The 72089-nt window shown below is 39.3% G+C and overlaps 1 protein-coding gene and 3 long non-coding RNA genes across 4 annotated transcripts; all 4 read left to right on the top strand.

Moving 5' to 3' along the window:
* Window positions 1-23808: 23808 nt before the first annotated feature.
* LOC129419575 (uncharacterized) lies at window positions 23809-26516 on the top strand. Its single transcript, XR_012357795.1, has 4 exons — window positions 23809-24175; window positions 25014-25065; window positions 25168-25200; window positions 25294-26516. It is a non-coding gene; the product is annotated as an uncharacterized lncRNA (long non-coding RNA).
* Window positions 26517-37309: 10793 nt separating this feature from the next.
* Window positions 37310-39115, top strand: LOC141349768 (uncharacterized). The gene is made up of 4 exons (XR_012357794.1): window positions 37310-38321; window positions 38507-38562; window positions 38751-38773; window positions 38990-39115. It is a non-coding gene; the product is annotated as an uncharacterized lncRNA (long non-coding RNA).
* Window positions 39116-49919: 10804 nt separating this feature from the next.
* LOC141349767 (uncharacterized) lies at window positions 49920-58985 on the top strand. The gene is made up of 3 exons (XR_012357793.1): window positions 49920-50788; window positions 57835-57904; window positions 58674-58985. It is a non-coding gene; the product is annotated as an uncharacterized lncRNA (long non-coding RNA).
* Window positions 58986-69628: 10643 nt separating this feature from the next.
* LOC141349806 (zinc finger MYM-type protein 1-like) lies at window positions 69629-71362 on the top strand. The gene has a single exon (XM_073853974.1). It carries the CDS (start codon window positions 69629-69631, stop codon window positions 71360-71362), a length of 1734 nt encoding a protein of 577 aa, XP_073710075.1.
* The last annotated feature ends 727 nt before the right edge of the window (window positions 71363-72089 follow it).

Genomic DNA, 72089 nt, shown 5'->3' with positions numbered 1-72089 from the left:
GCCTGTGACAGGGCTGAATCACTCTTCTGCACAGATACTCATGGGGCAAATGTTAAGGAGCATGCTTCTTGGAACAGCTGCTGTGCTCAAACCAGCAACACCTAAAGGAGTCCATAACAGACTTATGCATCTCCAAAATAGACAGCAGCATTATTATAATGCCACAGCAAAACCTCTGTCCAACCTATCTTAAGGAAGCAGGGTCTGCATGGAAACAAAACAGGGTTTGATGCCAGCAGTGGTTGTGGAGAAAGGAATGAGCCACGTTCATATAATATAAGGGCTGACACTGGACAGTTGTGTAGAAGGAACAGACGACATCTAAGATCAGCTAAGGTAGCATTGGGTGTTACTCAAGAGCTTGTTGAATCACCAGAAGATCGGCAGGAACAAAGCCCAGTTACTCCACTTGCAATTTTAGCATCTGACACTGTTTCGCATCACCAGACCCAGAGTGGAAGAGTAGTCCGCTTACCAGTCAAGCTGGAAGACTATGTGGTCACCAAACACTAAAGCACTATACACATAAGTGTATTCTTGGCAATTAATCTCTTTAATGTAATACACTGACTGCAAACAGCCTAAAACTAAAGTTATTGGTTCACACTAATAATGATTTATTAGATGAATAATGGTTTCCGTGTGTTGTTTATGCTTTAGTAACAGTATGTGTTCTGTTAACTGTTTTATGAACAATACTGCTTCATTGGTTAATGTTACATTTACATTTTGGGTAAAGTTACGTTAAGATATACTCAATACACAGTCATGTTTTATGTAAAGCTTGAAAGGGGAGATGTAGTATACTAGCATGATGTCACACGTCATGTGGGTGTTCTTTACGTGAGGAGCCATGTTGTTGTTGTATGTGAGCTCTTAGCATTAAAAGAGTTGACCATAAACTCAAGCTGTAATTCTGTGTGGTATTTAAACTCACTGCATGAACCCTGAATATAACAACACTATACCTGCTTTATTTTAAAAGTATTTTCGGAACATTGGGACAGACTACGTGTTTACCTCTTGTATGTAAGAGCACTCGCGAAATGTTTTTAAAGCGCAGCACAAAATGCAAGGATGACTGAAAGAAAACCTACAATTTCGGACTGGTCCACTATTCGGCGTTTAAATCACGGCGCTGCAAAAGACGAGCGCCAAACACGTCAGTCTAAAGTGTTTATAAAGAAAAACAATTAAATTAATGAAAAGTGGAATAAAAAACTGTGTGAATCCTTAGCCTTACCCTGGAGTTGACTCACCCTCTGCCTATGTTCGGCAGCTTTTAAAGGTAATAGCTGCTACCTATAATGTTAAAATATACAATGAGGAAGCCTAGTGACGAGTCCATAGCAACCAAATGTGTGGAATTTGTTAAACCCACTGTGCGTTGTTGAATGGTCTCAATGTTTAATTGTTATATTTCATGTGAACACTAGTTAACGTAAGATGAGTAGTAACTGCAGGAAGTTTGGCTTTATATTGTGTCTCCACAACCATGTTAGTGAGTAAATCTACTGAAATGGCCACCATAGGAGTCTGATAAAGTACACAGGGTTGTCGTTTGTCATAGTTGTAAAAAAACGATGACTTCTGAACATCATCAGCACGAACCAGTACAGAAATCAATAAATTGTCGGGGAGGGTCATGCATTTTTCACAATCATTTTGGAGGGTCACAGAAAATTTATTGCAGGCGAAGGGAGGGTCATGTCTTTTTTGTCAACAGACCTCAAAACTCTTCTGGTGGCCCCTCAAATAAATTACGAACAGTCCCTTATTGATAAAAAAAAGTCATCACAGAGAGCATGTGATATGCCGAGGATTGTTTTAACACGTAACAGTTTATTTGTAATGCCAGAGCAATATTATTCAAAAATATTGTTTGCCAAGCCATGTTTTTTATTTGCTGAAAGAAATAAAAAAAAAGAGTCACTAGGAGAAGTCGCACAATACATTTCAAAACTTTTTGTAAACCTTAATTTTTTGTCCTCCAGTCAACACTTTTATTTCTGAGGTTTTTGCATGAAGGCAGGGGAGCTGAGATTGATAGAAATGTAAGTGCCATGGAAAAGACTGAAATCTCTATAATATTTAGTTTGATGTCTGTCTGTGTATGCACAAATCTCTGTGAACTGTGCACACTGTCCGCCCTTAAAATAATTGGTGCATGACGCCCCTGATGATACCTACCAGCTTTTCACTATCAACATTCAAATCCACATCTTCCATTATTTTGCTTAGGGTTTCTATAGTGATGTTAAGTACAGCCTGCTCAGTCATGTATTGATGTGTGTATGAGTCCCAGGACATTGTCAGGACATGAGACCAGAAGTTGGGCAGGAAGGCTTGACAGATTGGCACAAAGCAGATGAGCAGGACCAAGGCACACAGTTGGGTCTTTGCCCTGATGTTCACACCTTCATACATCATTACACACCGATTCAAACACCTGGAGTGGTCATAGAAAGATGGTATAGAAAGAGGTAAGCGCTTTATTACAACTTTTTATGAAATTATGGTATGTACAGGTTGTGGTAAAATTTCACATGTGCCATTTGCTTGCCTATTTGTGGTACCAGAGTTTTAGACATTCATTGTGAGTTAGATAAATAAAGCTATGGCAGTACTTGAATTATCTAACCTTAAATTGTATCATCATTTTTTTGCAGACAATTTCAGAAATTCACATTCAAAAATAATTTTATTAAGTTAGAAGATTAAGTTTGGAAATGCTTGACCAAAACAAAGAAATTGTAGTTTTTATTACAAATTTATTGTTTTGTTATTACACGTAAGATTTTAGTGATTCTTGATCTGTTTACAACCACTGAAGTATGAAACTGTAAATTTCCGGATACTTCATGTATCATTTATACCACTAGTATAGTGTTCACCCCACTACTACACATACTAGAAACACAAATAAGACATAGAAAATTATTATTACCTCTTACCTCTTAAAATAATTTCCTTGGTTTCAGTCTAGCGTTTCTCACCGTGTGTTTTTTATTTGACAGGTCCAAACTCCAATAAGCAGTGAGCGTCTAATGTGGTTTTGGCCCACAGCCAGATATATGTCATATGTGACGCGTCTCTTCACCACATTTTGTGAAGTCTTCAGAAAAACAGGCCTTAATGCTCATGTGGTTGTGAGTATTTCTGGAGGTGCATCTCCGGCTCAGAGAGAAACATGTTTGCAACCTGCTGAATTGAGAATGGTGATAAAAGTCCACTAGGCAGTATATCATGACCTCGCTATTGCATGTGTTTCCCTTCTTGTCTTCTTTCTCCTTTACCCCCCTTTCTCCTTGGTGCATGGAAACAGAACAAATGAGTAGGACAACAGCATGGACTGATGTTTTGACCAAATCAGTGTCAAGTTAAATAATTCAATGGGCTGGTCAGATAATAAATCAAACATGCCTTCTACTTAGTACCAAAAAGTAAAATCAACTGACACATCTTCCTGATATGGTATGATCTGTTTCATCTTACCAAACTAAACAACTGTATTAGCAAAAGGGATGATAACTGTCCAAAAATGGTCCCTCGCTGTCACTTTTTTGTGGGGTAGTCGTACCCTAATGGTTAGTGAACTAGGTTTGTAACACAACGGTTGCCGGTTAGAGTCTCACAGCCAGCCCCTTACAAAAATTAACCATGGTTACCACAAAATAACCATGGTTTTGACATCCATGGTTTTCAAAAACCACAGTTAAACCATGGTTAGTGTAGTAAAACCATAGTTTTGCTAATAGTAATCAATACACCAAAAAACCACTACACTTTTACCACAACAAAACCATGGTTAATTTTTAAAAGGGGCAGGTTGCAACTGAGGTACCTTTGAGCAAGTCATCTTCCCACCAATGTGTACACACACCTGAAACAAAGTTCACATAAAGAGAGTGTGTAGAAACAGCCTGGGTCTCTCTGCCCCATGTTAGGAAATATCAGACTTTGCTAAGTGCCTACACAGGAGGTTGTCGCGATCCCTGTCTGTTATCCTGCCTGTTTTCCACATTCATCTCCCTATGGAATCCATTTCCCATGATCCTCCTCGCCTGTGTCTTGTTTCCAATCATCCTCACCTGCCAGCCATTACTCTCATCAGCTCCTCTTTGTAGTTGTCCAGTTGATATTTGTGTCTGTGCGCACACGTTTTTGTTTTGTATAATTAAAGTTATTCATTTTTTGGATTTTCTTGTCCCTGTGTGTCTCTGCTGCATGCACCCTGACAGAGGTAAACAGCAAAAGGCAGGACATTAACTGATGATAAAATGGCCAAAATTTACTGAATAATCTTAAATGATCTACCACACATGCACATTGTTCACAGCATGCTAAAATATTATAAAGTATTACTTTTGGGTGGGAAAGTTTTTGATGCAAGTCATCTCTGGTTTTATTGCTGACTGAACTGACTTGACCTGAAATTAAGTTTAATAAAGGTTCACAAGTCAACAACACACAAACAATTATTTTAATGCTAAAGATTTGACATGCATTGCGTCAGGGTCGCCGTAAGGGTGGGAAAGTTAGGACGATTCTAAGGGCCCATGAGCTTTTGAGGGCCCCGGCCAAGGACTGTGCCGCAAACGCAACCCCCTTAAAGGAGCGGTGAATCAAAAACTCAATTTTAACTTGATAATTTGTTATATAAGTGGTCATCATACTTAAATGAACATCCTGCAAGTTTCAGAACTGAAAACGTCAGTGCTACTGAAATATAACCGTCTTTGGCACAAAGCCAGCTAAACACTCCAGTCTAAAATTCGGAAATCTATGACGTCAAAGTAGAATTGAAACACCTCCCCATAACCAAAAGGACATGTCTACTTTTGTAGCCCCGCCCACAGCTTCGCGTGACACGTGTGTCTCAGTAAGTAAACATGTCTTTAAAGATTGACAAATTTAACCAAAATGACTTTTTAAATACATTTTTTCTGAGAGACTTTTATTTTGACGCGGTGATCTGTTATGATACCATGGAAACGCTTTTTCGGTTGTGAAAGAACCGCGTGGGAACAACCATGGGAACAACACAGAAGCTAAATACTTCACTTCGGAGGCTTGGAACTTAACATTAGCAATATGCTTGGATAAAGTTTGCTTTTGAAGAAGTTCCAGCTCGTGTGGGGAGCGTTTGTTAACGTTGTGGACATGGATTCATTTGTAAAGAAGTCGATGCTGGATTTGCAAAGAGACTCAGTCAGAAGCACCACTTATATTGGATCTGACAACAATGACACAGCAGTATAATTCACAGTAAGACATTTTACTTTATTTAAGTTACTGCGTTTCACTATTGCTTTGTTAAAAGAGATTGCTTGATGTGTCCTGTTGTAACATCCGTGTCTAAATACGTTTGTTGACTGTTTTAATTTACTAAAAACATTAAACGATTAATAAAGGTACAACACTTAACAATACGACTGTAATTTAAAGGTAGAAATATACAAAGTTAGTTATAAGGAAGGATTTATCAACCGCAGTTTAGATTCTGATGCCCGTTTACTGTGTTGTATACGGTAATTTAGGCAAGTTGCGTTTTAAAGGTCAAACACTCAACAAAGCTTATTTTTTATCATATAACTGTGGTATTTAACATTACGTGAATGTAAAAGCAACCTCACAAGCACAATAGAAATATACAAAGTTATTGATAAGGATTTATTAACCGCAGTTTAGATTCGGATGCACGCTTACTGTGTTGTATACGGTAATTTAGTGACGTCGAGTTTTGTTTCTACTTTAATATACGTATTGTCATTTATGTGTATCATGTTTAGCACCCAGAATCTTTTGTGTCTCAAACATATTTGTGTTCGGCTATTTTTATCACATTAATGTTTTTAAAACATTTCCCTACATGTAATGACGGGGAATGAAGCTGTCCAATCATAGCAGTGGGTGTTTACGTTCAGGTCTTCAATGCGGCCCGCCCCTTCAAACGAACCATTTCTCAAGACAGCCACTAATCCATGTTACAAAATAGCGTATTACTTATTGCTTTTGATGTTTTTGAATGTAAAAACAACGCGAAATGCATAAGTAGACATCAATCAACGTCATAAAGCAATAAAATCGACCAATTCACGGCCCCTTTAAACTAAGCCCTCTTAGCTCCGCCCCGTCTTTACTCTGCGTGTTAGCGCCGTCTTCAATCCACGGTCTCACAGTGCGCGTGAACTTCACAAGAGAGCAAGGTGTGTGTATTTACTGCTATTTGCTATGATATCTGCATATGTGCCCTTCCTTACTATAAATGCACAATGTGACGCTGGAGCAATACAATGCAGTTTTCTTTCCACTGTAAAGTCTTCGCTCTGTTCACCTCAGTTTAAAAAAACACAAGGTGATCTACGTTCCATGTTTTATGTTATGATTCTAACGCGAAGTCAGCCCTTATAAGCTGTTTTAATTAACGTAGCCCGTATAAGCTAATTAACTTAAACTAGAAATGCGATCGGTTACACACTCCAATGTTTTGTAACGCAATATGCCAAGGAAGTATTTTTATGCAGTCGTGAATCGAGTTGATTGTGATAAAACTGAAATGCAACTAAGGCTAAACTAGTCCAGTTATGTATATTAAAGCTTCTCACCTTGCAACAGCTTTAAGAAATCAATGGAAATTTATGTTATCTGCTATAGTTGTCATTCATTTCATTTTAGAGTCCCGTTGATTAAAAAACAGTCTGAAGAATTATTTAATAACAGTATAGCTGTTTTCTCGAGTTCACAGTTACAATGATCTGTCGTTATTTTTGCTTTACTGAAGCTGCTGGTGTGTGAAACTTGTTCTTTACCCTAAAAATAATGCTAATAATTATAATACAGGCTTTGGTCAAGCATTTTTGATCCAGTCTTATTTGAGGCATAAGGTAACTGTATAGAAAATATGCATTGTTGTTGTTCGCCATTTTTAAATGTTACAATGTTATTGGTGTGTGTGTAACAGCTCAAATATACAGTATGTCACTGAGACTGCCTGTGAAAATCAGACTAAAGTCTCAAATCTTATTGTAAAATAAAAAGCATAACAGTTTAATTTCAAGCATTAATTTCACTATGATTTCAATCGCCGACATAACACTACTCAGTCAATATTAAAGGGATAGTTCGGCCAAAAACGATATTAAACCCATGATTTACTCACCCCCAAGCTGTCCGAGTTGCATATGTCCATCGTTTTTCAGACAAACACATTTTCGGATATTTTAGAAAATATTTTAGATCTTTCTGATCATTAAATGTAATGTTACGGGGTCCAGCAATAGTCCACGACCTTCAAGTCCAAAAAACTGCAGTGTTGTTGTAGAAATATCCATATTTAAAATGTTATTAACGTTATAAACTACCTTCCGGTAGCGCCGCCATCTTAGACTCAGGAGAGAGTATTAGCGTAGTGTACGCACTTTTCTTAGTGACGTATGACAAATTCGGAGGGCGGGGGCACAGAGCAGCAGCAGAGAAACTCTGTACGCTGCGTAAGCTCTCATCCTGAATGCGCATCACTCTAAGATGGCGGCGCTACCGGAAGGTAGTTTATAACGTAAATAACATTTTAAATATGGATATTTCTACAACAACACCGCACGGATTACCCACAGAAGACCTTTGTTTATCATCCTGGAGCCGTTTGGATTTAATTTGTGAAGGATGGACGCACTTTTTTGGACTTGAAGGTCGTGGACTATTGCTGGACCCCGTAACATTACATTTAATGAACAGAAAGATCTAAAATATTTTCTAAAATATCCGAAAATGTGTTTGTCTGAAAAACGATGGACATATGCAACTTGGACAGCTTGGGGGTAGGCTTGCCGCGATGGTCGGTGAAACGGTGATAACCGGTGCTTCAGCCTCTCACCGGTTAGATCACTTGCCCATCGCGACACCGTCTTTCACCGTCGTGTTGTTATTTTGGTGTTATTAAAAAATTTAGTTTTGTTTGAGTGAGCAAACACTTACAACTGAATGTGTCTGCAGACTGAATTTAGCGGAGCTGAACGCGCGTCACGTCACAGAGCAGCAGGTGTCAGATTTAATTTATTCCTGTCAGAGTGTGCGAGGCAAGCTGACTGACCAGACGAAGGCAGAAGCCGCGTGGTTAGGTTACTCGTTTTTGTTATAATATACATATATGATGTTTAATATAACCGAGATCGTTTTGTTCTTGTGTTTTTCATCAAGAAAAATAATAAACCCATCATTGATCATTCAAGCAGCGCTTTATGGAGAAGTAGCCGGTTGCTCTGCTTGGGACTGGCGGGTTCTGTGCGAATTACCTGGGCACATTAACTTAAGCACTTAAATAAACCAGCTGTTGCACTCGCATTGCACGCAAATTCATACGCGATTTAACGCAGCGTACGCAAGCACTGCATTTAAACAGTTGCGTAATTCAAAAGTGAAAGTAAAATGTGCACGTCTGCATGCGCATTTATAAGCCCCTCCCACCCGGTGAAACCGCGATCACCGGGTTTGGGACGCGCCGATTAACCGGTGAGAAAATTCTGTCACCGCGGCAACCCTACTTGGGGGTGAGTAAATCATGGGTTTAATATCGTTTTTGGCCGAACTATCCCTTTAAAGATATCAAGTTTATATTTTCACAAAATGTTCTTTACATTATGTAGGATGAATTTATGTGGAAAACAGTAAATCACAAAGAAATACTTCAGCTGGGTTTTCACAGGCATGGTCACATTTATCTTTAATCTTTAAGAAGATTGCATTTTCTCTGAATATTCGATTAATGTTCTGTATTTTTCAATTACTGTAAATTTACATTGCACAATAAATTATCTTAGCTGCAGACATTGTAGGTGTCTATAAATACTGATAATTGTGGTCATTATAATAGCAAAATAAATAGTTCTGTATTATTCAATTACAGGCAAAGATTTTGAATAGCTACAGTAGGTTGGATTGTATGTTTGGTGCGAAATGGGTATGGTGGGGGCCTGACCCCCTATTCTTTCATAGGGCCCAAAATTGCTAGCCACGCCCCTGCATTGCGTACATGTGCAAAACATAAGCATCACTCTGCATGCATAGAACTGCAGATTTGCTGCCAAAAGCAATACAACAGTGAGCATTTGTGTCACAAAGCAAATATTCAATTCAATTCAATTCAATTTTATTTATATAGCGCTTTTCACAATACTCAATTGTTTCAAAGCAGCTTTACATTAATAGAAGCAGTAAAAGCACAGAAAAACGACAGATAGCATAACATAATACACAATAGCATAAGCAGTCAAATTTGCTGCGGCTATGACGCGACATTATGAGCGAGCATATTACTAATGTAACGTCGATAAGAACAAGCTAAATTAAGCCCAAGCCGGCTACCTCCCCGGGGTAAAAAACCCCCTAGGAGAAAAAAAACAAAAACCCCGGGTTGTTTAGCCGAGGAAATAAAAATAAAAGTCCTAGGAGGGAAAAACCCTTGGGAGATATACATGTATATACACACATATTAACGGATAAGGAGCTTAAGCGGAGATTAAGCAGAGATTAAGCAGAGATTAAGCGGATATTAAGCGGGTCCTGCCGGTGGTCGTTGGTCAGGCATCAGCTGGGCATCACATTGAAGAACGACCAGTAGATCAGAGGTGTGCCGACTTCCACATCCACCGGAACTGGGTCTGTTTGTCCCATTGTCCTCAGGGTCAATGGGACCCAGGGACGAGACAGGGAGAGAAAAACAAAATCATATTAGCGTAGGGGCCGTTCACATGTAATGCAAGTGTCACACAGTGATGTGGTTGAATCAGCTTAGTTTCAGACAGACTAACTATTGCGGCATAATTATATTATCCACAGTTGAGGATTTTGCAAATTGGGGGCCCACTGCGACGGTATATATGGTAACTAAGGGTCACCTTCCGATTTTTAAGAGAAAATGAAACCTGTCGACCCGTTTGACTAAGGCCTGTAACCCCACTGTCGTCGTTAATGCAGGTTCAGTGGCAAACGGGTCTATATTGCATACTATTTACAAGATCACGAAAAAACGCCAACATCGCAACCTGACCATACGTGTCAACCCGTTTGACTAAGGCTGGAGGCCCCACTGTCGTCGTTAATGCAGGTTCAGTGGCAAACGGGTCTGTATGGCATACTATTCACAAGACACAAGAAAGCGCCAAAATCGCAACCCGACCATACGTGCCAACCCGTTTGACTAAGGCCGGAAGCCCCACTGTCGTCGTTAATGCAGGTTCAGTGGCAAACGGGTCTGTATGGCATACTATTCGAAATAGAAAGAAAGCGCCAAAATCACAACCCAACCATACGTGCCAACCCGTTTGACTAAGGCCAAAAGCCCCACTGTCGTCGTTAATGCAGGTTCAGTGGCAAACGGGTTTGTATGGCATACTATTCACAAGAACACGAAAGTTCCAAAATCGCAATCCGACTATAGGTTAAGATAAGATTTTTATTTATTTATTTGGTTGATCTGTGTTATGACCGCGAGTGCTTTGTTCCGTACAGATAACTATTTCGAGTTAAGTACTTTTACTAGACAAATTATGCGAATGCTTTGTTGAAGAGAAAAGTTTTAAGTCTAGATTTAAAATTATCGACTGTGTCTGATTCTCGGACATCGGTTGGTAAATCATTCCAGAGCTTAGGGGCTAAGTAGGAAAATGACCTTCCACTTTTAGACACTTTTGATAGTCTGGGGATAATCAAGAGACCAGAATTTTGCGACCGTAGTGTGCGTGATGGATTGTATTCTGATAGTAATTCTCTAAGATATGAGGGTGCTAGGCCATTTAAAGCTTTGTAGGTAATTAGTGATATTTTAAATTGTATGCGATATTTAACTGGTAGCCAGTGTAAAGATGCCAGAATTGGGCTTATGTGGTCATACTTTTTAGATCGAGTAAGTACCCTTGCGGAAGCGTTTTGAACTAGCTGAAGCTTGTTTACTTGATTTGCATGGCATCCCCCGAGTAGCGAGTTACAATAGTCTATTCTAGAGGTTATAAAAGCATGGATAAGCTTCTCTGCGTCAGATGTAGACAGTATATGGCGTATTTTCGAGATATTTCTAAGATGGAAGAATGCTGTGCGGCAGACGTTGGCGATATGACTATCGAAGGATAAGTTGCTGTCGAACATCACACCTAAGTTCCTAACCGTGGAAGATGGCACCACAGTGCAGCCATCTATGTGCAACTTGTAATCTGACATATTATGTTTGTAGCGATTCGGTTCAATAATAAGTATCTCTGTCTTATTGGAGTTCAGCTTAAGAAAGTTATGTGCCATCCAGTCACTAACATCGCTAAGGCAGTCTGTTAGCTTAGAAAACGTGTGTGTTTCGCTGGGATGTGAGGAGATGTAAAGCTGGGTATCATCCGCATAGCAGTGAAAACTTATGTTATGTTTCCTGATAATGTCTCCTAGAGGTAACATGTATAACGAGAACAGGATAGGACCTAAAACCGATCCCTGCGGTACACCGTATTTAACCAGGGAGTGATATGACTCTTCCTCGTTTACATAAACAAAGTGATAGCGATTGGTTAGATACGACCTAAACCAGGCTAGCGCCTGACCACTGATACCAACATAGTTTTCTAGTCTATTGAGTAAGATTGTATGATCTATTGTGTCAAAGGCTGCACTAAGGTCTAATAATATAAGAATTGAGATTTCACCACGATCGGATGTTAATAGGAGGTCGTTTGTAACTCTAAGCAACTATAATGAGTAATGTTGGACAGGGAAGGTATAGAAATGCATGTAATGTAATATATATATATATATATATATATATATATATATATATATATATATATATATATATATACACTGTAAAAAAAATTGCCTCACTAACTCAAAATTTTCTAGTGACTGGTAACATTGATAATTTTCACTTGGGCCAATAGATTTTCTGTGAATTGAACTTTATCAATTGTGGCAAAGATCTTTAAACATTAGTTCAATGGGAAATAACAGGTTGAGCCCATTGAAAATAAGAAACCATGTTTTTGCCCAATTAACTTTTTTAAATTGTGGTAGCATTCTTATTTTAATTTACCCAAACTGAAAATGTATATTGGTGAAATTATATTGGTAAGGAACCATGCTGAATTGTTTATTTCCCGTTGTCCTAATAGAAAAAGAAACACTCAAACTATTTTGTAACATTTTATTCATTAGTAATACCTTAAAATTCTAAACATACAGAAATGGTCTGCATACAATTGCACAGTAAACATTAGAAAATAATTATTTTTAATAAAAAGTTTTATACAATAACAGTCACAAATATTTTGTGAAAATTTAAATAAAATGTAAGTAACTGAGTGTACCTTCCCAAGGGACGATTTCCTGGACAGGGCTTATCCTAGTTCCAGACTAAAAAGCATGTTTAAGCTGTCTTAATTTAAAATCATCTTTCATCGACATACAGTTGTGTTCAAAATTATTCAACCCCAACTGAAATTGATTGTTTTGGCCGGTTTGACATTGATTTTGATCATTCAGTCATCCTGCTTACAATTACATCAAAGAGGCATGTGTAGGTCAGACAAATATAACATAACATTTATAATGAAATAACCACAAATGTCTTTTCTGTGCTCACATCATTATCAGTTTTATTCAACCCCCAAGTGACATTCAATCTTAGTACTTAGTACAACATCCTTTTACAGTTAAAACAGCTTTTAAACGTGAAGCATAGCTTGACACAAGTGTCTTGCAGCGATCTACGGGTATCTTCGCCCATTCATCATGGGCAAAAGCCTCCAGTTCAGTCACATTCTTAGGCTTGCGCACTGCAACTGCTTTCTTTAAGTCCCACCAGAGGTTCTCAATTGGATTTAAGTCTGGTGACTGCGATGGCCACTTCAAAATGTTCCAGCCTTTTTTCTGCAAACATGATCTATTGGATTTTGAGGTATGCTTGGGATCATTGTCCTGTTGAAAGGTCCAACGTCTCCCAAGCCTCAGGTTTGTGACGGACTGCAACACATTGTCATCCAATATCTCCTGGTACTGAAGAGAATTCATGGTACCTTGCACACGCTGAAGTTTCCCTGTACCTGCAGAAGCAAAACAGCCCTAAAGCATGATTGACCCCCCACCATGCTTCACAGTAGGCAAGGTGTTCTTTTCTTCATAGGCCTTGTTTTTCCTCCTTTAAACATAGCGTTGATCCATTGGCCCAAACAGTTCTAATTTTCCACAGAACACTATCCCAAAACTTCTGTGGTTTGTCCACATGACTTTTGGCATACTGCAGTCGACTCTTCTTATTCTTTGGAGACAGCAAGGGGGTGCGCCTGGGAGTTCTGGCATGGAGGCCTTCAGTACGCAGGGTGCGCCGTATTGTTTGAGCAGAAACTTCAGTACCCACATCTGACAAATCTTTTCTCAGTTCCTCAGCAGTCACACGGGGACTTTTTTCCACTCTACGCTTCAGATAGCGCACAGCAGTCGCAGTTAGCATCTTTTTTCTGCCACGACCAGGAAGCGTTTCAACAGTGCCCTTTGCCTTGAATTTGCGAATGATGCTTCCTATGGTGTCTCTTGGTATGTTTAACATCTTTACAATCTTCTTATAGCCATTGCCCTTCCTGTGAAGATTAATCACCTCTTCTCTTGTCTTCCTGGACCATTCTTTTGACTTCACCATGTTTGTAACCACACCAGTAAATGTTTAGAAGGAGTTGAGTATCACAGTCATTTTAAAGCTGCCTAATTGGTGCTTATTAGGCTTTATTGCTGTTCCCTGACATCCATAGGTGTTTTCAATACCTGAGTGAAAACACTTCAATGAACCTCTGTTCTTCAGAGTGGTAGTTCTTTAAGGGGTTGAATAATTGTGTCAATGAAGAATTCACAAAAGAAACATTTACTACTATATTACAAAACCAATTGATGTCATTTTAGTTGCATATGGTTCTTTAAGAAGTCATTGTAGGATTTCATTCTGAATACAATTACAAATGTACACTAAATTCCTTAAAACCCTTAACAGCATTGGGGGGTTGAATAATTTTGAACACAACTGTATCTTAACCAATATCAATGCCCTTGTTTTGTCTCAAGATGCACACCAGTAATGTTTTTTATAAGGTTCGTTTGTAAAAACGACCTAAATGTCCTAACTAAGGCCTAGTCCTCTAGAAAACGCCCACGTGTTCAGTAAAGCTTCACATAGATTTTAGTACTCAAAGCTCATGGAACCGCCACCTAACAATTCAACCGTTAAACATGTAAAACATTTTACAAATAGGCATATCTCCAAAAACATCTATATAAAAGTGGGGAGGGTTCCTCACCCAACGTTAATCACAATTTCACTTGAATTTAACATTCTCACACTAAGTAAGAGCTTATGAAACTACTTTAAACACTTTAAACAATGCCTCATAACAGTTTAAACATTAAACACCTAAAACATTCTACAAATTAAAGGCATAAAGTCTCACAAAATTTCCAGCACAACCTGCTCACTGGAAATGAATCTTGACAGCGTTTCACGAATTCCCATTTTCATGTCACGTGTGTAAATCTCCAAAGCCTTGGTACTCTGTAAGAAGTAAAAAATTATCACTGAGCGTTCATGTACCAAATAAAGCCAAATGTAATAAATAAAACCAGATCAATACAGAATATCCTCGAAGTTTACACTTCTGAACATTAAAAAACGGCTGCTCTTAGCAATATTGCTGTTCAACATTATGAAAAATAAAACAGTTTTAGGTAACACTTTACAATAAGGTTCATTAGTTAATATTAGTTAATGTATTAACTAACATGAACAAACCATGAGCAATACATTTGTTACAGTATTTATTAATCTTTGTTAACGTTAGTTAATATAAATAAAGCTTTATTTGCTTGTTCATGTTAGTTAGTGCATTAACTAACATTAACAAAATTTTAATAAAAGTATTAGTAATTGTTGAAATTAACATTAACAAAGATGAATAAATGCTGTGTAAGTGCAGTTGATTATTAGTTCCCTTTCAAGGGATACTTGACGCTGTGTCATGTAATGACATTATGGGGAACGCTATGCAGCGTGACGCGCTTGAATATTGTGTCAACTAGGTCTATATATAGACGCCGGCGGATGACGTCAAGAGTGACGTGGCAACGCGAGGCTATAAATAGGCGGAAATAATATAGGTCAAACAGCTTCTGCTATTTCAGCGAACGCTTGTGTGAATGTGTCTAAATCTATATCTAGTGAGATTAGATTAGTTAAAAAAACTAGGGAAACATGGATAAGAGAAAGGGATTTAGAAGTGTGTTACCCCCTGTCCTAGATTATTATTGACGGGGATAGCACGAGCTTTGTGTGTTTGGTGTGGACTACACGCACGCTTTCCCCGAGGGGGAGGCGTGCGGGCATTGTGAGGAAATACCATTCAAATGCTCCCCTCTCGATGGGTTTTCGCAAGCGTGGTTCAACGGGTGCCCGTGAGCGGCTTCACCCGTTTTATCCGCGAGTGTTGTGAATTACTCTAGTTCTGAGGATCTAGATGTAATTAATGTTTATACAGAAAACAAACCCCGCAAGCCTCGTGGTTCAACGGGTGCCCGTGAGCGGCTTCACCCGTTTTATCCGCGAGTGTTGTGAATTACTCTAGTTCTGACGATCTAGATGTAATTAGGGGTGTCCTCGACTAAGGATTTACATATTCGAATCAGAATTGTCGAATCTTTCCATAGTCGACCGATAGTCGAATCATATCTATGTTTGTTTGCATGGGTTGGGAGGGGGCCAGACCAGGTACAAATTGGCAACTTTTATTTTCTTTCACAAGCAGCACACATAAACAACTTTCTGTTAAAGTGACCAAAACTGTCTTTCAAGTGATGAACGAAACTGACGATGCATTTATATATTTATTTTTTTAAGGTAAAATATATAAGGCAACATTTGTTTATTTATTCCTCATAACATTTTAAAGCCACGATCTACAGAACATCACACAAAAATACATTTTGATAACTAAACCTAAAAAAAAAACATTAACAAAGGTGATTTTGCCTTGGAAACCCCGGCTACAATTAAGAGTTTTTATTTAATTTGGAGATATAGCGCGTCAAAGCAGTCATGACCAAAAAAACCCCGACAAATGAAAAATGACAAATAATTTGTGATTGTGACTGTAAATGATAAAAACTAATCTTTATTTACAATTCATTAAACGTTAATTTATAACATGAAAAACACTGAAATGAATGATTTTATAGACACTATGCGTTATTATTTACCACAGAAAAACCTGCTTGCTTGCTTTGACTTTGATCATCTCTGTATTCACTTTAGGTACAGAAAGACCGGATGATATAATTTATTTCAGGAATCTCTTTGCTATCATTTAAAAGTGAACACCAACCATAATATTAAATCACAAGAAAGACATTCGTGTCAGGCAGAAATAGGTTCGGTGCAGATAGTTTCCGTTTCATCACCGAAATTTAAAAAAACGGCTGTTTTGTAGTTTAACTTTTGACAAGATAACCAAAATGTATGATAAATACATTTTAAAAACTTATACCCGTCGAAAAACATCCGTTTTTTAATGTTTAGTTTGATGAACTCCTAAATATGAGACGCAGATCACCTAGCACGTTCGGCTAAATTACATGCGCAAGCATGGCCAGAACGCAATAGCGCAACATTGATACAACGAAAAGCTATTCAAAATTTACAGACTTAAATAAGATCAGAATTTACGTTTATAATAAATACATTTTTTTAATAAAATAAGGTCAGAAGTAACAAAGTGCAGAACAAATATGCAAAATGCCTCAAGTGCACAGAAACAAAATACCCTACTGAAAAATCCAGCTAAAACCAGCATAAGCTGGTAGCTGGTTTTAACTGGTTTTAGCTGGTTTAAGGTGGTTTACGCTGGTCCTCCCAGTCTGACAAAGCTGGTCATGCTGGTGGGACAGCTGGTATTCCAGCATGACCAGCTAAGTCCAGCTAGACCAGCTTAAAATGTGACCAAAACACACCTAGACCAGCTTGCTACACCAGCAAAACCTGCTTCCTACACCAGCAAAACCTGCTTCCTACACCAGCAAAACCAGCTAAAACCAAGCTGGGGACCAGCTAAAACCAGCTCACCAGCTTATGCTGGTCTTAGCTGGATTTTTCAGTAGGGTAGATACATCAGATAACCCAGAGTGATTTATAAATAAAATAAAATAAATTATTAAAAGAATAGAAAAGTATAGCCATAATATAATTGCCAGCTTTGTCTTTTAAATGTAGAAACAAAGAGGCAATGGTTTATTAACGAAGAAACCTCCGTGTAGCCCGGTCACAGGGGATGTTGGATTTATTAACGCATTTTAAAAATATTTATTGAAAGCTGTTACTTCACATACTATTTGCAGCATTATCATAATATGCTGTATTAATATATTGCGAGAAAGCTGTTATATGTGAAATCAGAGTTGTGCACAGTGCACCCATATACGGCCAAAATTGAATGATCCTCATTTCATAACACATCTGCGACGATTCGACTGTGAGATTGGTAGTCGAATCAGGCTTCTCCTATCGATGCATCGAATCTTCGACTATTCGGGGTCACCCCTAGATGTAATTAATGTTTATACAGAAAACACAAAGCTTACTGATTTATACCCTTTCTCCATGTTACGAAGAACTATTATGTTGTGACCCGATCGGCTGTAACAATCTAATATTGACTTTACTGACCAGCACAAAGTGAAGGCCGCCAGTGAACTTGACGAAAGAGGTTTAACTTTCTTCCCTGATTTACACTGATAAGTTTTTAAACGGAAGACCATGCAGATATGCAGACTCCTCTCATTTATTGTTATTAAACACATCAGCGAGTTTCTTAACCCTTTTTGGGGGGTTTTTAAATAATGCAGATACGGCAAATGCCCGTATTGAAAGTATCTCGCGGTTTATTTGTTGCGAGAGACAGCAACAATGTAAATGGATTAACAAGTTTATATGGTCGCGATGGAGCATGCCTTCGCAATATTGGCATTCTTCACGCATATCAAGCAGATATTGTATGAAATAAAGGGTGAACCTGAATCCTGTAATATTAGATGAGCTCAGGAGAGCGGAGCTTCTCTCCGTGCTACTAAAAGAAACGGGTTTTTCCTCGTCGCAGTTTTCCCCGAGAATCTGCATCTAAACAGTATTAACACAACATACAGATAACAAAAACAGAGTGTTGTCTCTCGTGCCCCCCTCTCCCTCAGAGAGCTTGGGGGACGAAACAACAACCAGCAACCAGAGAGGCATATAAGGCTGATCTGAGAGCAGTCATTATCTCAAATCATAAGGCTGCGTTAAAGGGGTCCTGTCGTTCACAAGTGGCCTCTTAAGGCACTTCTCATGGAGCACAGATAAAACCTGTGCCTGATGTGCCCTCACATACAAAATAGTTTGTTAACCCCTTATGTTCTGTCTTCATTAAAGAAGACCTAATTTTTGTCTCCATTAAAAAGACACATAAAACAGAACAATAGGGCATTTTTAGTAGCTCAGCTGTGCCCTGCCGGTCCTCCGCTTCAGGGCAGTGAGCATTCTGGAGTCAATCTCCTTTTTAGGGCATTTTTTCTATGAGTGGAAAAAAAAAGTCACAAAATGGCTGCTAGAGGTTATAGAGAGAGGCTACATAATTCAGTTTGTTTCCCATCCTCCCAGGTTCGGAGGGGTTTTACCCACCGAGGTGGGCCCCGGAAAAAGACCATCTTATTAAGGTCATTGCTTTATAGCCATTATTTTATTGTACCAAAGAAGGATGGAGGGCTGAGGCCTATTTAGATCGATCTCTGAAGAGATAAAAATTCTAAAACTGACAATTCCTTTTATTGTGGCGTTAATCAGGTCTGAGGACTGGTTCGTCATGATACATTTTAAGGACCCCTATGTCCATATATCTAACCTCCTGCAGCATCTGGAAATCCCAGGTTTGCTTTCGGGGGCAAACCATACCAATATCGGGTTCTGCCGTTCAGAGTAGTTCTTTCACAGCGCATAATGCATGGATTTAACCCTTGCTCCTCTGAGACTTCAAGGGATCCAAATACTTAATTACATAGACTATTGGCTTGTGTTAGTCCAGTCTCGAGACATGGCAGTTCGGCATCGAGATGTCGTCCTTGCCCATATGAAGCGCCTAGGGCTACGGAACAACGCCAAAAAGGGCATTTTAACCCACTAGCAGAAAATATTATTTCTTTGGGTAACTTGGGACTCAGTGAGGATGTAGGCACGTATGTTTCCTACACACACAGAGTCGATCCTGGCATCAGTGTCTAGGATCAGATAAGGCCAATTTTACACCGTAAAGCACTTTCTAGAGTGTTAGGTCCGTTGGCGGCAGCATCTAGTATTAGGGAGGCCTGAGGTCGCGCCCTCTATACAGACTGGCGCATCAGGTTCTCCTCTGGTCTCACGGGAAATTTTTTGTCATTCAGACATCCCCAGGGTCCAGAATGTGAGAGCAGACACCCTGTCGAGGCAGGGGCTGAGGTTGTAAAGCCCATACTATTCGAAAGATTATGGTTTAAAATGGAGATTACTCCAGATTTAAGATCCACTATTTCTGTTTTTATGCTCCTATTACTAAGGGCTCTCTTTAGTGTTTCGAAAGCCCTTTTCATGGCCTCTTTCAAACACATTTGACTTGTGTGCAGATACATTTCTGTTACTGAAGTTAGCCTTTTTATTAGCCATCATAGTTCAACAGGTGCCCGCAAGTCGGCTTCATCCGTTTTAACTGTGAGGGCTGTGAATTACTCTAGTTCTGAGGATCTAGATGTAATTAATGTTTATACATAAAACACAAATGAGCTCCAAACAAAATTAAAAATATTTTAAATGGAGACTATTCACTACTCGGTTTAGTGACAAACATTTATTTCCAAACTGCCCAGTGGCTTCAGTTCTGGAATTTTTACAAAATCGGTTTTCATCCGGTTTATATCCATTTACTACCAGAGTATAGGCTGCGGCTATCTCTGTGTCTATGCTCCTATTTCTAAGGGTTCTATCTGTAGTGCGTCGAAAGCCCCTCTTATGGCCTCTTTCGAACACATTTGACTCATGTACAGATACATTTCTGTCACTGAAGTTAGCCTTTTTTATTAGCCATCATGGTTCAACGGGTGCCCGCGAGTCGGCTTCACCCGTTTTAACTGTGAGGGCTGTGAATTACTCTAGTTCTGAGGATCTAGATGTAATTAATGTTTATACAGAAAAACACAAATGAGCTCCAGATGAAATTAAGGCTATTTTAAATTGAGGCTATTCACTACCCGGGGTAGTGACAAACATTTACTTTCAAACTGCCCATTGGCTTCAGTTCTGGAATTTTTACAATACCGTTTTTTCATCCGGTTTATATCCATTTACTACCAGAGTATAGGCTGCGGCTATCTCTGTTTTTATGCTCTTATTACTAAGGGCTCTATCTGTAGTTGTTTGGAAAGCCCTTCTCATGGCCTCTTTCGAAAACATTGATTCATGTACAGATAAAGTTCTGTCACTGAAGTTAGCCTTTTTATTAGCCATCACTTCTCTGAGGAGAGTGATTGACTTCTTATTCATGCCTGGAGTTCGCTTCAGACGAATTAAGGCTATTTTAACTACCTGGTGTAGTGACGACATATTTAGTTCCAAACTGCCCAGTGGCTTCAGTTCTGGAATTTTTACAATACCGGTTTTTTATCCGGTTTATACACAGAGTATATGCTGAGGCTATCTCTGGTTTCACACTCGTATCCCTGAGAGCTCTATGGGTAGTAGCATCACTTCTCTGAGGAGAGTGAGTGACTAACAAGCTTATCAGCTGCTTCTTCATGCCTGGAGTTTCGCTCCAGGCGACATTTAAGGCTGTTTTAAATGGAGATTATTCACTACTCTGTGTAGTGACAAACATTTACTTCCAAACTGCCCACTGGCTTCAGTTCTGAAATTTTTACAATACCGGGTTTTCATCCGGTTTATATCCATTTACTATCGGAGTATATGCTGCGGCTATCTCTGCCTTCACGCCTTATTGCGTGGTACATTTAGGATGAGGCCTCCTGCTCAAATCAGAGTTCCAGTATGGGACCTGGCAGTAGTTCTGAAAGGGGTTCTTTATGGCACCTTTCGAACCCATTAACTTGTGTACAGTTAAGTTTCTGTCACTGGAGTTAGCCTTTTTATTAGCCATCACTTCTCCGAGGAGAGTGGGCAACTTCCAAGCTTATCAGCTTCTTCTCTACCCTGGAGTTTGCTTCAGGACATATTAAGGCTATTTGCACCCAAGACCAGGTTATGTTCCCAAGGTTCCTAGCAATGTGGCTAGAACATTGGTCTTTCAGGCTTTTCATCCTCCTCCTCAAGAGTCGGCGGATCAACAGAGGCTACATCTTCTATGCCCTGAGGGGTTTTTAGAGGTTTACATTAAAAGATCTTCCACCTTAGAAGATCCGACCAACCTTTGGTCTGTGTTTGGTTCTCCAAGAGAGAACATTCTTCCTCTAAACAAACAATCAATAATTGATTGTGGAGGCTATTTTTATAGCGTATGAGGTGCACATTATGTTTTCACCTCTGCGAAAATTAGGGCACACTCGACTAGGAGTATGGCGTCTTATCTGGCCCCTTTGTCAGGGACCTCCGTGCTTTGTGGTGTGGCGGGATAATCTCCCTCACACATTTTTATGAGGTATTATGTTTTTAGACCTCCCTTTTCTACTGGGATCTCAGGTCTTTATGTCTTAAGTTGTGCGTAGACACCTTCACACTTACAGACAGTCACAATTAATTATGGCGTAGTGGGTATCTCGTTCCCCATAATGTCATTACATGACACAGCGTCAAGTATCCCTTGAAAGGGAACGTCAGGTTACGACTGTAACCGTGGTTCCCTGAGATAGGGAACGAGACGCTGTGTCCCTTTGCCATAACTCCTTGTGCCTGTAGCATTCGCTTCAATTTTAACAGAAGCTGTTTGACCTATATTATTTCCGCCTATTTATAGCCTCGCATTGCCACGTCACTCTTGACGTCATCCGCCGGCGTCTATATATAGACCTAGTTGACACACTATTCAAGCGCGTCACGCTGCATAGCGTTCCCCATAATGTCATTACATGACACAGCGTCTCGTTCCCTATCTCAGGGAACCACGGTTACAGTCGTAACCTGACGTTCACATTAATGAATGTAGTTAACTAATGTTAACTAATGAACCTTATTGTAAAGTGTTACCCAGTTTTAATATAGAAGTACAGTTATTTTGGTATTGGAAAATTGTCATTAGTTTCACTGAAAATATCCTTTAGTGAGACTATGGTAAATGTGTGGTTATATGCTTATCCAACACAAACAATAGTAAAACTATGGTTAATTTTCTAAGAGATGAATTGTTCAAGCAAACCTATAGGTACTAATGTTAAGCTACTTCATGTTGGTTTTATATTCGATTACTTACAGTACAGTTAACGCGCTGATTATTTAAACATCTCATCCGTTTTGGGCGGTGTCCTTGCACTTATTTGAGACTCGCGCCGTTGAGTATCACCTGCAGCTTTACAACACCAGCTGATAGAGAGCGTCGTTTTCATATCTTCCCCTCCTCGTGGATTTCCTGATGCAAGATGACGACGGCAGCATGCGCGGCGCAGATCGATTGACACATGAGATCAATGTATCGCGAGAGTAAAAAGCTTTTGAATGGCTCTCGCGGAACTTTGATGTCATTGGTTGATTTGTCTGCGCAGTGCTGCATACGGTCGCATACTTGTAAACAATGCGTCCTTCTCGTTACGTCCAGGCCAAATACAGATGCCCCTACACTCGTAATATATTAATTAAAAAACACGGCAATTTCTCTCTAGAAAGGTGCAGGTTGCAAGCAGCCTTTCATGTATATGTGTGCACGTGTGCGGGCGCGGCACAGCAACGCACATAAATCTCGAAAAAGCTAACAGTTTTCACACAGTTATGTTATGTAAGAAATATAAATATAATATACTCACTGTGAAAGTTGTAGTGGCCTTGCCATTTCATCGCTAAATGAAGCGTTAGCTTGGTGCGTTACACTGAGGAGAAAACATATCAGTTTTATAACAAACATCGTATAACTACTAACCTAGTCTCTTAATCAATCAATACAATCACAATTAAGTTAAACAATCGTTTTAAAACATTAAAACAATCGGAAAATCTGTCTTGCTTTCAGTTCCTCTGGCTCTGCAATATGCTTTTTGATTGTAGGCCTATGCTGTAATTATTCAGATTTTCAGATTTTATCTTGAAAATGACTTTAAAAATACTTAAAAATTACTTAAATGTAAATATTTAAGTACTTACCATAACTTTATTGTAAAAAATGTCGATCATCAAGTCCCGCGTATCCACACTGAAGCCAATTATTTTCAGGTGCATGCCCATACGCTTTTCTGAACTACATTCAGTCAACTCAGATTTTTCATTTGACACGATGAATTGGCTGAGCAGAGTTTAATATGTTCTGTGAATATATATTTTTGTTTTACCCCAATACCATGGGTTTTAAATACCACAATGCATATTTTTGTTTGGGGAGAATTATTTGAAAGCAATATGTTTAGTCAATACTTAACTTTCAGTTTCCACAATTTTTTTAAATAGATTTTTTTTACAGTGTGTATATATATATATATATATATATATATATATATATATATATTTGGGACTTTGTATAAAGTATAAGCACATTTTCATTACCAAAAATATCTACACAAGCTCATTAAAATGACCTCTATCTACATTTCTGCATAACCTGAAAAACGGACAAAAACCAAACACCTCTATCCATTGAAAGAGACAACATATGGTGAGTTATCCTGAGTTGAAAAATATGTATGTGCATAGTATAAGCCAACAAACTGAAAAAAAAAAAAGAAACAGAGAGCACCATCGATGGCAACAAGGGGCCAGGCGTCACTACCTACGTAATGACCTGATATAGCACACTAAATAGAAAATAGGACGTGTTTAAGAAATACCTGCACCTGCTTTCATAATGCCTAAGAGAAAGTTTCAAACCAATGTGTTTGACTAACCCAAGCTGATTGTCTTTGAATAGTTTGTTAGTCTGGAGGTTAAACCATTCAAGTTCAGACATCCAGTATCTCTACATATGTGAGTATGGCAGACTTAAACTCTTTTTTTAAACAGTTCAACACTGAAGGAATAAAATAATGACTGATTGCACTTTACAGTATGCACACTTACATTAGTAAGTACATACCACATTCTTATTGTAGGCCTACTTACTGAACTATTTGTACGTGGATAGGATAAATGTGATACTTAACTAAAGTGCTACTTGGATTGAAATACATGGAGGGCTAAATGTATTTTTTAATTCTTTACAATTTATTTACTTTACAAAAATATTTCAAAATATACAAAAACGGGCAAAATACTATATTGGTGAAAAATATATGAAAAGTTTCATTGCAAAACGAGAACATTTTTAACATTTTTGTCAAAACATGTTTATTATTACGTTATCATTTTGTTTTATGGTGCTACTTAGCTGTATATTTTTAAGTTATGAAGGTTTAAATCAAACCAAACTAACTGCAGTTAAATTGATATTAATTGGAATGCACAACCAAAAAACGAGATTTCTGACTAATTAAAATAATGGAGTTGTCTCGTTTTGCAACGAAACACTTCATATTTTGTAAACATTTTCCAAAAAATATATTTTTTTGTATATTTTGAAATATATTTTAAAATATATTTTTTTGCCATATGGGTAGGTATGCAAATGTTACCAAATGAATTTATATTGTCCAGGCTAAATATAACAATAAATTCAAAGTGTTAATAATACTGAGGCGTGCGGCAGTGTTTCCGCCTTCACAGTGTAACTCTTATAGATGCTTTAGTGTGATCACTGACTCACTTTGTTCAGAGCAATGAAGCTATAACAATTTAGATGTTTATAACTGAATCTGTGCTGTTACAGTCAAACAAAACTTCCCCAGAAACTGAAATGGTTGCTGTGTTTTTGCTCATGTGTAAGTGTTACTGAAACTTCTAAATAATCCTAAAGTAGATATTAATTTTTACATCTGTATGTTGGAGGTGTTTGATAATAATGATTATTATTAATATTTCAGGCATCTCACTGAAGCTGTTCCTTCAGACTCAAGGTATGTTTGAATACATTAAATGTACAAGAGCAAATTACTCTGTACATATGGGACTATTTGCAGCTTTTGAATGTATATTTTTCTAACCAACAGGTCAAAACATCCAAAAAGCAAAGATTTATAGTGAAACCAGAGAAATTCCAGAATGTGGTAACCTTGAGGTTACTTGCAGCACGTTTGGTTATACGACAAAGAGTGTTTATTTATATCTGTGTCAAAACGGGAAAGCTATAGAAATGAAAAGACAACGCAATCAAGAAGACATAGTCTTCAAAATACAGCATATAGAAAAGAACAAGACAGGAAATTATAGCTGTGTGTTCTCAGAAGATCGTTTGAAAACAACCGAAGTGATGGGATATGGTGAAAACCACATCTTCATAAATTTGACCAGTGAGATATGACACTTATATTTTTCAATGTTTCGCTCTTTGGACACATACACTATTAAGACCCTTCATAGTGCATAACTAGGGCTTGAAATTAACCTTTTTGCTCACCAGCCACAGTGGCCAGTGGTTTTCCAAATTTACTAGCCACTCAGCATTTTCACTGGCCACAATTTTGTTGTTGGAAAAATAGAAATACCGTATAATTCTTTAATAACAGCAGTTATATATCATATCTACAAACAGCTGGCATCAATGATGCTATTGCCTAATGAACTGCCTCAGGTGACGTCACTAGGCCCTTTTTAGGGGGGCTTCAGGCGGCATGCTGCGTCAAGTTCGGGCTCCTCCCCTGATCTGAGTCAGCATGGATTTAGCGCGTTTTTCAATCCGCAGGGGGGCCGAGCAGAGCGAACATCAGTAGTACAAGGTGTGTGCAGGGCGGACTGGCCATCTTGGCCTGGCGGCTGTTCTGACCCGCTGTGCAGTCAGCTCAGGTTGACATGTGAAATAATCCTGGGATATGATATGAATGAATGACGGACCTCTTAAAATTTACAAGTCAGTCAATCGCGGTGCGAAAATGCCACCACATGACCTAACGGCGGCAACGCACTGCCTTTGTGGCTTTATCTAATAAATATGCAGCACAAAGGAGAAGCAGAGAGAGACAGACGCAGCGAGATGCTGCAAAATCACAGAAATATTCGCCAAGAAGGGAGCAGGTCAGTCAAGTTACCATTAAAAGCAAACATCTATATATTGCTGATTAACATTACAGGTTTTAAAGTCAGGTGCTGGCGAGATGCATTGCTTTATGTACAGTTGTTGCTCTGAACACATCAGGCAGATCATTTCATGCAGCGAAACACTGGGTGATTGTGAAGTTTATCCTTTTATAAATCTTGGTTTTTGTGGAAAAACTGGATCAAAAGTGCAAATCAAGCTTTTTATGGCCTTTGACCTTATATTTGCAGTTCTTTAAAATAACTTTTTTTTTAATCTAATAATATAAGTAAAGTATGGATTAATAATATGTTTGTTTCATTTAAAATATTAATATTTCAACATTTGAACTCCTTCCTTTTAAAAAGTGTATACCACCTGTGTATTTGTCTCTGGTATGATAGTATACATTAGTCCCTTTCACACATACAGTCTTTACTGGTAATTTACATGTAAATTGCAGTTAACATGTCATGTGTGAACAGAACCTTTCCGGTAAATCAGTGCTTCCAATTTACCAGTAAGACAGGTTGTAAGATTACCAGTAATTTACCGGTAAGTGCTATGTGTGAACGAAAAATATAGGATTACCGTCATTTAGAACGGACGACGTCAGACCGCGCTGACAGATTGGGCCAATCAGAACGTTTTTAAACAGATGACGCGTTTACCCCCGCACTGTTTATGTTCGTTTCCACACCCATGCTGCTTAAAAGTTGAGCACAACTGAAGTTAACATCCACATTTCTTCAAAGTTGTTTAAAACAGCTTACCATCTATTTGCCAAATTGCCGACATCCGAGGGCTCGTTATAGTCGTGCGTAGGTCCTACGACGTAGCTGCGATGGCGTAGGTTCCGCGTCGGTTTTCATTTATACTTTTGCGTCGTCTTCCGCATTGACGTGCAAACACACGCGCAAACAGCTGGTAGGCAGTATCCACGCGTGTAACCACAGTAGCAGTGCGACCGTCAGAGAAGAAGAAGCTTGTAAGGGGGTTGTGCTTTAAAGAAAGCGATGAAGAGGAGAATCCATGTGCTAAAGGTGTTTATTAGTAAAATCCCAATAAGGGCCAGCAAACAAATCCAGTAGGGCAAATCCAACAATCTTAATCCAAATAACAGGCTCAGGTTCAGGGCAGGCAGAGTAACAATCAAAATCCAGAAAACAGGCACAGGTCAAAAAACAGGCAGATACAGATACAGATACAGATTAACAGAAACAGGCAGATAAACAGACTAGGTATTGGCGATGTAATAATCAGCCTTGAACTGGAGTACAGGAAGTGGCTTTATACAAACAGACAGGAAGTGTGAAGTGAAACATGGCAGGATGTATTTCAAAATAAAAGCCAGAACAGAACAGGATGTCAAAATAAAAGTCCAAAATACAAAAATATACAGAACACAAGTAAACACAGAACAAAACCATTACAGAACCCCCCCTCTAAAGGGCGACTCCCGGAGCCCAACAAACAAATCACAAAGTCCAAATAGAGGGTGGGCGGGCGGGCCAGGACCTCTTGGCAAGGCAGGGCAGTTCAGGAGAGGTCCTGGGTCATAAGGCCAGGATGGTCCAGGGTCGTGGGGCAGATGCGGGCCTGGGTCATGGGGCAGATGCGGGCCTGGGTCATGGGGCAGATGCGGGCCTGGGTCATGGGGCAGATGCGGGCCTGGGTCATGGGGCAGATGCGGGCCTGGGTCATGGGGCAGATGCGGGCCTGGGTCATGGGGCAGATGCGGGCCTGGGTCATGGGGCAGGCTTGGACCTGGGTCATGGGGCAGGCTTGGACCTGGGTCATGGGGCAGGCTTGGACCTGGGTCATGGGGCAGGCTTGAAGCTAGGTCATGAGGTAGGGATAGACCTGGAACACAAGAAGAGGAAGGATCAGAGTCCACTTCGGTCTCCGCCTCGGTGTCCTCTGCCTCCTTCCTGTGCCCGGGTACTACCCCCCCCAAAAAAAAACTTGGGAAAGCTTCCACAGACCAAGGTGGCAATGTCCCAGATGGTGAATCAGATGAGTCCTTTGAGCCAGGTGAATCAGATGAGCCAGGTAAATCAGATGAGCCAGGTGAGTCAGATGAACCAAACGGGACTGATGAATCAGGCAGGACAGACGAATCAGGCAGGACAGACGAATCAGGCAGGACAGACGAATCAGGCAGGACAGACGAATCAGGCAGGACAGACGAATCAGGCAGGACAGACAGATCAGATGAGTCGGGCAGATCAGATGAGTCGGGCAGATCAGATGAGTCGGGCAGATCAGATGAGTCGGGCAGATCAGATGAGTCAGATGGGTCAGATTCAGGGCCTTGAGGAACCTCGGGAACAACAGAGCAGAAGGCAGACCAAACGCACCACAGGGCTATGGCAAATTCAGAAAGTATTGAGTCAATGAAACATACCTCTGTGGTCGTTGGTTCAGGCATGGCGGCCATCTTGACATCAGGTGCTGGGTGACTAATAGCCCTCATGAGTGCAGGTGTGGTGGTGATGATGGCCCTCTGTAACTCAGGTGCAGGGATGACGGTAACTCTCTCACAAACAGTTGCAGGTGCAGAGACAGGCAGGATGGCGGCCATTTTGGGAACAGGCAGGGTGGCGGCCATTTTAGGAGCAAGCATGGTGGCGGCCATTTTAGGAACAGGCAAAACAGGCATGACATGGCGTGGCGTGTTGTGAATAGCCTCTGGTTTGCTATCCACAACACCCACCATGAATGGAGAGCCACACAACAACAGAGCAAAGTCAATATAACTCTCCAGGGACCAGGCAGACATATCATGAGGCATACACAGACGCAACCACTCATCAAGAGCATTATAAAAAATTGGTTTCAATGTTTCCTCATCATAATGTACTTGATTAGACAATTCCAAGAAGTCACTTACATATTCCTCAATGGGCCGGTGGTTCTGACGGAGTGCAAGTAGTGCAAAAACAGGTTTCATGTTGCTGGTGGGAAGTTACTGACCTTCGCTGGATTCCGGGTTATGGCTGATTATTCTGCAACAGGGTGCTTTAAAGAAAGCGATGAAGAGGAGAATCCATGTGCTAAAGGTGTTTATTAGTAAAATCCCAATAAGGACCAGCAAACAAATCCAGTCAGGGTAATCCACAATCAGAATCCAAATAACAGGCGATATATCAGGGCAGGCGGCAAACAGGCAATAAATCCAAATAAACAGGCAATGGTCAAACACAGGCAGATGCAGGTAACAGATACAGATAAACAGATAACAGGCAGATATACAGACAGGTTGGGGCGATGTAATAATCAGCCAGGAGCAGGTGAACAGGATGTGACTTATATACAAGAACAAACAGGAAGTGTGAAGTGAAACATGGCAGGATGTATATCAAAATAAAAGCCAGAACAGAACAGGATGTCAAAATAAAAGTCCAAAATACAAAAATACACAGAATACAAGAAAACACAGAACAAAACCTTACAAAGCTTGGCAAGTTAACCCACAAACGAAGAAGAAACAGCAACTTGTTGTGTATGATTTGAAAAGACCAGCAATGATGGAAGTAAATAAAAAGCAACTTTCGTTACAGTTTGAGTTAAATCACTCCCCAACTTGGCTCATCATTGTTTTTACTGTCGCAAACGGAAATACCTATGACACAGTTTTTTTTACCTGACAGGAGGGGTTAGTAAATTTTCTAGTCCCATTTGTGAAACACATGGAATACAATGGAATAGTGGATTGCAATAAGGTTAGTAGTATAGAACCCTACCCTAATAGTCAAATAATATTTTTTAATCATACCCTTACAGGGGGCTGAGGCCCCCTAAAATGAAAATCCTAGAATCGCCCCTGGGTGACGCTGTGAAGCGACGTGGTTTCTTGTGAAAACGTAGGCTCTTTTTGCGAGCGAACGCAAAAAGTTTCTCAGGAAACGCAAAAAGTCTCTCGGGGGAACGCAAAAAGCCTCTCAGGGGGGCGCAAAAGGCCTCTCGGGGGAACGCAAAAGTTTTGCAAGAGAACGTAAAGTTTCTCGGGAAACGCAAAAGCTGTTTGTATTTTTTCCCCTCTCATCCCAAATATTGTCCACCACCATGTCCTCTTATGGGCTCCATCCATACTAGTGGGCAATGTTGGGAAAGTTCACTTTCTACATGAACTAGTTCAGTTCACAGTTCACAAATTTTAAAATGAACTAGTTCAGTTCATAGTTCATATTTTGAACTAGTTCACAGTTCCAAAAATGAACTAATTTAGTGTTATTTCTTCTAATATATATATATTTTTATTATTGCCATTATAGCAAATATAGAACCACAGACAGCAATTATTTGATCAGTTTTAACACTGAAGCTAAATGCGTCAGATTTCATCTTCATATCCAACTTTAAATCCTTATCCAACCAGGGTTTACATTAGCATTGACTGTCTTTTAGTTTTTGTATTTGCTTGCACATACCTTGAAAGGCTAGCCGGGTGCTTTAAGGGGGTCGCACACCAGGCGAGAAGCGCTGCGATGACAACTCACAGGTATTGCACACCGCACGTGTACGTTAAATAGCGTGAGCTTAGTCAGAGTCTATTTTATGCGTTAGCAGCCTATGTTAATCGTTAACGATTTGGGACAAATATGATGTTATTTAATGTTAGACTATGTGAGTGAAGCAGCAGGGATTTCAGCAGCGTCGAGAGTCAGTGTTGTTTTGATGACACATGCAGCTGTGAAATGCTGGTGTTGCCAGAACCCTATTGAACGACGTTAAACTGAGAGAGCGTGCCATTGACAAGCACCAGAATGAATGAGTTCACAGTAACGTTCATCAGGCAGTTATACAGTACGTTCAGTTCACGTTTAATGAACGAGTTCAGGCACAACACTGCGAGTGGGAGTGGCTGTCTTTCCGCCAAAGGTGAAATCTACCTGCAATTGGCGGATGGGCGGGTGTTAATGTCAAGCCCTGCACATAACATAAATTACCTTTCTGTAGTAACCCATGACAGAGTCCTGTACGGGTCCATTTTTGGAGACCCGTTTCCCCCCGTACCCGCAAAGTTCAGCACCAGATCCGACCCGTGAAAATATAAAAATGAAATCCACACCCGCCCGGACCCGTTAATATTTGTTTCGTTACCCGACTTGTACCCGCACACGCATAAATCACACACGCTAAAATCATTCCAATTAAAGTGCTTTATTTTTTATCTCGTACCTCTTTCAACATCACAACAGCGTCATGAATAGGCTAATGAAACAGGCTAAAGTGGGCTTTGTTTTGGGCCATTTAAGTAGCCTACCATCGGCACAAATGGAACCTGATAACTATACACAAATAGACCTATTAATAAAAAAGACCAAGAAAAAAACAACTTACCTACACAACCCCTGATGTGCTCCTAAGTCTCGTCTCAAAATGCTTTCTAAGAAGACGTTCAGCTTCCGGCTATCAACAGCAAATCTCTATGCAATTCCTCCTGCAACGCTCTTCCAACTAGGCTAGGTCAAATGTCATATGTTGCGCGTGTAATGGTAATTAGAAAGTGCACACTTTTACACCCGTGGCCGGCGCGTGTTTTCAATTGATTCCAATGGAAACTTGCCATTTTTCAAATAAGCCTGCGTTCAGCGGTTTCTCGGCGCTTAGTGTCGAGAGATTCAACTTTGGGTAAAATATTGCTCCGCTCGTCAATGTCAGTTCTCACATGGCCGTCCAATCACAGCGAAGAAGGGGCGGGACAAATATCACAACAACCAACTGGCTCACAGCTCAAGTATCACAGCTAAAAAGCTCGCTTGAAAAAAACAGCTGGCATTCAGTGTCCTCCAGGCGTATCCAGTCGTGTAAGTTTTGGTGTGCACATACCAATTTTGCACATATTTTCATTTGCGCTACTACCCGCCCGCATGGAGTTGATTATCCGCCCGTGACCCCGCCCGTGAATTTTAGGAATGTCACAATCCACCCGTTTGAGACACTTTTATGCGGGTATCCGCTGGTACCCCGGGTACCCGACCCGTTGCAGGACTCTTACCCATGAAACATGACATTACAATTTCTTGATATGTTTTTTCTTATGATTACTTTATTTTGCACTGACACATTATACGTTGAGCTAAAGTATCTTTATTTTTACCCAGACTCTAAGACTTTAATTCCTGCTGAGATACATTTATTTGAGTCTGAAGTACCAGAGGGAAGTGACGCTGAGTTCACCTGTACACCATCAAAGTCTTTAAACAGAACCCAGACCAGACAGTTGATTTTGGCGCTTTTAATCAAAAATGGAACGAATGTCTCTGTAGTCAGTATTTTCGACCCAAAGGAGGAAATGGCAACTTTTACACTGAAAAAGGTCAAGAAGATTGACGCTGGAACATACAGTTGTGTTGTGATGTTGAACACACGCTTTCATCCGGAAAAGTTGGTCTATGGAAATAATGATGTCGACCTTCACATAACAGGTAAAAAATAGAAGAGGACAAACAAAACAAAATTAGACACCATATTCTAAAATGAATCACAAGTAAAGCTTGACTTTAAATAGTTCATGTGTTTAGTCCACCTTGGTGGTCCAGAAATGCAATCTCTGGCTGTGCCTGGTAGACATAAGAGGTTGACAAGAACCAGCTCCTGAATGCTCCGGTTTCCCAGGCCAGCCTGTTGTGCGAGACCTTTGAGAACCTCGCGGAACAGTTCTTGGGTGCCCAAAAACAGCCTAGGGCCATCGCTCAGATCATGCCGCATCTGAAGAAATTTTCACCAATTCCGTTGATACCGACACCTCATTCTGCCTCTCGCAGAGGGCGCCCTGCTGTGACTGCCCCTCTGTTCCTACCCCACGGACCACTTTTCGGAAGAAGAGAGGAACCGGCCATCAGCAGTCCTCCCCACCTGGTCAGCAGTCCTCCCCGCCTGGTCAGCAGTCCTCCCCGCCTGGTCAGCAGTCCTCCCTGCCCAGTCAGCCCCCTTCCCGAGGTGGAAAATGAGGGTCCAAGGGCCCTAAAACTGGCGACCTGGAGATGGAGGAGATCGTTCTTCGGGAGATGGTGATGACACCAACCCCCACCGAAGGAGGGCCAGGTGGGGAATCACGGTCCCCCCTGCTCAGCCAGCACCCACAAAACCACAAAAGAATGAATTCCCCTTTCTTCTCCAGAGGAACCCGGGAGCTACAACCAGTCTGAAAAACCACCGTTCTCCCCTTCCTCTATCGCCAGTGGGTGTGCTTAGTGGTTTGGGTACCCCGCATCGGAGACCCACCTGCCCAATCACCATAAGCAGAGCCAGGGTGAGCACTGCCCCACACAACTCCCCTATTTGTGTAGCCACAGAGCATACACTGGCAATCACCTCTGCTCCGCTGCCCTCCCCCCACAGGTACAACATGCCATTAATTCCAATTGCTAAGTACCTGAGTGCCTGGCAACAGCTTCCCAGTCGTCGCATTGGCTTTTACGCATGATCCGCCTCGGCTACATGATTCAATTCATCCAGTTGGTCCTACTGGCAAAGAATGCAAAAGAACCGGTCTCTCCAGCCGAGATGAGGTCTGGATTTTACAGCCCTTACTTCATAGTACCCAAGAAAAGTGGTTGGTTACAACTGATCTTGAATTTGCCCTCACTGAACCGTGCACTTCACAGAATGCATTTCAAGATGTTGATCCACAAAAGCATTTTTCAATGCATCTGTCCCCAGAATGGTTTGCAGCCATAGACGATACCAATGGGGTAAGCAAAAAATCTTGAAAATTTTTCTTAAACACTAAATTCAAGAAAAATTCAAGAAAAATTTGCTTATCACATTGTCATGTTTATGCACAAAATCACTTAAATGTGATATTTTTGGTCTAAAAACTAGATTTTGGGTCGTTTTACTCATCAAGAAAAAGCATCTTAATTTAAGAATTTTTAGATATATTTAATGAAAAAAAAATACTGGGGGCACAATATGGCACCCATGCTGACCTGTGAAACCTCCACGTATGGTCTCTAAACAGGGAGTGGAGCTTGCACGCTAAAATTGCGACCTTTTTATTGAGTGATGTTCTTCTCAACGAAAAAACCCCTGAGAATGCCTGATCAGCGTTGTGCTTTCTCATCTTCAGCATTGGTTGGAGAGGAGGCTTTGCCCCTCTATCATTAAAGTAGATAATGCTGCAATATCAGCTCAGCATACCCCGATAAACGGTATGTCAGTGGGACAGCACGACCTGGTTATTAGGTTTTTAAGGGGTGCGCAATGGCTAAATCCCTCTGCAGTCAATGAGTGTCAAGTTTCTCTCAGTGAAAACTCTGATCTTGGTTGCATTGACCTTCAGTTCGAGCTTGATGACTCCAGCGTAACACTGAGACCACGGCCCGGCTACATGCCCAACGTGTCAGGTGGTGAGCTTGCAAGCGTTGCCCCATAAGGAGGCAGATCCAGTCATGGCTTTGTTATGTCCTGTACATGCCCTGTGGTTGTACGTGGACCGAACTCAAAGCTTCAGGACCTCAGATCAGCTCTTTGTCTGTTATGATGGTCAGTATAAAGGGAAAGCTGTCACCAACCAGGGGATGTCCCACTGGATTGTAGACACCATCGCCCTTGCTTATGAAATGCAGGGCACCCCATGCCCCTTTAATTTAAAGGCTCACTCTACCAGAAGTGTTGTATCATCTTGGGCATAAGCTCATGGTTCCTCGCTGACAGACATTGGTAGAGCTGCTGGCTGGGCGACACCTAACACGTTCACTAGATTCTATAGTGTTCGTATTCTCTCCTCAAACCAGTGAAACACACTGTGCACCGGCTCGTGTGTCGGCTTGCAGCACCATTCTGGTGCTACACAGTGGTGCCATTATGGAGCAAATTTAGTGCCATAAATACTCCTCCAGTTGGTACTTCTTCACAGCCTTGACGGATGATGTTGCAAAAATCGTCTATTAGCCTCTCACAAGATACAAAGCGTGTTCCCAATATGTCGGTCACAATGTGACGTCTCCGTTCCCTTCCTTCAGGGAAAAAGGATTACATGTGTAACCGAGACAATATTTATACAGAAAACCAGACAAAAACACTAAGAAAATCTTTAAATACAGCAGTAAACACTCAAACATGAATTTTACTGTCAACTTGTTTATGCAGATTGTATTTTATAAGCTTGATTATGGTTTCTGTTAAAAGTGATTTAAGTATTATTTAAGGTACTAATTTACTGACAAATGTCGAGAGGGCATGTTGGGTAAAAGTACAAAAGCACAGTGTGCATGTGAGGACTCAAACTGCATCCAGTGGGTTTGCAAATCCACCAGCAACGGAGCTCTTCATGGTAAAAAAAACCCCATGAACTTGGTGCAGGGAGTGCTCATGATGATTTGTTTTTTACTTTGTTTTGCACTGACACATTATATGTTGAGCTAATAGATCTTAATTTTTACCCAGACTCGAAGACTGCTGAGATACGTTTACTTGAGTCTGAAGTACCAGAGGGAAATGATGCCGAGTTCACCTGTACACTATTAAAGTTTTTAAACACAAACCAGACCAGATTTTTGATTTTAATCAAAAAAGGAACTAATATCTATATAGTCAACATTTTGGACTCAAAAGAGACAATGGCAACATTCACGCTCAGGAAGGTCAGGAAGGATGACGCTGGAACATACAGTTGTGTTGTGATGTTGAACAAACTCCTTCATCCGGAAAAGTGGGTCTATGAAAATAATGAAGTCAACCTTCACATAACAGGTGAAAATAGAAGAGGATAAACAAAACAAAATCAGACACCATATTCTAAAATGAATCACGAGTAAAGCTTAACTTTAAATAGTTTATGTGTTTAGTTACTATAAAGTACCACTAGATTTAGTTATATTTATAGATTTTATTGATGTATAGAAATGTAGATACTTAACTATACTAAAACAGAAGAATTAAAATCACTTCACAAACTAGGATTTTCTGATTGTGTGTTTTATTTTTGACAGCTGCACCTGTGGTGTACAGCAGCACTGGAGAGGTCAGAATACTCATAGTGTGTTTAATCATATTGTTGTTCATCATTCTGTTACTGGGAATTTTGGCAATGATTAAAAAGCAAGGTACCGTAGCTTTACACACTTTCCCATGAACTCTAAATATTATTTTGCTATCTAGAAGAGTAATGCTAACACAATTTTTATTTAATAGGACATCTTGGATGCCTCAATGAAAGGTCTGTTAAAAAAAGCATTCTTTATATTTTCATTTATGCATTTGGCAGATGCTTTTATCCATAGCAATTTACATGGGCGTTTTAATTTATCAGTATGTGTGTTTTCTGAGAGTTAGACCCATGTCCTTTTACGCTGGTAAAACAATGCTCTATTATTAAGCCTCATTGAACATTTTTAATTTTAATGAAAATAACAGATATACTATATATGTAATAAACAGATGTTTGAACAACAAGGGGGAGACCAGAGAAGTAGTCCAAGTACTCCATGAAGGTATTTGTAAGATGGTCTTATACACAGCATATACAGATTATATTTAAACTTAGTTTTAATTTGTGTATAATTTAACCCATATGCATATCTAAATCTGAGTTTTGTCACTATTATACTAACTATAAATTAAAGATAAATTTCCCTTTTACTTACAGTGATAGAGCGTTCAAGAATCAAAATGTAATAAACAGCAATGATGTCTTAGTAAACCTGCTTTTGCATATCTGCATATATGAGTCGGCCTTATGTTCATTGCATACATTTAACCACTCACAAGCACTTTCACAAACTGTATGCATGGTAAACTTCAAAAATATTGTTTTTTAAAGGGATAGTTCACCCAAAAATTTAAATTCTGTCATCATTTACTCCCATGTTGTTACAAACCTGTATACATCAATGAGGCCTCGGATCGGTTTAGTTACAAACATTGCTCAAAATATTTTCCTTTGTGTTCATCAGAAGTAAGATTTGTACAGGTTTGTGACAACATGGGAGTGAGTAAATGATGTCAGAATTTTCACTTTTGGGTGAACTATCCCTTTAAAGCAACACTAAAGAGTTTTTTTTACCTTAAAATAACATTTCCAAAAAAAGTTTCAGTCGTTCATCCACTGGAAACAGGGTGAACGGCACTTTCACATTCGCTTTGCAGCCCTCTATCGGCCAAAACCGCACTAAAGAAGTCCTGTAGTTCGAGTGAAAACTACAAAAACTTGCTTTACGGTAGATCTACAATCCAATCAGAGCCAGCTGTGCTGCAGTAGGCTAAATTATTTACGACAGGGGGTAATGGACAATTACGCTTCAAACCTGTAGGGGGAGCAAAGAGCAAAAACTCTTTAGTGTTGCTTTAACTCTTTACTTGTATTGTATTGTATGTCTTTATTGTTCACCAAGGTGTAATTTTTTCTTTGGCTCACCATCAATTGAAAATAAGAAAAACACAAAAACAACGACCAATATCAAAAAGAGTATCACATTATCACATCACAATGTCTCAGATTTAGTGGCGGCTCGTGACTCCTCATCCGTGGATGGTAATTCAAAGTGTTCGGAGTATCGTGTGTGGTTCCCTTTTCCAAAATATGTGTCCTGCGTGCATGACATGTTTTGTCAAAATAAGTGCCTGTGTCAAAACAATTTATGATAAAAGAGACGCTCACGTTTACAAAATACACACAAGACACTCCCTTAACAGTAAACTCTGATTACGCATGAGATTATGTGAGTATCTGGCAAACGTGAGTGTCTCTTTTATCATAAACCCTTTAGACCCGTCTGCAGCAGGCACTTATTTTGGCAAGACACGTGATGCACACACAATCTCTCAAAGCGCAGAACACATTTTGAAATTACGAACCACACACATGACGGGCTACATACATGTTGTGACGAACTTTGCATTGTGTGCCCTCAAAAAAAGAAGTCACCGGCCGCCACTGATCAGATTGCACTTGTTTTATCTATTGATTGTGGAATTAAGAAATTTAGAAATTACTTTGAAATCTATAACAGAAACAGGTGAAGCTGATGCTGCATGTGAAATACGACGTGTCAGGTATGTCAGTAAATGATCAATAAATCAAAGCTTCATATTTTGTCTTTCCTTCTTTCTAAACACCTTATTTTGTTCAATATTGCTCTGACTGTTATCAAAAGTTTTACTTACAGTTTTTCTTCCTCATTATGTTCTTATATGATGTTTCTTTGCTCTGTTTATTACTACTTGGACTGATTCCTCAGGAATGCTGTAAATGTGCACAGTGAGGTCTCTGACTGGGATAATTTCTCTGATACTTGTAAGTCTGTGTTAGCAAAAACAATATAATATAACAATTATTTGAACATAATCAAGTAGAGATGTTCAATGGTTCCCCACTAAACCCATCATAATCTAAAGGCTTTGATTATGATGGGACCCCCTCGGGAGGTCCTAAACAGTGCCTTGAGAATTTTTTCATTTGTTAATGTATTTTTTTCTTCACAGATGAAGACCTGCATATTTATCAGGTATGTTATCATAAACATAATGATTAAAAAAACTGTAAATACAGTATATTTATCTACGTGTTAGCTTATGTCTTCCTTTGCTCCCCCAACACCAGAATGTATTAAAAATCATCTTGGTCTGGAACCAAGCAGATATTTAACCACTATACTGTATGACACTTGCATTACATGTGAGTGCCCCCTATGCTAATAGTATTTTGTTTCTCTTTCCTTGAGAACTTTGAGCCTTACAGACCCAAATCCTGTTGCAGTGAAGGTCATCACACCACTGATCCACAGGCCTTCCTTCAACTTGATGCCCAGCCAATGTCTGTCCAACGACCAACGGCCCCGGCCTCCCCCATTTAATATATATGTATGTATGTATGTATGTATGTGTATGTATATATATATATATATATATATATATATATATATATATATATATATATATATATATATACTGTATATACACACACACTATTTTATAAAATTTTAAGGGAATTAAAACATTAATTTATATATATATATATATATATATATTTTTTTATATATTTTTCTGTAGTTGCTAAAGTTGGTCAGGGTATCTAATAAGTTTTAATTAGTAATTCATGACTTCCTGTTTCCCTGGAGTATAAATATGACGTGACAAAGAGGTCTAATTCTCTTACCCATTTGTCATCATGGCAAAGACAATAGAACACACCATTCAAGACAGGCAGATGTGTGTCGACCTTCATAAGTCAGGCAATGGCTACAAGAAAATAGCCACTCGCCTTGACTTGCCCGTATTTACAGTCAGAGGAATCATTAAGAAGTTTTAAACAACTGGAACAGTGACAAACAAGGCTGGAAGAGGTCCCATGTTTATCTTGCCACAGCACACAGTGAGGAGGATGGTTAGAGAAGTAAAACAATTTCCTAAGCTTACTGTCACAGAAGTGCATCAAAGAGTGGCATCTTGGGGCACAAAGTCTCCATAACAATTATCAGAACCTCTATACATGCCAACAAGCTGTTTGGGAGGCATGCAAGGAAAAAGCCTTTTCTCACAAACGTAAACATCTGGAGTTTGCCAAGCGGTACTGGAACTTCAACTGGGATCATGTGCTTTGGTCAGATGGGACTAAGATTGAGCTTTTTGACAACAAACACTCTAAGTGGGTCTGGCGTAAAACAAAAGATGATTATGCCGAAAAGCACCTCATGCCCACCGTGAAGTTTGGTGGAGGATCTGTGATGCTGTGGGCCTGTTTCTCTTCCAAAGGCCCTCAGAACCTTGTTAGGTTGCATGGCATTATGAATGCTTTGAACTACTAGGACATTTTAAATAAAAACCAGAGGGCCTCTGCCAGAAAGCTGAAGATGGGTCGTCATTGGGGCTTTCTGCAGGATAATGATCCAAAATATGTGGCAAAATCTACACAAAAAATGGTTCAGCAGTCACAAACTCAAGGTCCTCCCATGGCCATCTCAGTCCCCAGACCTCAACACAACCTGTGGGGCGAGCTTAAGAAGAGAGTGCCCAGGACACTGATGATCTAGAAAGATTGTGCAAAGAAGAATGGTCAAAGATCCCTCTCTCTGTGTTCTCCAATCTTGTGAAATGTTATAGGAGGAGATTAAGTGCTGTCGTGTTGGCAAAAGGAGTTTGTACAAAGTATTAATATCAGGGGTGCCAATAATTGTGGAACGCATATATATATATATATGTATGTATGTATATATATATAAATGTTTTAATTCCCTTAACATTTTATAAAATAGTATATCCTCTAAACAATCAGCTATGTCTGGCTTCTCTCAAGGGGTTTATTTCTTCTCAGTTTTTCCCTTCTGACTAAGTCAGGGTATTTTTCCTAGGAGGTTTTTTTTTCTCCTAGGGGAGTCAGCTGACAATGGCTTAACTTAGAACTCTCTTCTATACATTATAGTATACTATGTTCGCTAGTATGGGTTAATCACAGCCGCTGTGCTTCTTATGTTGTCCACCGAATTTTCAGTTTACTCCTGCTTTTAATAATGTAAAGCTCCTTTGAAACAATAAACATAATACATATAAAGAAAATGTAATTGAATAATACATGCCGAAAGCATTCGGTTAATAATCTTCAATGTTTGGAAAGTACGTACTAGTTAAAATAATAGTTGATTTTTTTCCACTATCTGCATACACACTGCAGCCGATTCATATTTAACCACCTTCACAGCAAATGATGTGTCAGTTAAGAAGTAAAACATCCAGCAATAATGTTTCTGCTCATGAAATAGCTGTAACCACAAAACACTGCAGTCAAAATAACATTCTCATGCTTTGTGCTTTTCACTGAAGCTTATGAAAGATAACAACTATTCCCAGATAACAACCGCTCAAAACTAAAACACATTATAACCTGGATGCTGCAAATCATTTTAACAGGTACAATTTAATATTACACAAAAAAATATTTTTTTAATAACATATATGACTTATATATGATTAAACCAAATAATGTGTTTGTGACATTTGAACATCTTTTCTTTAAACTGAAAGTAAACAGGCTTTCCTCATGTAAGTTCATCAAATATTTCAAATCAATATTTTATGTTCCTTACCTTATTTGGCAAATAACTGTGTAATAAGCATCAGGTCCTGATCACATTGTCAGGGCTAATTTCTGCAATAACAACCTGTTGCCTGTACATTATTCCCTACTTAAGATACCTTAGTTGTGAATTTTTTATCTATGCCTTGATATTCTGTGTTGACATGATTGTAAAGTTTTTTAGTGTAAATGATTGTATTAATACGGTGGACATATAAAACTTAAATTGAATGTTGTATTTTGATGTAATTTTTTTCTCTGTTAGACAGCTTTGTGAAATTCTTGATTATTAATGGCCAGGTGCTATATTTGTTATATATATATATGTGTTTAATAATAAACCTTTGGCATGGCCATTGTTGTTTCTTTTTTCTCAAATAGTAAAATAATTCAACAATTTGTTACCATTTATTACAAATCCTTATAGGGGACCTTAGTGGGGTGCACGAAATGCACGCAAACTCAATTAAATGACTGTCGTAACAGCCAATATAAAATTAATTTCCGACTACGCCACTTTAAGATTTTAACCTAAGAATAAACCAGTGCCCCCTAGAGGCACGCACAGGTTCGAATCACCAGGAGTCAGAAATAATGGTACAAAAATGTTTATTTGGATTTTACAAATGTTAAAAATGGCCACTCACTGACACATAAAACACTTCTGTTGTGGGCAAAGGAGCTCGGGGCTTACCAACTGGGGCAGTCTCATATAGCCGAATTAAATCACTACAATCAGGTGCACATATTAGCACACACACACAGACTGGTGTCAGTGAAGAGCACCACACACGGCGAAGGACACACCACCACCACAATAGAGCCACTCATCTGCCCCCAGCACCCAGATCCTGCCGAAACAAAAATAAATATTAAAATAAACAATCATTTTACTGAATGTAAGCACTGGCATTGAATAAGCGCGGTGAACAAAGAAAGCTTAAAGAGAAAATAGTCAAAATAACAAAAAAATAAACTTATAATGCAGCTCAAAAGACCAAACTGCACAGAGTAAAGGCTCTCACTAAACTGGGTAAAGCAAGTCACAAGAACATGTCACAGCTTCAAATATATTTGCTTGTATGAAATGATGCAATACCCAGTCTTACAGAGAAATAAACAAAACCTAAAACTTTGGACAAAATATCCTTGGCTTCAAAACCAAATAATAATAATAAGAAGAAGAAGAAGAAGAAAAGATAAAGAATTAACTAAACAATTGTGTTCAAATCAAATGATTTGGAAAACCAAAACACAAATAAGGAAATTAAATGATTAGGGTATCAAAGAAAAGGAATTTAACACAGCAGGGAAACCCAGCTAAAAACAAAATTAGAAAGAAAAAGACACTTTCAGACACTCATTTTCACTTCACACACAGTTTATGATTGGAATACAATGAAATACATAACTTCCGGTCAGCATATCGCATGCGGTTTAGTCGCACAAGTTCAAAATTTTTAATGGATCCAACGCTCAAAACGGATCCGAAATTTACGCATCCACAGATGGTCGGCACCTCACGCAACCCCTTTGCGACTCTCCATGGGAAATTAATGACTTGTCATGTGCAGTGGAAAGGCGGCTTCAGAGTCACCACCCATTGGCTAAAACCTCACATTACAAAAATAGGAGGGGCACAAACCCATCCTGCCACACTTACTTATTCTTTTTAAACACAATTCAGACTTTATACTATGAATGCTTGTGCATATATTTATCTCATTATTAGGAGAACTGATGTTAGTTTTTGAACGGGAGGGGCAGACTTTCTAACAATTTAACCCCAAGCGACAATGGTAGCTTCCTGCCATGCCGGCTCCGCCCTGGCTTCCTGCTCCGCCGGCTCCTCCTTGGCCTTCTGCTCCGCTGGCTTTGCTCTGGCCTCCTAGCCCTCGAACACTACATGGACCTGGCCCACCGTCCCTCCCCCGGTTCCACTTCTGCTCCACCACCCTCCTGGGCTTCCTGAGGAGTGTCTGGAATCCACCCCTGGGGGGGCTCTGGCATTTGTCACTATCCGGACTACATTACCCATTATCCCTTGCACTACCAGTTCCTCACCACACTTGTTTCCTGTTAGTAATCACCTGGACACACTGCGAAGTCTTGTTCGCCTTGTCTACAGTTCTAAACGTTTTCATCCTGTTAATCTGTTCTGCCTTGTGTTTTGACCTGTGCCTGTTTATTGTTCTGTGATTGTTTTCTGCCTGCCTTGACCCAGGCCTGGATTATTGACTACTGATTTTAGATTGCCTTTGATGATGTTGTTTGCCTGGTGTATGACCCTTGCCTGTATTGTGGATTACCCTTCAATAAAACCAGCATTTGGATCTAACCGGTTTCACGCTCATTACAGTTATATTACTTGCAGTAATTAGGTATATTATTGTTTTAATAGATCAAATAAATAATCACAACAAATATTTCTTCTGCAAAAAGAAATTTAATATGCCTTAAAAAAACATATGTCTGTTAAAAGAAATGAAAATAAAACACTTCACAGTCTTTACTTTATGAATTAAATATAAACACATTCATATAAAGTATACTAGTTTTTCAGTCAAGAGCAAAGAGTGATTTTATTGAGAGATGAATTAGGTTACTGCAGCTTTAAGACATGAGAGAGATATCACTCAGTTCACGTGCACTGATGACAGGCTGCTGTGTGTGTGCGTGTCGGACAAGAGCAGCTGGGAGAAAAATAAAAGTTTAAACTGTCAAAACTTTAAAATGAATGCAAATGTAATTTCGGCATCATGAATCAATGAATCAATTTTCATGATATAACCACTTTAAGGCAGAGAGAGTAATCCAAATTTGCATGTCGCACATGAACAACGGGTTATAAAAATGCTTGCAGCGAAAAAGCAGTCTCTTATTGCAGCCGCATTCAGGAGCCTATGATGACAAAAGTAAACAGAAAGATCGGTTCACGAGATTGGCAAGTTTAGTGAGTACCAATCGAGTCATTTAATAAAACCTGACACCTCACCATCACTGGTTCAAGCATCTAGTCTGTTGGCATTGTGGTTGAAATGCAGAGCCACTAGGAGAAGTCTGTTGAAAAAGAAAAATTTCTACCCATTTAAAGTTGTGCAATGTGCATATATGAATAAACCCAGAAGTAAAAGCAACATACATTTGGAACATACATCTGGAATACCCTTATATAGTGAGAGGTTTCTTGTATAGTGCTTTAAGGCAACATTGCCCCTTTGTGACTAAAAAGTGCCATTACTCATCTACAGGACAGAATATTCAGATATTACAGTATACATTCCTAGTACCTGTTTATAGGGTAGACCAAGATAATACAGTTCTGAAATAAATGATATTACCAAGGTTTACATTTTTTGTTCAAGCTTTCTTAAGGGGTGTTGATTCAATATACTTTTTTATATATACTTTTTGCTAAATCCTCTTAAATAATCTGGTTGATTTTAAGAAATCCATGAGGTGTTTCCAGGCTGATGCTGGATTTCCACCAACTGCGGAGGCTGCAGATCGGCTCCCCTAACCTAAACCCTAACCCCAACCATCACAGAAAACTTTCTGTTACTTCACATTTTCAAGAAACATCATCCTGTTTGATTTAGAAGTTTGTTTCCTAATAATGGGCACCTCAAAATGTCCCCACATGGTCACAAAAATACTGGTATTCCTATCTTTGTGGGGACACAACATGATAATTACCAGGTACACAAACACACACACACACAGGCTGATAAATATACATTCATTTTCTGAGCATGATAGCAAAGACAAAAGGAAAACAAATACAGTGGATATCTGGTTTTATTTTAAACCCTTCAGAAAATTGTCTACTTAACTTAAAATTACCTATTCATTTCTATGGCCAACTTTTTGATATTAATAAAATCAATTGCCTGAAAAAAGCAATGCTTAAGGCAAAAGTCACTGAACAACATGACTAATTTAAAATAAAAAAAACAATAATTATTAAATAAAAATGTGCAATAGATAAATTAAATATAATGTTTACTTTTATACAGCATAACATTGTGTGAATTGTCTTGCTATTTCATCTGTAAGAGGGGAATGTTTTTTTTTTAATGAAAAGAAGCATTTCAGCTTTCTCACACATCAGTCTGTTTCTCTTTTCATCGATCACATTTGATGCTGCTGAGAAGAGACGTTCACTTTCGACACTTGTACAGGGATCTGACAAGTATTTGCGTGCAGCTTGGGCCAGGTCTGGATAACGGACATATTGCTTTTTTCAAAACTGCAGTTGGCTCTCGCTCTTGGGAATGGGTGTCTCACTTAGATATGCATTCATCTAGAAAGAGCAATACAAAATTTCTTTTACAATCCTTCTGGCAATTTAACACGCAAGCATGTAAATTTAAACTGCACAAATTCAGTGTTAAAATGCTGCACTGTCAGTTTGCATTCAGAGCTAACATTCATTTATGCTTAACTTACATTAAACTGAGTGACCTTTAATAAAAATAACTGAATCTTATTTAACTAATTAAGTAAAGTTTGCTCAACTTATTTTGATGTAACAGTAATGTATACCCATGGCATGTCATTTTGAACATTTTTAAAGTGAGGCTAAAACATTACAGAATGTTTTATTCTTTATAACAGATGTCAAAATTTATTATTTCTTATTGCTGTTTTATGAATGTAAGAAAAAAAATAATTTTGTCATGATTCTGCCCTCTTGTTTTTGTTTTATTATTAGTCTTGAGGCAGGATCATGACAGACCCATGTTTTGTGTGAAGGCACTGGCTTTGGGTATCTATGTGCTTTCTGTCTCGCCTCCTGACCCCCGCCCCCTCGTTTCCTCATTAATCATCCCATTATTGTTTGATTCATGTCACCTGGTCTAGAGCCCTGCAAGCCCGACGGGGCCCGACAAGCTAAGCCCATTTGGGCCGGGCTCGGGCCGTTTTTTTTAAAGACCGGGCGCGGGGCGGGGGTATTTTATCGTCTCTCCTCCTTGGGTGTGTGGGTGGGTGTGTGTTTGGGTGTGTATCAGAGACAGCGCGCATCTGAGGCTATGTTTACATTAATGGGTTTATCCTTTAAAACTTTACTTTTGCTAGGTTTACGCCTTTCATTTACACACCACCGTTTTCGACCCTCAAACGGATTCGTTCGCAAAAGCCGCAGACCCTGTTTTAGTTTGAGAACTCAGACGTTGCGCTGCAGTGTAAATGAACGTAGATGGAGTCTTATGTAAATGAACAGCTCATGTTAATGTGCATCATTTTCAAAGTAAAAATTATTTTTATTCAGTTAAATGGAGGTTTGCAACGGAGGTTTTGTTAAAAATTGAAAACATCTACCAACCAGCTATTATAAACGCTATATCAGATGTGTCCTTATAGATATTGCTGTTTTATATTTATGTTTGAGTATTGTTGGGTTTGAATATTGTTGTAATGTTGTTTATTTTTTGTTTAAATTTAGTTAGCTTATTAATTTTAAACGCCAGGGCTTTGTAAAGGTCAATTTGAAGGGAGAATTATAATCATACTAATTTTTATTAATTAATTACACACTGAACAGTGACAGGTAAGGGAAGATAAGTTATTTAGTGTTTTTCTGAAGAATACAGTTAGTTCGTACAAAAATTTTCAAATGGATTATAAGATCATAAATATGAACTGTGAACAATGAACTATTATAACTCCCTACATTAAAGCAATAAGCATTTCTGTAGGCTAAAGCTATACTTCATATCTTATTATGTTTGAGAACGCGCGCCCGAGAGAGAGAGCGCGCATCAAAGAGCGCGCGCGTCAGAGAGACCTTAAAAGTGATTGATATTGGTCTCGGGTCAGGTCGGGTTCGAGCTGAAAAAATTGCAGGCATTGTCGGGCTGGGGTCGGGTAGGGCTTGAACACTTCGGGCCAGGGGCGGGTTAGTGCTGGAGTTTTTGGCCTGTGCAGGGCTCTAACCTGTTCCCCTCTTGATTTGCTTCCCTATTTAATGCCCTTGTGTTTGCTGTCCTGTGCTCGACCGTCTGTTTATATAGAGTAGTTTCAAGTGTTTGTTTATCCCTAGTCAAAGCCAAGTCTGTATTGTATATAGTTTATTATTAGTCAAGTCTTCTCAGTAGTGATGGCCAAATGAGGCTTCCTGAACCACTGACGCTTTCCAGCCCATTTTTATTTATTTATTTATTTATTTATATGTTTATTTGTCAGGGACAATGCAGAGCACATTATTACTTACATAATTATCACAGTCAGTAGTAATATGTGTAAATGTGTTGCAAGGTTTCTAGCCAGTAGGCTAATTTGCAACCCTAGTCCCTGGTCAGACCTTTCTAAAATAATCCAAATATTTTGTTTTTAAAAAAACTACACAGTCAATTACACAATCATACTATAAATACCTAAAACTATATACTAACATAAAAATTTCACAAAATCATGATCATATTAAACAATACAGCACATCACATAGCAAGCTCCCAAATACCCAGCCGTAGTCAATGGCCACATGTTTGATTTTCTTTCAGCCAGTATTTTACTTGTCTGTTAAATGCTTTTTGCTCTGTTTGTGTTTTTATTTCAGTAGGTAAATCATTCCAAAAATGGGTTCCTATCACTGAGAAACATGACTGGCCGAAAGTGGTTTTGCGCCCCTCTGTTATTAAGTTGCCACCAACTGCTCCCCTAGTGGCCACTCTCCTTGTGCTTATTTTTGTCACAAAAGGACAGAGTACGGCTGGAGCTAAATTATTTACACATTTAAAAATCAGTTTAATAAAAGAGAACTTGATAAAACTATCAAAATTTAAAAGCTTATATTTTTGTATAATCAGACAACGATGCCACGTAATTGGTTTCTGATCCATTCTGCCCCTTTTGGCATTGGTTTGCCAAAAGGTTCATTTACCCGAAGCCTTGTGAAACAGTGTGCTCTCTAGTGACACCTGCTGTGCAAAGCAATGTATTGCACACAAATTTATTCAGTCAAAGCAGCAAACACCTGGCTGGTTCTCTTAATTTTGCTGTTTGTCTCTGCCTATTCCTTCTATCCATGCCCAGCGCCACTGATTTAAGTCCTTTATATATAAGGTCGTCTTAGCTAGGCTAGGCTTCATTTACTTAATCTTCATCCTGCTGACAACGTTAACTTGTTGTGACTTTTCCGTGGCCGCGCGGCATCTGCAGCTGGATCTCAGCCGCACCTCAAAGACCCCTCCCTATTCTACTTCTGATTGGCTAGTTTGTTAGTTTGGTTGAGAGTGAAAGATGTGTTTCTCTCATTCTATTTGTAGGCGAACGCATGATTTTTTTTTAATTCGCAGCCAACACCACACGCCGGAGATCTGACTGCAAGCTCTTTAGTGAGCTCTGCTTTGAATGAAGTTCCATCGTGACAAATAAATAAACTACTTGCGGAGTGATATGAGGTCATTTATAACGGTGCCTTGCAAACCTCCCCCCCCCCACATACACACACAAAAAAATTGGATTTGCATGATTTACGAAAGCCTCATTTTCAGGTCGGAAAAGCCGGAATTCCGTATTTATCCGGAAGAATCACACCCCTGAATGCGTATGATAGTCAATGGTTGGGTTTGCCTCACACAGTAACATGTATATATTGCTATATCTTAGGTGGTAGGTCCTATGTAATAACTGTGTAAAAAGCATCACTTTATTTTACAGTCCTGTTTCCATGCAGTAACCATGGACGTACTAGTGAATGTACCCAGTTAATGCATACGGTTATTTAATGCTTGGTTTATAGTACAAAGATACTGAGTCTGAGTACCAAAATGTTTGTTCTTAGTTATGATACACGTATGGTATAAGTATAACTTACACTTGCCTGCAGGTACCACACACTTATCGTGTATATACAATTTGTAAGTACAGTAGTGTTTCTCGTTAGTTACAGTATACATACACCATATGTGCCGATCATTAACTTACACTGGCCAACAGGTACCACACGCTTATCATGTATATACAATTTGTAAGTACAAGTGTTTGATATTAGTTATCATGTACACTATAAATACCTGTCATTTATCCTAACTTGCCTGTAAATACTAAATACTTATATTGTACATTTATTTGTAAGTACAGTAATGTTTCCCGTTAGTTACATTTTACCTACACTATAAGTATGTATATGTTATTACCCAGTACTTACCTAGAGTTACATAATAACTACCAAGTATGTACTTCTGGTAAGTACAGTAATGATACCATTTAATGACCATGTAGATACCTAAAAGTAAGTACCAGACATTTGTTGGTAAGTACAACTTATTTACCATATATGTACAAGGTAAGTACACGTACTGTAATATAAAGTGCAACCGTTCGATAGCCTGCTGATAGACAGACTGGCGTTTGATACATTGACCATGATAAGGTGCTATTGAAGATTGTGTGTAGTGCAAAAGTACAAAATGTAGCTAGTGAATAATGCAGGGACTTCTGTAAAGTTGTGCCTTTTGAATTGGACATTATGAGCGCGTTGTTACATGGTATGTCATTGAGAGCAGATCGAGGGGAGCTCGCTGTGTGTGCGTGTGAGGTTAATACATACTGTGTGTAGACGAGAGAGAGAGAGAGAGAGAGAGAGTCCCTGAGTATATGTTGCATGTTCTCTTATTTGTGTTTTTTGTTTTTTAAAGAAAAAACATAAATTTATGGAAAAATGTATGGATTTATAGCGTTTAAAAAAATAACTTTCAATTTATAATCAACAATATTGTTGTTTGATTTAATAATCATTATTCAACATGTTCAGACTGAGCAAAAAAACTATTTTAACAGAATAAATTGAATATTCACAAAATGTGTGGGTCTAGGTAAAAAATTTACTTTTTCTGAAAACTATTGAAATGGATTTATAGCGTTTTGGAAAAGAGCTCTTCATTTTTTATGTGGTACGTGTTTTTGTGACTTTTCATATCACTACATTATGACCAACAGTAATTGTTTTATGAATGTTATTCCTGTGACGGACAAAATTATATTAATCATATTTAATAATGAATTAATAATTTCAATGCTCTTTCTGTGTTTGTGTAATGTTGAGATTATGCTGTAATTAAACACTTTTGCACAACGTGTGAGAATCAGTTCATACTTTTTAACTTTTTTCTTGCATCTAATTTGCTGTTACTGCTTAAATCATAAACAGGAACAGTTTAAATGTGACACCCACATGGCATGTATTGTGTGCTTAGCATAGAGTGTAAAATTGTTTAATTTGAGCAGCATTTTCCATGGTGTGTACCTGTTTATTTTTTTAGACCCTGCTTGCTATTACTGTTTGAATCATGCTGTTTAACCGTGTAAATGTTTGCTTTTCAGATTTCAAATAAGATGATGGACTGGGAGTGCAGGGTGTGCAAAAAGATTCATCGTTCAAGACTCCACCTCCTCAGACACTACAGACTACAACATAAACACTGCTCAAAAATAAGTCCACTTCCATGTATGTATCTTGATTGCCCCTGCATGTTTCACACATTCGGTGCATTTAAAAGTCACATGTGTAGAAGCCATGTAACGGATGGTAGCTGTAGTACCAATCATAGTCAGACAAGCATTTCATTTAAATGTACTCTGTGCAGATGTGAACAATCTTTTTCTGAAGGTGCACTTTTTAGTCACCTCAGAGGACATCTTAAGAGCCATGAGACTGTTGTTTGCCTATATAAGAACTGCAGATACACCACGAATGTGTTTTCATCATTCAACGCACACAAGAGTAGGGTACACAATGCTGATAGTCTTTCAGATCTCCATGAGAGGGTTAGGCCTGGCAAACTCGATTCCTTTTAGGGATCCGGGTTATTGTGAGTCACTCACTAAAGTGATCCGGGTTGTGTGAGTCACTTGAGTCATTTGAGTCACTATTGCTAAATCGCCAAGGAAACTCAGGACAGACCCACTTGTACCTGGCTGATCCACGCAACTCGAGATTCTCAGAGCCGGAAACATTGCAGATGTAATGTAGTGTCCCCTGTGTCCCTGTGTTCTGTTATTCTGGTGTTTTGGTTTATGCTTATGTCTCTGTGTATTATGTGGTTTACTTGTGTTCCTAGTTGTATCTCCCTGTGTTAAATAGTGTCTCCGCCCCCTTGTTTGTTACCATGGTTACTCATTGTTCTCATGCTCATGTGTCATGCATTTATACCCTGCCTGTTCATTCTTTGTTTGTCGTTCGTTGTTTGATGTCGCATGTCCCTAGTGTTCCCTGGTTCTTGTTTTGCCTTGTTTACTTTTATGTTTCACTGGAATAAACTGCACTTGGATTCGCCTCTTGCCTCATCATGTCTTACCTGGCTTCGACCCGTAACAGCAGACTCGCAGACCATGGGACTCATGAGACTTCACTCGCTCTACAGCAGCCGGTTAGTGGATCTATAGAGCGACTGAAGTCTCCTCAAAAGCAAATCCACAACAAAAGCCTTTCACTTCTGAAAAACATGCTTATAGGTTTTAGATTTGGTGTGTATGGTCGACCATTTAAAAAAATAGGCCTAATAATAATAGCAAAATAATATAGAGAAAATTTAGAAAAAACTATGTCCTGATTATGTAGCCCCCGAGCCGGAGAGTCTCGTGTCTGCAATGTTTCCGGCAGATCTGCGAATCTGCAGTGTTTCCAGCTCTGATTCGAGAGACGGTTCGCGGGTTACAAGCCGGTTACAAGTTGAAAGATTCTCGAGTCAGAGCAGATCCGCATGTCTCTCGAGTCCGCATTGTTTCCGGCTCCGAGTGATAATCTCGGGTCAGTTTTCGCGCAGATCAGCCGGTTACGAGTGGATCTGTAGAGCGGGCGAAGTCTCATTAATAATGTTGCAAGAGGTTTGTGTGTGTGGTGGCGCTGTTTATGGTTTTACATTGAATTGTAGTAGGACTCAACTGATCTGGGTTAATGATACTAGAGACTCGCGACTCATGAGTTAATTTAAAGATCCGGGTGAAAGATCCGAGTGAGTCACGATTCAAACAGGTCTAGTTGCCTATCCAGAACCTTGCCTATCCTACACTCTAAAAATGGCTGGGTTATTTTTTAACCCAAAATGCTGGGTTGAGTCTGTTGGGTTGTTTTGCTGGGTTATTTTTTTACATTTTAAACACTTTTTGGGTAGTTTCAGTTTTCTAGGTGTTGGGTTAAAACTGCTGGGTTATTATGTTGGGTTGTTTGAAGAGGCTCATGTGCTTCGCACCCTTGATGTTTGAATGTGCTCAGCAACGGTTGTCGTGAAAGGACAGAGTCACTGGAAGCAGTTGTTTCAAGGTAAGTTTATATGTTTTTGTGAACATTTCATGAATATAAACAAGATTATAACATTTTGCGAGACAGCAACATGTTAATTTATACAGACTAAGACAACGGGTGTAATTTGGAGGAATGACGACTGTTACCTCAGATCGCCATTTACACAAATTGACTCGAATAATCGTTCTAAGATGTTTGATATGGCATATTAATAAAATTAATAAAATCGGTGTTACAAAATTCCCATCACACGGTTTTGCTTTCTTGTCATTCGATATGTAACGTTAAAGACAGACCGCAAGGCGCGAGCACATGTTAACCGGCGGCGGAGGATCACGGAGCCGGCGGGCGTCTACTCTGTCACTGAGGCAGGGAAAAGCAGCACATTCACTTCACAGTCGGTACGGCAGGTAACGCGTCGATAAATGAAAACGAAACAGCGTTTCCAAGAACCGGTGTCTTGTATGTATATTGCTTGTTCCTCTCTTTTAAAATGAAACAATAATTTAAGTGTTTGGACATGAACTTGAAAATATAAACGTATTTGTCACCAAGACGGAGGCTGCGTGGAAGTGACTATCGGTTAACAAACATGTATGTGTTATATGAAATTAGATGTGTTATTGAGTCGTATTTAATTACTATTTTATATTCATTTCATAATATTTTTGGGTTTTTAATAAATACAATTTTTTAAATAAAATAAGGTCAGAAGTAACAGAGTGCAGAACAAATGTGCAAAGTGCCTCAAGTGCACGGAAACAAAACACAAGCCAAATAGTTAAATCAGATAACCCAGAGTGATTTATAAATAAAAGAAATTAAAGAAATTATTAAAAGAACGAAAGTATAGCCGGAATTGCCAGCTTTGTCTTTTAAATGTAGAAACAAAGAGTACATTTATTTACGTCATCTGGTTGGCTTCTCAGAAATGAACCATGGTTTATTAACATAGAAACCTCTTATGGATGTGTAGCCCCATCACAAGGGTTGTTGGCAGAGCCGGACAGTAACGGAGTACATTTACTTGAGTACAGTACTTAAGTACAATTTTGAGGGATCTGTACTTTACTCGAGTATTATTTTTGGGGAGTACTCATGACTTTACTCAAGTACATTTGAGAGGCAAATATTGTACTCTTTACTCCACTACATTTCTATCCATAAATGTGAGTACCCGTTACTTCTTCTAAAAAAAAAGGAAAAAAAGAAACATCTCAGAAACACTTTTCTCAAACGTGATTGGATTGTGCAGGCGCCACTGATTGGGACAGCCTATCAGCTATCACCTTCAGCTTTCTGCCAAAGTCCCAATAGTCAGATTTAGATAAGAGAAAACCATGGACGAAACAATGGATGAAGACACAGCAGGTCCATCCTGGGAATGTGACAACCCGTGGCTCCACCTCGCCAGACTATTTTAATTTTCTAATTAAGTTAATGATAGTTTTCGCTTTAAGTGTTTGCTGTGTTTACCAAAACAAAACTTCATCACCACTTACAAAAATTCAACCCCTTGAGAGCGGCAGGGATCACTGGTGATCCCAGATTATTGTTGTTCAAAATTCATTACAAAACATCACACTCTTACTTGATCTGGACAAACTCAGCATCACAAGACAGGTTTAAGACTCCAGCTTCGACATTTGACCACTGTTTGTTATTAAACTGGTTTGCAGTGACATTAATTTCTTAATTTATGCCAGGAGTGCAAAATAATTAATCTGTAACGTTCGTTATTTTGAATAGAAATCATCACTCATAAAACATTCATTCTCGTCTTCTCCGGTTTATTTGTATTCAAATACATAAAATATACAGAATCCGCCAGGGCTATTAGTACAATGGTGCGCATATTTGGAGAAATAATGATTAATTATCACATGTTAGTAAAATATTTAGTCTTACAGAATAAGATTTCTATTCATTTTCCACTGAATTATGCGATCTGAAGAGCTCAAAGAGCGAACGGAGTGAGATGTGTGTCTCCTCTTCCTGATTCGTGTCAGATTTGACCTCAGAGCTCTATCATTTGCTGTACAGCTGTCAATCATCTCACATGGTTCAATGTGCACTGGCAGTAGTAATGCAAAATTTAAAAATGTACTCTTGTACTCTTGATACTCAAGTACTTTTAAAAACAAGTACTTTTTACTTTTACTTGAGTAGACATCTGACTGCAGTACTTTCACTTGTACTTGAGTAAAATTTAGCAAGGGGTAACTGTACTCTTACTCAAGTAATGAAGCTGTGTACTCTGTCCGCCTCTGGTTGTTGGATTTATTAATGCATTTTAAAAATATTTCTGAAAGCTACTTCTTCACATATTATTTGCAGCATTATCATATGCTGTATATTAATATATTGGGAGAAAGCTATGTGAAATCATATAATGTGTGCACCCATATGCGGCCAAATTGAATGATCCTCATTTCATAACACATCTGCGACGATTCGACTGTGAGATTGGTAGTCGAATCAGGCTTCTCCTATCGATGCATCGAATCTTCGACTATTCAGGGTCACCCCTATACTTTAGACTGAATAAGAAAAAGAAGTGTCCATAATGTAGCATAAAAGATAATTCCTGGCCATAATTTTGTCCGCATGTCATCATGATCGGATTTACGGCTCCATTTAACACAAGCATTTTAACTTACCTCATCTGTATTTATTTATCATCGAATGGTATGTAACTAGCTTACCTTTTGATGCATTATTACCATGTTTTCGTAGCACATCCTTGTGCTTTCTTGCAATGTGCCGCTTCAGATTCCAGGATGAATATTTGCTAACTCTTACAGTCTCTCCGCAGTCCCTTTCAAATGTTTCTTCCTGCTCAATCTTAACTTTGATTTTTACTTTACATTTATGTATAAGGTTTGAATTCCATAACTTATTGCTAAACATTTTTACAGATTCTCGAACTAGCAAATTATCAAAGGGCGTTCTGGGCGGTGACGAGCGGTGCTGAGCGAGCTGAATTTTCGGAAAGGCACTCTGATGGTAATATTACCGCACCGCTCAATGCTCCGCTTCCACTAAGCTCCGTTCACATGCTCGCTCTGAAACATCAGGTAAAGCGCACAGGCTCTCAACTGAAGGAATACATATGCCTACAAATCAAATGCTTTGGTAAAGTCTCACAAATTAAACATTGAAGTCCATGTTGCATAAAAATAAACACTGAAGTTTATAATTACCATGTTTTTTTTTACAGTGGGTCATAATATATCATATTTTAGTTTGTCAGTGCGTTTGTGGTGTTAGGAAGTGTTTGCGCATTTCTGCACTAACTCAAAATGTGCATACACCACCTCCTGAGCTGGCGTAGGATTTGAGCGTGCCATACGCCAACGTCCATATTGATAAATCTCAAAGTCACCGTGGTTTTGGGTGTACGCCAGGTGTACACTGGAAATTTGGTGTACGCACTTTTGATAAATGAGGGCCATTGAGCACAATTACCCACTTGTAATGCCACTGGAGTATAGCTTGGCACAATCAGGACATTTCAGTATGCATGTTCCTGTTCTAAGAATGATTCAGTCTTTGTTTCGAAATTCTGACATTCTCACCAAAATTACTACAGAAAAATTAGAATTTGGTTGCTACAGTTCTCACACTGATGGAACTTACTACCAAGCAAATGAGTTACTGGCTGCTGAAGAACTAAGACTGTCACTGCAGCTATATATTGATGATTTGGAAATTGCAAATCCTCTAGGGACATCTCACAAAATTCACAAGCTGTGTGCGGTTTATTGGACCCTAGCCAATTTGCACCCTAAATATCGATCAGCATTACATTTCATTCAGTTAGCTATGCTTTGTAAAGTAACCAACATTCAGACGTATGGTTACTCTACAGTACTTGCACCACTGTTGCGTTATATCAAAGTTCTTGAAGAGGATGGGGTCTTTATTGACTCACTCGGTCGAAGTATCATTGGAACAGTGTTTTGTGTTTCAGCAGACAATTTGGCTGCTCATGGACTGGCAGGCTTTGTCAAGTCCTTCAGAGCAGGGAATATTTGCAGGTTTTGTATGGCTACAGTTGAGGAACTGCAAGTAAATGCAGTGAGTGATGGTACATTTGTCCAAAGAACTAAAGCTGAACATGACATTCTTGTCCACAGTGTAATGCAGAACGACTCGGTTGCCAGTCACTATGGAGTAAAGGGAGAGTGTGTTTTACATGCATCACTAACACATTTCCATCCCATTACTGGTTTCCCACCAGATATACTTCATGATCTTTTGGAGGGTATAGTGCCAACAGAGTTGTGTCTTTGCATTAAAGAGTTCATTAAAGAGATCCATTGCAAACACTTTACACTGGAATGGCTGAATCAAAAGATTATGTCATTCCCTTATCAGTTCACAGATAAGGTTGATAGACCTAAGTCCTTACCCAAAACATTCATGTCTAAAGGCACCATAGGGGGTAATGGGCATGAAAATGCCACCTTGCTTAGATTGCTTCCTTTACTTATAGGAAATGCAGTGCCAGAGGCAAGCGGCCCATGGGCAGTGCTGATGGAGCTAAAGGATTTGGTTGAATTGGCATTATGTTCATTGTTCACAGAGGAAATGATAGACTATCTGCGATGCAAAATTGCTGATCACAGGCAAGCATTGCAAGAAGCTTTTCCTGAGTATAGACTGCGGCCGAAGCATCATTATGTCGAACATTACCCTGACCTTATAAGGTGCTTTGGCCCCTTGGTACACCTATGGACAATGCGGTTTGAGGGGAATCGTCACTTCTTTAAAAGGGTGGTTCATGATGCACAGAACTTTAAAAACATTCTCAAGACAATGGCAGTCAGACATCAGTACATGATTGCTTACCATCTCAGTTCAGACTCCTTCTTCAAACCAAAAATACAAACAAGTGCTGCTAAATCGGTTTCTGTGTCAACCTTAACATACATTGTCCAAATTAGGATAAAAAATCAGACAATGAGTGATTCAATTTTCACCACCTCAAAAGTCACAGTTGATGGTACAGATTATGTAAATGGCATGTTTGTATCAGTGAAAGACTGTGGGGGATTGCCAAAGTTCTGCAAAATATCACAGATCTACTTGGTAAATAATGAGGTTTCTTTCCTCTGTACTGATTATGACTGTTGGTATGTGGAACATCTTCAGTGCTACGAACTGACCCCTACAGTATTAGGACATAGTCTGTCTTTCCACTTGCACTCACAGTTAAATGACACATTGACACTGTGTGTGTACAGAGTTGAAGGACGCTTACTGCTGAGTCCAAAGAGGTTCATACCAGTTACACATAACGGACAGAAGTGAAAGGTGGGTTAAATATGTATTTTATGCTGTGTCTGCTTACAGTAAAATTTCAGAATTACTTTGATGCTCTGCACGGAAAATGATCCCATGATTTTTTTCACCACCAATCGGTTCTATGTGTATATTACTTTGTTCCTTTAGCCAAATCAATACTAGCCAGTTTAATCTTCTGGTTTCTCCGAGGTTTACAATGGAAGGAAATGGTAAAGAGGCTTAATAAAGGCCTTCTGAAGTAAAGCATTGCATTTATGACGACAAATATATTTGTAAAACTTTATCAACAGCAATTTTTTGCTTACGGTAACAGCCGAATGTGCAAATGTGAGAAGTTATGCTGAACTGGTAACCTCTGACCCAACGTATGATTTATGCATAATCAATTTCTTATATCTACGGTATCTGACTTTTTTATAAAAGACCTTTCATTAAACATTGGTTATGAATTAGAAGTGTACAGTTTCAGCATGTCCTTTTGTGCTTCCATGTTTCTCAGTTCTCAATAGAGTTTATTCTAGAAATATAAATGTTTTTCTTAAAAAAAAGTATGTTTATAATGGATAGATGTACTTTTTTGCACTTAAAATATCCCATTCTCTTCCATGATAAAACTGTGAAGAGCCAAAATGTTATTTAATATAACATGAGACCCTGTTCATTTGAAAGAAACAAGTGTCATATACTTATGGTTGGAGGGCGAGTAAATTATGGTATAATTTTCATTGTGGGGTAAGCTATTCCTTTAATAATTGTAATGTTGGCTTTTTTTATACAGCACATCTGTAAGCATTGACTCTTGTGCAATGATCCTACGTGTTGTTCAAGCTGACCGTGCAAGGAAAATTAAACTTAGTGCATGACCATCCTCTGTCAATGCTCTCATTCAAACTCTTAAAGAACAACTTCAGCTGGACCTTGAGTTCAGACTACAATATGAAGACCCTGATTTTGATAATCAGCTAACTTATTTGGATGACATTTCTGACTTGCCTCAAAAGGCAGTTGTGCATATCCTGCCAGTGGAATCGGTTATCTCCACTACATCAACTGTCATTCTCTCAGATGTGTTAAACCCTAAGCGTAATAAGATATGCCCACGTTAGGATTTTCCAATTCCACAGTTTCCTTACGATGTCGAGCTGAGACTCAGACAGTGAAATGCTGATTTTGAAAAAAACGTAAAGAGTCTAAAGTTGACCAGAGACCAAAAACTTGACATTTTAGAGAAGCTTGGCTCAGCCCTCTATGATTTTAAGGCATACCCAGATGACAGAGAAGTAGGAAAGGTAGCAGAGGTCCTCATTAAAAAACACCCCTGTTTAAAAGAGCCAGGCTCTGACACTAGTTGGAACGGCTGGAAAACAAGCATTAAGTTTAAGATGGGCAACTTGAGAAGCAAAATTAGGAAAATCTCGAAGTTGCTGTGAATTCTGGAAAAAGAAGCCAAACCCACCCTGAGAATGAACCATCACATTCCAAAATAAAGAAACCAAGGCGTTCTGAGGTTAACTATTTGCCTAACTTTCCTGTGGGGGAGGATGAAGCATCGTTGGAAACAATACGACAAGAAATTGCCTTAGAAGTAGAGAAGAGAGAAAATAAACCTTAGTGTCATCCACAAGAAAATGGAGAAAACATTGGCTCTAAGACGGCAGACCATAGTAAACACCAGCCCATCTGTAAAAGATTTTCTGCATCTCTGGCCTGCACTGCGTGTAACATCTGAGGTAAAGAAATTAATTAGTTGTACTGTATGTCTTGCTAAATGTCATGTGATGTGAATTAATTTAACTAAATTCTTTTTTGTATAATTCAGCTGTTTGCGGAGTTCCAACGTGTTACCAATGAGAACCTGCCCCACAATTTCTACACACGACTGGACCACCACTTGCCTCGTTTAATGACCATTTTTCGACAAAAAGCATCCAAGACTGTCAAGACCGCAGATGCATTAAAGTGCCCATATTATGAAAAACTCACTTTTTCTGGGTTTTGGGGTGTTATTTTGTGTCTCTGATGCTTCCACACGCATACAAACTTGGAAAAAAATCCATCCATGCTGTTTTGAGTGAGATACAGGTTTCTGAATGTCCTCTGCCATGAGTCTCAGATTGCGCGAGTTCAAACTCAGCTCCGTTGTGACGTAACTAGCCATTTCGTCACATTACGTTTGAATTTTCCCGCCCACCACCCCACTCGCAGGTCTCCACCCACCAGGAGCTAGAGAGAGCACAGAGAGAGCAGTCACTCCTCTATGCTGTTATCATGGCTCACGGAAATAACAGCGCTATTTGGATATTATGGATTATACTCCCGCCTACTTTTAAAAACAAAGTTTAAACGCGTGTTTATTTAAACCTAAAATGTGATCTCATATACAGTGTGTTACGACGCAAATGTTCCTCAGATTGTAGGCAATAAGACGTTCATGCGAAATCTGATGTAAACAACAGATTATGTAGCTTTCATGGATTATACGCATTTGTGGACAAAAATGGTCATTGAATGTATTTTATTGGACTTTCATGGATTATTCACACATCTGTTATTGTTTGTATATAGTAGGATATATAGATATTTCTTGCAGGCTAGATAGTTTGCAACGTAGTTTCGAAAGTTAAAAAAAATTTAACGGCTTTATTTTACAATTCTACATGAACTAAGTAATAGTGCTTTGCCAAACTAAAAGTGTTTCGCCAAACTAACCGAGACCGGGCCTTACCGATCCAGCTTTTCTGACGAGGCCAACGTACCCCCGAGTCTCTTAACTTTACGGTCCAGACCTCCCGCTAGCTTCTAGCAATTAGCACGCGGCCCACAAGCAGTATACATCCCCCGCCGGGTCTAAATTTCTGTCATTTGCGAAAATAATGCGTTTGAAAATGTTTTATAACGGGAATATGTTAGCATTGTCCAGGGAAAACGCGTTTATTGTTGAAACACCTCACAATTTACTCTGGAATCATTGTGTGTCATGATGAGTTTCTTCTCCTGGAGTGTACTTATTAGTGATTCTTTTCTGCTTGATTTGTCTGTTAATAATATATAAAAATAATAACACAGTATGGTCTGTACTGCTCACGATACCACTGAGCACGAGCACGGGCACATGACGTTAGTAGTGGGGCGTGATCAAAGGAGCAGCAGCTCATAAATATGTAATGATTAGCTCAAAACGGCACAATCTGAAATGCCCTGAAACAGAGGCTCCTAGAGATGGGTAACAATCTTTTCCTACAAGCTATTTCGAGCAAACAACTTTTGAAACATGCTTTATGGAACTCATACACCTTGTGGAAAAGCAGTCATAATATGGGCACTTTAACAAATCTTTTAAGAGTGCATGATGGACAGGTATGTAGTGTCATATTTGGCAAAGAACAAATGTACATTTTATTAGGGCTGCACGATATATCAAATGTGATTTTTCACGCGCATTTGACAGTAAAGCCGGTTCCTTGATAAGTAATAAATCGCCATCAGCTGCTTTCAGATGGAGTGGCAGGGAAACATCGCATTCCATAATTGCGGATGAATAGTCTGCGATTATACATGCAATATTCCCCTGCTTTTCAGTGAACTACAGCTCTGTGTAGTAAATGCCACTCCATCTAAAAACAGTTGATGGCGATTTATTACTAATCAAGGAACCGGCTGTACTGTCGAGATGCACGTGACAATCCCATGTTATTTTATCGTGCAGCCCTACATTCGATTTTCCTTGTGATTGTCACAAATTTAGTCTTCACAGGAACAGCATGATGTGAACACACAACGAACTACTGTTATCAGAGCTCTTACCAAAATGACAAAATGTCACCACCATATCGAATGGCCTAAAAGTGAGTAAATAAGTTGACCAAAACTGTTTATCTCTTTAATAATATTATAATTCCTAATAAGTGATGTAGCAAATACTGGCAGCATCATTTTCATGTTTTTTTATCTTTTTTGTTCCTGTTTTTTTTTTTTTTTTTTTTTTAAGATTCTGAAGTGCTTATTGAGAATGGTCCAGTGGCTCTACTTACGGTTGTGCATTACAGCCCTAATGCCCCACTGCATTTTGACCCAGTAAATGTCTCTGTTGTTCATGAGGATGAATTGGTCACCACCCACAACCAGCTTCCAGAGGCCTTTCTTGTCTTGTTTGGATTCTTGTATGCTCTTCACATACAATATCCTAAAGCAGTGTTTCCCAACCCTGTTCCTCGGGCACCCCCTCCCAGAAAGTTTTAGGCTATGTCCACACGAAGCCGGTGCATTCCCTATCCGATCATTTTTTTTCTTGCTCTTAAAAAATAATCCTTAAAAACGAAACCACTGAAACCGACTTAAAAGGGGTGTAGTATAAATGCCGGACCAGTATGGGGCGCTGTAATTCTGCCACAGATATACACTATACACGGAGAAGAAGACTTTGAGCATGCGCATAACCAACGTATGGTGTTGTCCATTATCGCTTGTTGGTCACCACAATTGCGTAGAAGCAATAGATTTTGCTGTAATAAAGCTAGTAGGCTTTAGTAGCTTCTGTAGCATGAACACAATCGCGTAGTCCGCCGTTATTGTTGTTGCTGTTACGTGTGACGCTTCCGACACGTGATGTCATGACGTTTTCGCTCCACAAAATATACGGATTGCCTGTACAGACGAAACCGCAAAGGTGTCGGTTTCAGATTTATCCACTTTAGGACCCGGTTTCAAAAAATAGCGGATTCAGTCTCCCAAAACGCCGGATCCGTGTGGATGAAACGCCAATACGATAACAAATGTATACGTATACAGTGATACGCGTCTCCGTGTGGACAACCCCTTCGATGTCTCCTTTTTAACACACCTGATTTAACTCATCAGCTTGTTAGGGACACATGTTTACCATTTTGGAAGGAGGCTGATGAGTCGAATCAGGTGTTCCAAACAAGGAGACATCCAAAACTTTCTGGGAGGGGGCGCCCGAGGACCAGGGCTGGGAAACACTGGCCTAAAGAACTTGCAAAAACATTTTAATTTGTGCAAAAAGTTTTGCTTGGCATGGAAGATGGGAAACTGTCTCCTAGCATCCAAACCTTAAAGAACGAGTTGATGATTTGAAGCATAACTAGTACTACCTCAGCACACACAATTTTTGACTGAAAATTCTTAAATGCTGTTAAACAGTTGTTACCTTGAACCCGTTAAAAGGGTAACTTTTTTTATTTATGTGGTGTACTAAACGGAGAATTTAATTTTTGACTAAAAATTCTTAAGCAGTTGTTGCCTTGAACCCGTTAAAAGGGTAACTTTTTTTATTTATGTGGTGTACTAAACAGATAATTAAATTTTTGACAGAAAAATCTCAAATGCTGTTAAAGGGGCCGTGAATTGGTCGATTTTATTGCTTTATGACGTTGATTGATGTCTACTTATGCATTTCGCGTTGTTTTTATATCAAAAACATCAAAAGCAATAAGTAATATGCTATTTTGTAACATGGATTAGTGGCTGTCTTGAGAAATGGTTCGTTTGAAGGGGCGGGCCGCATTGAGGACCTGAACGTAAACACCCACTGCTATGATTGGACAGCTTCATTCCCCGTCATTACATGTAGGGAAATGTTTTAAAAACATTAATGTGATAAAAATAGCAGCCGAACACAAATATGTTTGAGACACAAAAGATTCTGGGTGCTACAGATGATACACATAAATGACAATACGTATATTAAAGTAGAAACAAAACTCGACGTGACTAAATTACCGTATAAAACACAGTAAGCGTGCATCCGAATCTAAACTGCGTCTAATAAATCCTTATCAATAACTTTGTATATTTCTATTGTGCTTGTGAGGTTGCTTTTACATTCACGTAATGTTAAATTCCACAGTTATATGATAAAAAATAAGCTTTGTTGAGTGTTTGACCTTTCAAACGCAACTTGCCTAAATTACCGTATACAACACAGTAAACGGGCATCAGAATCTAAACTGCGGTTGATAAATCCTTCCTTATAACTAACTTTGTATATTTCTACCTTTAAATTACAGTCGTATTGTTAAGTGTTGTACCTTTATTAATCGTTTAATGTTTTTAGTAAATTAAAACAGTCAACAAACGTATTTAGACACGGATGTTACAACAGGACATATCAAGCAATCTCTTTTAACAAAGCAATAGTGAAACGCAGTAACTTAAATAAAGTAAAATGTCTTACTGTGAATTATACTGCTGTGTCATTGTTGTCAGATCCAATATAAGTGGTGCTTCTGAGTCTCTCTGCAAATCCAGCATCGACTTCTTTACAAATGAATCCATGTCCACAACGTTAACAAACGCTCCCCACACGAGCTGGAACTTCTTCAAAAGCAAACTTTATCCAAGCATATTGCTAATGTTAAGTTCCAAGCCTCCGAATTGAAGTATTTAGCTTCTGTGTTGTTCCCATGGTTGTTCCCACGCGGTTCTTTCACAACCGAAAATGCGTTTCCATGGTATCATAACAGATCACCGCGTCAAAATAAAAGTCTCTCAGAAAAAAATGTATTTAAAAAGTCATTTTGGTTAAATTTGTCAATTTTTAAAGACATGTTTACTTACTGAGACACACGTGTCACGCGAAGCTGTGGGCGGGGCTACAAAAGTAGACTTGTCCTTTTGGTTATGGGGAGGTGTTTCAATTCTACTTTGACGTCATAGATTTCCGAATTTTTCACTGGAGTGTTTAGCTGGCTTGGTGCCAAAGACGGTTATATTTCAGTAGCACGGACGTTTTCAGTTCTGAAACTTGCAGGATGTTCATTTAAGTATGATGACCTCTTATATAACAAATTATCAAGTTAAAATTGAGTTTTTGATTCACCGCTCCTTTAAACAGTTGTTGCTTTGAACCCGTTAAAAGGGTAACTTTTTTTATTTATGTGGTGTACTAAACGGAGAATTTAATTTTTGACTAAAAATTCTTAAATGCTGTTAAGCAGTTGTTGCCTTGAACCCGTTAAAAGGGTAACTTTTTATTTATGTGGTGTACTAAACAGAGATTTTGATTTTTGACTGAAAAATCTCAAATGCTGTTAAACAGTTGTTGCCTTGAACCCGTTAAAAGCATAACTTTTTATTTATGTGGTGTACTAAACGGAGAATTGAATTTTTGACTGAAAAATCTCAAATGTTGTTAAACAGTTGTTGCCTTGAACCCGTTAAAAGGGTAACTTTTTTTATTTATGTGGTGTACTAAACAGAGAATTGAATTTTTGACTGAAAAATCTCAAATGCTGTTAAACAGTTGTTGCCTTGAACACATTAAAAGGGTAACCTTTTATTTATGTGGTGTACTAAACAGAGAATTTAATTTTTGACAAAAAATTCTTAAATGCTGTTAAGCAGTTGTTGCCTTGAACCCGTTAAAAGGGTAACTTTTTATTTATGTGGTGTACTAAACAGAGATTTTAAATTTTGACTAAAAAATCTCAAATGCTGTTAAACAGTTGTTGCCTTGAACCCGTTAAAAGGGTAACTTTTTATTTATGTGGTGTACTAAACAGAGATTTTACAATAAATAATTGGATAAATTTTGCATGACTTTCACAGTAAGGATTACAGCAATATACTGTGAAATATACTCACAGCAATTTACTGTAATTTTATATCTGTGATATTACAATGCACTGTTGTAAAATCTCAACTGTATACTGTAACTTCACAGCTTCAAAGACAAAGCAATTACTGTGATATTACAATACATTACTGGGGAATTACAATCTTTTGCTGTAACTCAGTACAACAAGGCCCTGTACCTTTACAGTGTGTACTGTGAAAGTAATGTACAAGTTGACAATAATTTACTGTGAATTTACAATGTAAACTGTAGAAGTCATGCTCAGGGCCAGCCCTGCGCATAGGCAGAATAGGCAAATGCTAATGGCGCCGCCCACCGCTAGGGGCGCCGGCGCGCCCAAATTATTATTTTTATTAAAAAAAAAATTTATTTATAATATATGTATATGTATTTAAAAATATATGTATATATATATATTTTATTACCAATACAACTTAAATATTATGGATTAAAAAGCGATCGTCCCAGTCCCACAAAGACAAAACTACAACAACATTGCTTCCCGAATCCCCATCCACCCCGGTCTGACTGAGTGAGTGACGCATCAATCTCCCCCGCCCTGCTGAAAAAAGACATCAGACAGTTACCTGTGTTTGAATGTGAGTGAGTGATGGATGGCCAAATTCACTGACACTGATAACTAAGTTATAATTATGTCAAAAAGACCGAAGCCATCTGGTGCCCAGGGAAGAAAAAAAAGAAAAGAAGAGGATGAAAAACGCGAAAAAGACAGAGGTAGGTAATGACATCATGATGTATGTTCAGTTTATCTATGTTGCATTAAGTTAGTTGTATTTTATGGCATTTTTATTTGAATTGACTAAATTAGTAATGTTATATGTTATATATATAGTTCTACATAAAATGTTGCTATATAAACGTAAATCTTTATTTAAAATGAGTTCTTCATAAAATCTTGCTATATAAACATTAATCTTTATATATATATAAACAGCAACATAAAAATTCTATTTAAATAAAGATTTTACGTTTCTCCTCTGTTGCATGGTTATAACATGTCATAAAGTGTAGTTAGTAGGAAATTGCTGCCATGCCATATATTGAAAAACAAACTTAATTTTGAAAATGTAACTACTGTATGCTAGAGAAGTGCTCAATGAAAAGAGTTTGTGCATGAATACCAGATGTTATTATTCTTGCAGTTTGTGTGTTTAAGCTATAATGTGGTTAGGTGCTGCCATATTTTTATAGTTTCAGTATCAACAGCTTTTTAAAAATAAAATGTAACACCCAATGGTCATGTCACAAGTCGGGGTGGACCCAGATGTAAATAAGGTCACGCCCCTTTCTCCACCTCGAGGAGATTCCCAAAGCCACCCCAATGACCAGACACACAAGGTAAGCATAAATTAAAATATACTTTATTTAATTTTACTTAAAACTAATAAATGGGGAAGGGAAAAAGGGGGGACTTAAAATGACGGCCACTCTAGGCTCTCCTCCTTCGCCACCAACTGGATCTTTACACAGTTCATTCTCTTGGCATTCCCGTTGGCTCTCTTTCTCTCTCCACAGATGACTGTTGGGATGCAAGGACACGGTGAATTGATTCTAAGGTTTTCTCTCACCTCTGTGCTGGTTACAGCTTCCAGGTAGGTATGGCTCTCTTTCCACAACTCAATATCTCAGTGCTCACACTGGCTCTCTTTCCCTCCACAGAGGACTGTTGGGATGCAAGGACACGGTGAATTGATTCTAAGGTTTTCTCTCACCTCTGTGCTGGTTACAGCTTCCAGGTAGGTATGGCTCTCTTTCCACAACTCAATATCTCAGTGCTCACGCTGGCTCTCTTTCTCTCTCCACAGATGACTGTTGGGATGCAAGGACACGGTGAATTGATTCTAAGGTTTTCTCTCACCTCTGTGCTGGTTACAGCTTCCAGGTAGGTATGGCTCTCTCCACAACTCAATATCTCAGTGCTCACGCTGGCTCTCTTTCTCTCCACAGAGAACTGCGGATGGCGGGCTTAACGCTGGCTAGCTATGCAGTGCGTTGATTAGACAGTAGTTCGCAAGGAGACGCCGGGGGCCAAGACCCACTCGGCGGACTCGTTGATTGGCAGAGGGGCGAGGACGTCACGCCAGCACACCGGGTCGAGCGCTGCCCTTTCCTCGAGACCCGTTGGTCGATCGAAAACTGGACCGGGGCGCCCTTTCGTCGAGACCTCGGGCCGGCGGATCTCACTCGCCTCCACTCTGTAATGATGGAACAGACACGGGTAAAGTAACAACAGTAGGTGTAACACTCACACACACACAGCCAATCGCACAATTCTTCACCGCCACTCCGTAACACTGTTAAACTGAAGCACACTACAGCATAATTGTACAGATGTTTGCTAGCGCCGTTTTTCCTCTTTGTCGTCCCGGGGCGAGTGACTGAAGGCGGGATTACGTCAGACAAGACACAGCACTCTCACTGCAATACACAGCATTACACAGCACCAATTCAAGTGAAAATTTCTATCATCCAAAGACTCACCCACCACGCTCAGTGCACACAATGACACCCGTCGTCTTCTACTTCGCTCTGGGCGAGAAAAGGGAGATGGTAGACGGCCTAGTGTTTGGTTGTTGTCGTCACTGTAGCTGCTTCCACACAAAACCCTTCGGCTCACCCACCACACTGGGACAGGGGTAGGGCCACTCACTCTCTCTTGAAAACACTCAACAACGATTATATAGGTCAACTGTATCCAAAACACCTACTTCAAGGGATGTAGTTACTCACAATTACTGTCTGCCTTCGTCCTAGGTTGACTTCACGCTGTAATAACTCCAAATGCATGAATGAGGCTTTTTCCAGCCACCATATCACTTCTTCACAGATGCAAACTCACAGCAGCAAGTTTCCCTCTTCCTCCGTTCCTCTCGTCCACGTCAGTGTCCGTCTAGTATTCCACCTATAAGGTTGTCGATATCCTCCTTTGCGTAAATCTATGGTCCAACGAGAGAGAGAGAGAGCAATACGGCGATCCAAGCAGCGTATCCGGCGAGCCCAACTCGGCGCTACGATACACAACAACACTCAGAGTTAACTCTCCAGCGATTTCGGGGGGCTCCTCCTTAAAGATCCACAGCTTGCCTTCCTTTCGCCTCCTGTGGCTCTGTCCTCTTTCCGCTCGCTTCAGCGATCCCCGGATCAACAGAGCCTTCGGGCTCTTCAAAAGGTGCGTGTCTTTGTATTGCCTTTGGCAAAGGAACTCCCCCGTGTCAACCGCCTCTCGTGTACATCGCTCTGTGTCAATCCCTTCCCTCTGTGTTCCAACAGAGCTATTTAAGTGCTTCATTGTGTCCCAGCCTCCAATCACACTTTGCTTAATCGATGCCTCACACCTGTGGCTCGTAAAGCCCTGACAGCGTTGCTCTGGAAACCAGGAAGTAAAAAGGTCCGTCTTCATATGTGGCCCGGTGGGGAAACCTTCCGGGCGGAACCAAAACTTCCCTAACTTTGGTTCCGCCCTTAGAAAGATTGTCACCTTGTGACATCCACATATAATCCTCCTCTTCTCTCTTCAGATGCACTTTTGAAATATCTGAACCCTGTCCCTGCAAATCCTGGGCCACCTGTTGCAGACATCTCCATCTCAGCACCGCCCAGCGATTCAGCAGCAAGCACATCTCTTCCCTCCACTTCAGCACCGCCCAGCGATTCAGCAGCAAGCACATCTCTTCCCTCCACTTCAGCACCGCCCAGCGATTCAGCAGCAAGCACATCTCTTCCCTCCACTTCAGCACTGCCTAGCGATTTAGCATCAGTTTACGAAAAGGCTGCACCATTAGACCCTGCTGACTGGCCATCTATTTTAAATGAGAAGGTAAGAACAGAGTTTGTTCTTAGAGGACCGTATCAAATAAAAACAATTTCACATTTCTGAAACAAAAAGATGGGAAAAGATGTCAGCATGACTATTTTTATAGAGTCTTAGTCAATGGAGAAAAAATCAAAATGAAAGAAGCTGGCTAATGTACTCCAAAAAGAAGGACAGTTTGTACTGCTTTTGCTGCAAAATCTTTTCTCAGAAAGATTTCAAATTGATTAAAGAAGGACTAAAGGACTGGAAAAATGCAAGCCACTTGCTCAAGGTCCATAAGGATGGCCATGAGCACAATACAAACATGGCCACATGGAAGGAATTAGAGGTTCGTCTTGCAAAAGGGTTGACCATAGATAAGCTAGAGATGACACTCGCTGAGGCAGAGAGAAATAGGTGGCGAGAGGTGCTTACCAGACTGGTGGCAATAATTCCGTCCTTAGCTGAAAGAAACATTGCTTTAAGGGGATCCACAGACACATTAAACAAACCAGACAATGGCAATTTTTTTAAAGAGGTGGAGCTTATGGCCAAATTTGACCCAATAAAGAAGCAGCATGTTGGTAGGGTGGAAAGTGGAACTGGAAGTCACACACATTACCTGGGCAAAATAATCCAAAATGAACTCATAGACTCAATAAGCACAAAAATACTGGAAAAAATATTGGAAGACATCAAGACCTCAAAGTATTTCTCCATCATTTTAGATTGCACCCCTGATCTGAGTCATAAAGAACAGCTCTCTGTAGTTGTCAGGATTGTTTCACTGGAAGAAGAATTGCCACAAATTAAAGAACATTTCATGGGCTTTCTTGTGGCAGAGGAGTCAACTAGGGAAAGTTTTTCTGCTCTCATCCTCAGAAGACTACAGGAGCTGAACATCCCCTTTGAGGACTGCAGAGGACAATCCTACGATAATGGTGCCAACATGAAGGGAAAGAATAAAGGTGTTCAGGCTAGGCTGCTTCAACTGAACTCAAGGGCCTTTTTTGTCCCATGTGGTGCCCACTCCTTAAATTTGGTGGTAGCTGATGCTGCTAAGAGCTCACCAGATGCCATTAGCTACTTTGGATATGTAGCCAAATTGTTCAAACTCTTCTCAACCTCCACCCATAGATGGTATATCCTCCTGAAACACGTCAAAACCACCCTGAAATCATGGTCAGAGACCAGGTGGGAAAGCAGGATAGACAGCATCCAGGCAGTAAGGTACCAGGCTGGACAAGTCAGAGAGGCTCTTCTGGAGGTGAGGGAAACTACTCAAGACCCTGTTGTGAAGGTTGAAGCCCAGTCTTTGGCTGGGGAGATTGGATCTTACCGCTTCTCTATTTGCACAGTCATTTGGTATGATATTCTCAACAAGATCCAGCATGTGAGTAAACAGATGCAATCACCATCCATGCAGCTAGATGTGGCAGTTGACATACTGAAAAAAAACAGAGATTCTCTTGACGGCTACAGAAATACTGGATTTTCTAGTGCACAGGCAACAGCAAAGGAAATGTGTGAGGAGATGAACGTGGAAGCTGTAATCAAACAAAAGCGGTTGAGAACCACAAAAAGGCTGGGGGAGGTGAATGACAAATTTGGAGTTCACCTTAACTTTCCCAACATGTCCAAAGAAGAGTTGTTAGAGCACTGTCAAACCCTGAGCACAGCTTTAAGCCATGATGGACAGCCAGACATTGATTGCATAGAACTTGTATTAGAAATGCAAAACTTTCCACATCTGCCATCAAAAAATATGACAAACATTGAGCTCCTGACTTTCCTGCACGAGAAGAAGTTGGTGGAAATTTTCCCCAATATGTGGGTCGCTCTGAGAATCTCTGCCACTCTACCTGTGACAGTCGCTGCTGCTGAAAGGAGCTTCTCTAAGCTCAAACTGATTAAAAACTACCTGAGATCTACAAAGGCTCAAGAACGTCTCAGTGGACTTTCAGTCATTAGCATAAATCACGTGGTCTCACAAAAGCTGTCTTATGATGATATCATAGATGACTTTGCTGCTAGAAAGGCAAGGCGAGTAAGGCTGTAGAACATTTGCTATAGCTTTTGCATATAGTGCATTCAAGTTTGTGTATAGTTATTTATTTTTTGTGCAATGTTCTTATTTATAATTTTTGGAATGTTACATATGCTGTAAGAAAGGCAATGAAGGCAAGGTCTATGTAATATAGTTTTTTAATATATATATATATAGTTTGTGTGTGTTTCCAAAATATTTTCAAAATAAAGAAAACAGGACAAAGCTGTGCAGTTTGTTTCTGTGTAAGTTTATAAACAAAATGATCGGAACACAATTGTCTAATTCCAGGGGCACCAGGTGAAATCTTGCCTAGGGCAGCAAATTGGCCAGGGCCGGCCCTGGTCATGCTAAAATCTTCCAATAACTTACTGTAAAAGTAATGCAGATCGTGCTTCCATTTATTGTGAATTTACATTTATTGTACAATTAACCCCTTCCCACCAAAAAACAACTCTGAGGTGAAGTCAACGTTAGCCAAATGGCATATTTATTAACAAATAAGTATGTTTCATTGTAAAGCAGATGCCAAGTTTAAGAGATCAAGAAATTCAACTTTCTATTTATAAAAGCCATCTTAAAATGCAGAAAATGCAGAGAATTGTGCAAACTTGCAATTCAACTATCTGTTTAACAATTCAACTTTTTAACTAGCTGAGTCACAATAACAGTAATAAAACCATCTTAAAATGCAAAGAAAATGTGCAAACTTGCAATTCAATTACCCATATCTCAAAAT

The sequence above is a fragment of the Misgurnus anguillicaudatus genome, chromosome 15, assembly GCF_027580225.2.
Source record: "Misgurnus anguillicaudatus chromosome 15, ASM2758022v2, whole genome shotgun sequence".
Classification (NCBI taxonomy): Eukaryota; Metazoa; Chordata; class Actinopteri; order Cypriniformes; family Cobitidae; genus Misgurnus; species Misgurnus anguillicaudatus.
The sequence above is the reverse complement of the archived record's forward strand: the minus strand, read 5'-3'. Positions and strand labels throughout refer to the sequence as shown.

Coding starts and splice junctions, on each gene's coding strand:
- LOC141349806 (XM_073853974.1), top strand. CDS start 69,629: ATGGCCACATGGAAGGAATTAGAGGTTCGTCTTGCAAAAGGGTTGACC.